Source organism: Myotis daubentonii, chromosome 6, assembly GCF_963259705.1.
Source record: "Myotis daubentonii chromosome 6, mMyoDau2.1, whole genome shotgun sequence".
NCBI classification, from domain to species: domain Eukaryota; kingdom Metazoa; phylum Chordata; class Mammalia; order Chiroptera; family Vespertilionidae; genus Myotis; species Myotis daubentonii.
Genome location: NC_081845.1, coordinates 21,229,904 through 21,285,312, shown reverse-complemented (window position 1 = coordinate 21,285,312; position 55,409 = coordinate 21,229,904). Strand labels below are relative to the sequence as shown.

Genomic DNA, 55,409 nt, shown 5'->3' with positions numbered 1-55,409 from the left:
GACCAGAATGGAACCCATACCTTCAGTCCACAGGCCAACAGGATTTTCATTTTATCGATGATTTTATAAGACAACTTCTTATCGGTTGAGAACATAGCATCCATCATACTATCTATCCATGGCTTTGTTTACAATTTCAATATTTACTTATTCAATATGTCCATTTATTCTACCATTTTCAGAGGCTATTAAAATAACCATAAAGTTTTAAAATAGTAAATTGTACTTTATCAAAATTAAAAATTTCTGCTAATCAAAGATATCATTAAAGAAATGAAAAAGAAAGCCATGACAGGGAGAAAGCATTCCCCATACATATATCTAATACAAGACGTATACAGTACAGACTGTTGTGGATGAAAAAAAGGGGTTCATGAAAAGAAAGCTCACAGGGTGATCTGATTATACATTCTTAACTGGGCATGTCACGGTGGAGAGTAATGCCCCTGACATAGCATTTCTTTAGTTAGAGGCTTACCTTTGCCTCAAGCAAGCCCTGACCATTGTTTCTGTGCGTCTAGATCAACCGTGGCAAACTACGGCCCGCGGGCCGGATCCGGCCCATTTGAAATGAATAAAACTAAAAAAAAAAAAGACCGTACCCTTTTATGTAATGATGTTTACTTTGAATTTATATTAGTTCACACAAACACTCCATCCATGCTTTTGTTCCGGCCCTCCGGTCCAGTTTAAGAACCCATTGTGGCCCTCGAGTCAAAAAGTTTGCCCACCCCTGGTCTAGATCGACACACCATGGAAATATCTCTTTCAGACGTTATTCTAATACTAGAGGCCCGGTGCACAAAAATTTGTGCACTCAGGGGAAAGGGGGGGTCCCTCAGCCTGGCCTGTGCCCTCTCGCAGTCTGGGACCCCTCGGGAGATAACTACCTGCTGGCTTAAGGCCTGCTTCCTGATGGCAGAGGGCAGGCCCAATCCCTAGGTGCAGCCCCTGGTCAGGCTCAGAGCAGGGCCGATTGGGGAGTTGGGGCGCCGCCCCGTCATGCACAGAGCAGGGCGGATCGGGAGGTTGCGATGCCACCCTCGGTCACACTCAGGGTAGGGCCAATTCGGGGGTTGGGGCACCGCCTCCGTCACACTCAAGGCAGGGTCGATGGGGAGGTTGCGGCACCACCCCCTGTCACGCACAGAGCAGGGCCAATCAGGAGGTTGGGGCGCTGCCCCCGTCACGCACAGAGCAGGGCCAATCAGGGGGGTTGGGGCTCCGTACCCTGTCACGCACAGAGCAGGGCCCATCAGGGGGTTGAGGAGCTCCCCCTTGTCACACACAGAGCAAGGCGATCAGGGGGTTTGGGCGCTGCCCCCTGTCACACTGATCCCAGTGCCGGGAGGCATATTACCCTTTTATTATATAGGATAGAGGCCTGGTGCACAGGTGGGGGCCGGCTGGTTTGCCCTGAAGGGTGTCTTGGATCAGGGTGGGGGTCTCCACTGTGGTTCCTGGCCAGCCTGGGTGAGGGGCTGAGGGCTGTTTTCAGGTTGGCGGGTGACTGAAGCTCCCAACCGCTCCTTTTTTCTTTTTTTCTTTTTTAATTCTGGGCCAGCTTTAGCTCTGAGGCTTGGCTCCAGCTCTGAGGCCTCGGCTGCTGAAAGCAGGTATCTGGTTTGTTTGGATTCTATAATCGAAACACTGTTTCAACTCCAGCTCTGAGATCCCGGCTGGCTGAAAGCAGGTTTCTGGAGTTTGTTTAAATTCTATATTTGTAGCAATGTTTCAAACTGCAAGCTCAGAGGCTGGCAGCGGCAGGCGGGAACGTTGGTTTCCTCCGTCACTGAAGCAAGCAAGCCTCATGTTCGCTTCAAGCTGCCTGGCTGCTGGCTGCCATCTTGGCTGGCAGTTAATTTGCATATCACCCTGATTAGCCACTGGGAAGGGTAGCGGAGGTACGGCTAATTACCATGTTTCTCTTTTATGAGATAGGATGTGACCGGCAATGCAGACCTGTCCTTCTGAAGGGTGACCACTCTCAAGAGAGCACATAATCTTAACTATTCTGTAACCAGTTTCCCAGCCGTGCTTTCTCCCACCTTCTGGTAATCTCTCATACCTTCCCTACTTAATTTCTTTCTTTTTTAAATTTCTTTTCATTGTTAAAAGTTTTACAGATGTGCCCCTTTTCCCCCTACTGTCCCCCTCCACCCTGACTCCTCCTTAAGTTCAAATGCACAAAAGAAACTGCAAACTATTACTCTCTGAAGCATTTTTAAAAAATATATTTTTAGCCCTAACTGGTTTGCCTCAGTGGGTAGAGCATCAGCCTGCGGACTGAAAGGTCCCAGGTTTGATTCCGGTCAAAGGCATGTACCTCGATTGCGGGCACACCCCCAGTAGGAGGTGTGCAGGGGGCAGCTGATCGATGTTTTGCTCTCATCGATGTTTCTAGCTCTCTATCCCTCTCCCTTCCTCTCTGTAAAAAAATCAATAAAGTATATTAAAATATATATTGATTTCAGAGAGAAAGGGAGAAGGAGAGGGATTGATACATCAATGAAGAGAGAGTATAATTGATTGGCTGCTTTCTGCATGCCCTCTACTGGGGATCAAGCCCACAACTTTGGCATGTGTCCTTGACCAGAATTGACCCAGGTCCCTTCAATCTGATGCTCTCTATCCACTGAGCCAAACCAGTTAGGGCTTTCTGAAGCATTTATTTCTGTTTACATCTTGCTTCCAGGTATATCCTCTGTTTCACTCAAATAAGTTTTTATAAAAACTCCACAAAAAATAATAAAAATGATTGAAACAAAGAAAAATCTAGATTTGGACATAGTTGTGTTGACAATATATAAGTACTAGAGGCCTGGTGCATGAGATTCTTGCACTTGGGGGTGGGGGGTCCCTCAGCCCGGCCTGCACCCTCTTGCAGTCTGGGCGCCTTCAGGGAAGCGGGCCTAAGCCATCAGGTGGACATCCTTAGTGCTGCTGCAGAAGTGGAAGAGGCTCCTGCCACAGCCGCTGCACTTGCCAGCCATGAGCCCAGCTTCTGGCTGAGTGGTGCTCCCCCCGTGAGAGCGCACTGACCACCAGCGGTCGTTCCGCCATTTGGTCAATTTGCATATTAGCTTTTTATTATATAGGATTCCTACAAATAAATAAGAGTATAAGAAACCACCTTACTAACCTGATGAACAGTGAGTAAAAGACTTGAACAGACTTTTCACAAAAGGTATCTGAATAGCTTATAAGGTATACATCTAAAAATATCAACATCATTAGTCACTAGGGAAATGTATATCCAGTAGAAAGACTCAAGTGGAAAGATTGACACCAGTTGTTGACAATGATGTGGAACAATTGGAACTCTCACATATTAGTAGCATTAGAATGTAAAAATGGTAACACTACTTTGAAGAACTGTTTGACAATTTCTTATAAAGTTAAACATATACTTATCATTTGACCCAAAAATTCTGCTCCTAGGTGTTTACCCAACAGAAAAGAGAACATGTCCACAGAAGACTTGGCTGAGAATGTCCATAACAACTTCACACAAAATAGTTACAAATTGAAAATAAAATAAATATCCACTGTAAACAGAAGTCTGAGGCTATATTTAGAAAGCAAATTAGCCTGGCCAGTATGGCTCAGTAGTTGAGTGTTGACCTATGAACCAGGAGGTCATGGTTCAATTCCTAGTCAGGGCACATGCCTGGGTTGCCGGCTCCATCCCAGGTGGGGGAGTGCAAGAGGCAGCTGATCAATGATTCTCTCATCATCAATGTTTCTATCTCTCTCTTTCTCCCTCTTCCTTCCTCTCTGAAATCAATTTTAAAAAATTAAAGAGAGTTTATTCAGATAATGATTTGCCCTTAGTGCAAACCAAGAATACATTCCAAAATGGAGGGGATATGACAGTTTACAAAGGCAAAAGTTAAAAGGAGTTGTTGGTCAGAGATGGGTTTCTAGGGTTAACAAGACTAACCCTAGTTAATAAACTAACATCGTTTGTTTTCTGATTAGTGGGGGGAACTGAAATTTCAATGGTTGGCTGATTCAGGGATCAATCAAGTGGGGTTGTGAGGTGAAAATAATGGGTAATATGATTGAGCATTTATCAGGTCCTAGTTTGCCCTGGCCTAGAGAATAGAAAGGCTGTCCAAAGTGGGTACCCCTGGGAGGTCAGTCTCCCCAGGGCTCTGCCCAGGTGGCCTAGGGGAACATAGGGCTCTGCCCCTGATGTACTGCCCTTTCCACAGCGTTGGAGAGAAAGCCGGCCTTGAGTCTGCGCCTGCTTATTCCTACTTTTCAGAGTCCTGTGGACAATGGCTGAGGAGACATACCATGCAGGAAATATCTAGTATAAAAAATTAAAGATAAATGTTTATAAAGTAAAGATAAATAAATAATATTTTAAAGGCTGTCTTTGTCTTTTTAAAAATATTTATTGTTTTATGTTGTTTCTTTAAATAACTCTTTATTGTTGAAAGTATTACCTATGTCCCCCCGTTGACCCCTCTAGTCCACCCCTGCCCCCCTCCCCCTATGCCTTTACCACCCTATTGTCTTTGTCTATGCGTTATGCATGTATGCATACAAGTTCCTTGGTTGATCACCTTCCACCCACCCTCCCAAAAGGCTGTCTTTGATCACACAATTATAGTGCAGGGATCATTATTTAACAAGGATGGAAGGATTACAGCTTATCCAACAGTACAGTCAGCATAAGGTGCGCTTGCTCCTTCTGCAGGCAGTGTTGGAGCCCATCCAGCAAAGGTAGGCTCTATGAGCAATTCCCGCTCCGGCCAGGAGGGGGCGGCCTCAGCCCACAACACCTTGGCGTGACTTAGGTTCGAGGCTCCACTGGGGGGCGCTTGGGTCTAGCTCGCGAGCCGCCCTTCCCCTCCGGCGGAACCATCTGCTGGCGCCCTGGTTTCTGGGCGTTTGGTGATCAGAGAACACCAGGCACTTCCCGGCGCTTCCGTTCCGGTCCCGGTGGTTGGCTGAGCCCCACAGAGGATTCCTCCGAGCGCGGGAGTGGAAAGCAAGCCCGTCTCCCCGCGGATCCCCGCGGCGTCTCCGCTCCTCTGCGGGTCGGTGCCCGGAGCTCGGGCCGCATCCCGGGCCGCGAGCCGGGCGCCCGCGGGAGGCGGGGCGATGGTGCAGATGGAGACGCAGCTGCAGAGCATTTTTGAGGAGGTGGTGGTGAGTGGCAGGGCCAGGGGCCCGGGGCGACGGGTCCCGGAAGCGGCCCCCCCCGCCCTCCCTCCCCCGCTCCCTGGCGGCGAGGCGGTGCTTGCGTGCGGGGCCCGCGACCCTCAAACTGCGGAGGGGCTCCGGGTCCTGGAACCCCAGCGCCGCGGTGACGGGCGGGTTCGCTCGGCCGCGGCCCGGGAGGAGGACTCGCCCGCGTTACCCCGAGTCCTTGGCTCGAGGAGGCCCCTCTGCATTCTTTTACATTTAATTCACAGCGTTTTCTTTTGTTTGTTTGTTTGTTCTACAGAAAACGGAAATTATAGAAGAGGCTTTCCCGGGGTGAGTACCTGCATGGCAGATTCTTGCGTTTTTTACGTGATCGTATCCGTAAGGTTTTGCGTGGTTTTCGCCTGGCAGGCTTGTCAGACCCACTGTGGTAGTGGGATCACTTAGGTCGAATCGCCTTTTTCAGACGGGAGGTCAGCAGTGTGGCTTTTGTTCCTAGGATGTTTATGGACACCCCTGAAGATGAGAAGACGAAACTGCTCAGCTGCCTGGGGGCCTTCAGACAGTTCTGGGGCGGGCTTCCTCCGGTGAGAACTGCCGATTTTTGACCCCTTCTTCTTCTTCTTCTTTTTTTTTTTACATTTACTTTGACGTTGGTGTTGGGGTTTTTCCGGGAAGGGAGCGATAACATTGGCATCAGCTTGTATCTGTCCGCTCTGGCTCCCACTTGTTCTTCCAGTGGAGAAGCTGTCTCTTGGGAAGCCACGGTGATGACAGCGCAGCGTGAGATGTTAGGAACCGGCCCCGTGTTAGGCTATTTAACACCATTTCCACCCCGTTCTGATTTATTTGGTGCCTTTGAAAACAGCCCTTTTAGGGATTGTAAAGGTTAAAAATTTCATTCATTTTCTCAACAAAACAATTGGCACAGCGTAATGAAGCTACCACTGATGTATAGTAAAGATACAGCAATGCCAGTCAGGATGCATGCTTTTATAATAAGGATATAAAGATATAAGAAAAGCGAGGAAAAGAATAGTAACACTTAGTAACAAAGAACAGTCACCAGGAAATGTATCCCTGAAAAAGGCAAAATATGTGGTCCTTTAGGAGTGTGTGCCCATAGTGCCTTTTCTTCTCATGGGTCATTATAGGGAGGGAAATGTGTGCACTTGAGGCACAGGTGGTAAGACTTGCTACTCAGACATGAATCACATAGTGGCAATACATTCATTTCTTTTTTTTTTCTTTTTTTTTTAAATTAAATCTTTATTGTTCAGATTATTACATTAGTTACTCTTTTTTCCCACCATAACTCCCCTCCACCCAGTTCCCACCCCACCCTCCGCCCTCACTCCCCACCCACTGTCCTCATCCATAGGTGCATGATTATTGTCCAATCTCTTCCTGCATCTCCCACACCCCTTTCCCCCCCAAGAATAGTCAGTCCATTCCCTTTCTATGTCCCTGATTCTATTACAGTCACCAGTTCATACTGTTCATCAGATTATTTATTCACTTGATTTTTAGATTCACTTGTTGATAGATGTGTATTTGTTGTTCATAATTTGTATCTTTACCTTTTTCTTCTTCTTCCTCTTCTTAAAGGATACCTTTCAGCATTTCATATAATACTGGTTTGGTGGTGATGAACTCCTTTAGCTTTTCCTTATCTGTGAAGCTCTTTATCTGACCTTCAGTTCTGAATGATAGCTTTGCTGGATAAAGTAATCTTGGTTGTAGGTTCTTGGTATTCATCACTTTGAATATTTCTTGCCACTCCCTTCTGGCCTGCAAAGTTTCTGTTGAGAAATCAGCTGACAGTCATATGGGTATTCCCTTGTAGGTAACTGGGTTTCTTTCTCTTGCTGCTTTTAAGATTCTCTCTTTGTCTTTTGCTCTTGGCATTTTAATTATGATGTGTCTTGGTGTGGTCCTCTTTGGATTCCTTTTGTTTGGGGTTCTCTGTGCTTCCTGGACTTGGAAGTCTATTTCTTTCACCAGGTGGGGGAAGTTTTCTGTCATTATTTCTTCAAATAGGTTTTCAATATCTTGCTCTCTCTCATCTTCTGGCACCCCTATAATTCTGATGTTGGTACGCTTGAAGCTGTCCCAGAGGCTCCTTACACTATCTTCGTATTTTTGGATTCTTTTTTCATTTTGGTTTTCCGGTTGGGTGTTTTTTGTTTCTTTGTATTTCAAATCTTTGACTTGATTCTTGCGATCCTCTGGTCTGTTGTTGGGAGTCTGTATAATGTTCTTTATTTCAGTCAGTGTATGCTTAATTTCTAGTTGGTCCTTTATCACAACATCGAGGGTCTCATTAGATTTCTTGAGGATCTCACTACATTTATCAGCGGTCTCACCAGTCTTCTTGAAGATCTCACTACATTTATCGGCGGTCTCACCAGTCTTCTAGAAGATCTCACTACATTTATCGGCGGTCTCACCAGTCTTTTCGAGGGCCTTATTAAATTTTTCGGTGGCTTCTAGACAGTTCTTTAAAGACCTTAAAGGTGTGGTTTTGAACTCTATATCCAGCAGTTTGCTTTCCTCCAATTCTGTCGTTTGTGTCCTGTTTCTTTGTCTCGGCATTTTTTATGCTTCGTTGTGTCAATAGAGTGCCTTTCTGTGCTAAGTGTCCCAATTACCTGAGGTAGACACTCTTGGTGTACCCCCTTGTGGGCTTTGTGCACAGTCTTGTTGTAGTTAAGCCTTGATTGTTGTAGTTATCACTGTGAGGAATTGACCTCCAGGCCAATTGGCTGTGAGAATCAGCTGTGTCTGCAGTGGGAGAACTTCTGTGCTGGAGACACCCCTCTGGGGGTAGACTTGCTTCGATGGGGCTTTAGTGCTCACTGAGTCTGCCCCCTGAGTGTGTCTTTTATGGTTCCATGGAGCTGCAAACTGGATGGTCCCACTCTGACCTCTGGGCTTCCTGGCTCCTGGATCTCTAGGGAGGTGCTAATCTAGCCTTTGCCTGAGGCTATCGAGCAAAACTCTCCCTGCAGGGCTTGGGTGGGGTGGGTCCCACGGGATCAACAGGGCGGGGTTAGCAATTATGGCTGCTCTCAGTCTTGCCCTCAGAGGCTCTGCTTCTCAGTGTCCCAGTAATTCGCTGCAAGCCCCACGGAGAGAAAGCTGCCCTCGGGTTCTGACCGATGCCAGACAGTCCCGCTTCTCCCGTATGAGTCTGGGTTCCTAGAGACTCACCCGGAGCTGGAGCTCAGAGCCTGAGACTCCCTCCCAATTGAAAACAACAACCGAGCCCTCAGCCTCCAGCCCGCTCTGCATGCACTCCGCACCTTAGTACTTTACTTCAACACTGCGCCTCCTCTGAGTCTTGGTATGTTTTTCTCTTTCCTCCTAGTTGTAGAACTTCCACTCAGCCAGCCTTCCTGTGGTTCTGGATGATGTCCGTTCCATCTTTTAGTTGTATTTTTGAAGTGGTTGTTCGAGGCAGCAAACTCTGGTGTTTACCTATGCCGCCATCTTGGTTTCTCAATACATTCATTTCTTAAAAGTGTTCTCTCTGCAACCAGTGTGCTCAGTTTGTTTCCTTCTAGAAGTATTTTGTGCATGTAGAATCATTTTTACAGACTGGTCATATACTATGTACACAGTTCATTTCCACCTTGCTTTTTTCCCCCTTAAAAATTCTGCTTAAGAAAGTAATTCTACAGCAATCCACTAAAAGTTAAGTTTTCTGCCCTCCTTTCTTACAGCATAATATTCTATGTTATGGCTGTACCTTCCTTTATTTAACCAGTCTCCTACTAACTGACATTGAAGTTGCTTCTTATCTTTCCTACCTTAAACAATGCAGAATGAATAATATTATATACAGACACAGAACAAATTCTTGGACGTATATTTAGAGGGTATATTTACTTGTATGAGGTTAAGGTATGGCCCTTGTCTTCAAGAAGATTATATTCTACGGGGGAGCCAGGAAGAAAATAGATATTTCTAAATCAGCATATGTTCAACAATAGAAGTATGTATGAGGGACAGTGGTAGTGCAGAGGAACAGGGCATAGGTGATTCTTGAGGATATCCTAGAAGACAGGCTTTGGTATCGCACTGCATTTCTGTATCATATTGAAAGCTATATGAATCCAGAAATTTGCTATGTCATTGGATTCATCTTTTGGCTCTTAGGGATTAGATTTACACTAAATTTCATGAGGCTGATGCATTTACCCATAATGATTTCCCCCCTTGCCCACCCCCCCACCCCCAATGATAGGAATATTTCTATTTGCCATTAAATAGGTTACTGCTCATAATCTCTATTAGAGTTTTCTGTTAACCACAAATATGTTAATGATATCTTATTTCTTTTAGAGGTCCCATGAAATAAAAATGGTGGGAATTTTAATTTATATAACTGTAAGGTTTTATGCTTAATATAACTGAAATGCTAAGTCCGATTTTTTTTTAAATTGTCTTTATCAATGAATGTTTATAGGAGAGTATCTCATTCATAGTCTTGATATGCAGTACTCTCAGGTGTGTAGTATTAGTTGTTTGTTAGTTACAAGATATAACTTTAGACTTAAAATATAATCATTTTCTAATTTTCCAGGAATCTCATGTACAGTGCATCCAATGGATCGTTAAATTCATTCATGGCCAGCATAGTCCTAAAAGAATTTCTTTTCTTTATGACTGCTTGGCAATGGCAGTTGAGACTGGTCTTCTTCCACCCAGGTATGTTTATTGGTGGGTGTAAGCAATCCAAAGAATTATTATTTTTTTTATTAATGTTTGGAAATTGATCGAGATTGTTGTTGTAAAAGGATAAAGAAATGAAGTAGGAAGTTAGGTTCAATAAGCAATCCTTACCCTGGCCAGGTGGCTCGGTTAGAGTATTGTCCCGCTATGCCAGGGTTGTGGGTTCAATCCCCCATCAGGGCACATAAAAGAATCAACCAGTGAATACATAAATAAGTAGAACAACAAATTGATATTTCTCCCACTCTCTCTCTCCTTCCCTCTCTCTAAAATCAACAAATAAAAATTAAAAAGAACAAAAACAATCCTTCATAATACCTGAGGTTTTAGTTTCTAGGATACAGTATTCTTTTTAAAAAATTTTGATTGCTTTTTTCTTTTTTCTTTTCTTTTTAGAGAGTGAGAGAGAAAAACATCAATGTGTTGTCCCACTTATTTATGCATTCATTGGTGGATTCTTGTATGTATCCTGACCTGGGATCAAATTCGAAACCTTGGCATAGCGGGATGGCGCTCTAGCCAATGAGCTACCCAGCCAGGGCTAGGGTACAGCATTCTTAGAATTGTGAAGTTAGAGGCTCAGAAACAGACTGGCTTTGCCTTTCAGCTCAGGGGTTAAAATCACTCACTTGAATGAGCTTGTTCTAGTTAACATTTGCTGCACTTAAACACCATCCTCTAAAACAGTAATAATCATTTTATTACTAACACTCATGGTGGTTGATTGGGCTTACGAGGCAGTTTTTTCTCAGGGTCTCATTCTTACAGTCAGATGGTAGCTGGGACTGCAGTCATGACAAAGGCTTCTGCATTCGTATGTCTAGTGATTGATGCCGGGCTATCATCTGGGACCTCAGTTGGGTCTGTTGGCTGGAGCCCGCACATGCCCTCTCTGTGTGACCTGGACTTTCTCAAAGCATGGTGGACTGTAAGGGCAAGCATTCAAAAGAGGGCCAGGCCAGAGCGGTATCATCTTTGGAAGTCATACAGAATCCTTTTGCCATGGTCTGAGGCCTGTCCAGATTTAAGGGAAGAGGAGGTAGACTCTCCCCCAACCTCTTCCGGGCAGAATATCAATCTCACATTTCAGAGGAACATAAGGATGGATCCAAAATCTTGTTGCAGCCATCTTGGAAAAATACAGTCTGCCGCAAGCTGATAGATGGTAAACATTTAACCGTCTGTGTTTAGATTTCTTTCTAGTAAAAATATAGAGTACTATTTAGTTCTGCTTTGTGTTTATTCTTTCATACAAGTAAAATCTATAAAATACTATACATACTTTTAAAAAGTGTGCTTGAATAATAACACGCTTTTATGAAAAATACTTATTGTGACAAATATAGTAGCCAAAGTATACAGACCTTGGCTACTAGAGAACTTGTAAAATTCTGTCTTATGATTGGAATGTTTTTGGTTTCTTTCCTAGGATGGTTTGTGAATCCCTGATAAACACTGACACTCTTGAATGGGAAAGAACACAACTTTGGGCCCTAACTTTTAAACTGGTTCGGAAAATAATTGGTGGAGTGGATTATAAGGTATCTTTTTTTTTTTTTTTTTACTAATTATAAAAAGTAACCGCTGTCAGGCAAGATTAATTTTTCAGTTGTAACTATCTTAATTTCAGGTGGGAGAAATTAAGTGGAAGCACTTACAAAACCTATTTTGTGTTGCTCATTTCCTAAAAGGATTTAAAATGTTTCCCTCAGCTCCCTGCACTCCCCAACATAAAAATGCAGGTGGCTACTATGTTTTTATGATGAGTCAGGAAGTTGCCAAGCAGACTTTGGGTTTCTTCATGCCACAGATCTTATGAATTTGGGGCCCTTTTCAAATGAAAGCACAGAGGAGCAGTGTGTGGAACTGAGAAGGGATGTAGACATCAACTGATGGAGGGAGCAAGCCCTGCTTCACCTTTACCTTGACCTTCCTTGCACAGGTGTCCTTTCTTAATTAGTATCTTTAGCGCTCTGCTCTTACCCAAAAACAACAGTGTATACTTTCTAATTGTGTCTCATATTGCAGTATTTCAATAGCTGCAAAAGCCATTCTGCTTCATTCAAGCCACTTTCGTTATTTTTCTCTCCCCCCTCCCCCCCCCCTTTTTTTTTTAAATTCTTTACCATGCTAGTGAGGAGGAACACAACATTTTTTTTTAATTGTTAATTCTCACCCAAGGATATTTTTCCCATTGATTTTTTTTTCTTTTTGTTTTTGTTGTTTTGTTTTTAGAGTGGAAGAAAGGGAGGGAAGGAGAAGGAAGGGGAGGAAAAGGAAGGGAGAGAGACATCGATTGGTTGCCTCCTGCACATGCCCCGAATGGGACGGGGATAAAACCCGCAAACCAGGTATGTGCCCTTAACGGGGGAATTGAACCCAAGATCCTCTGGTTCGCTGGCCAATGCTCTAACCATTTATCCACATTGGCCAAGGCTGTTATTTTCCTTTTTGAAAGAATTACCAGCACCTGACCCTGTGCTTTATTTCTGTATTTTTTGTAATCTAAAATGAGTTAGTTGATAATTATTTATTTGAATTATGGTTTAATACAAAATTTATTCTAAGAAGTTTTTTCTGGTTATTTTTCTACTTATTTCAGTTTCCTTAGGTTAATATGCAGTTTTTACTTTTTATTTACACTGCGCTTTATAATGGTTTCTGATTTCTCTCATTTATATATTTTCTCTATCTTTTTTACAAGATTTGTCACATAGTTTATATTCAATAAATGTATATTGAATGAAATTTCTTCTCTGTGTATCAGATTCTGCTCTGAAATAATGCAACTTGTAATAGTATAAGGGGATGAATGATTAACATAATAACCTTGTAGGGTAAATTTGAAGGAGTATGTGATGGATGAGAATGGAGAATAAAGTTAGAAATGCCAAAGGGAGTGAGCAGAAAGGGTCATCTGCCAGAAAGTTTAATATTTTTGTTCATATTTTCAGATTATTTTCAAGTTCTATTCAAATATATTTTTGTCTGTAAACCCAAATCAAGCTTTTTTTTTACCACAAACTTCTGTTCTGAAGCTCAAACAAGTTTAGCAGAGTGTGGAAAGTTTAATTTTTATTTATTAGTAACTTTCTTTGTTGATTGATATGATAAGGCATTCTTTAGAATTCTATTTTGGAGCATGACTTATCTCTTGGGTTAATGTTAGGGACTTGAATATTAGCTCTCATTTAGAAGAATTGAGATGTGGTTTTGAAGGGAACTTTTTTATGAGTGTGTAATCTTGAAACCTTTAGATGTTTGGCACAGGGGGACATTACTCAATTTTAACCTATGGATTTTTTTCTTATATCAGGGTGTTCGAGATCTCTTAAAAGTGATTTTGGAGAAAATCTTGACAATTCCCAATACAGTGAGCTCAGCTGTTGTACAGCAGCTTCTGACAGCAAGAGAGGTAATTTAAACCTTGATCATAGCCTCAAAAAATAGTTACATGCAGTTCTGTGCTTTTAAAACTCATGGTAACTTGTGGAATGTTCCATTTGTTTACTTCTACAAAAATCACTTTTTTTTGAGAGTACATTTATTAAAGCTGGGGACAGTGAAACAAGGGAGGGCTTAGGATAGAAGGAGCAACAGGATAGAGCCTTGCTTGGGCTGCTTCGGCTCATTGGAAAGTCAGAGAAAAGGGGCCTTGGAGACAGGTTCAGGGGGTGGGGGGATATTAGCTGCTGCCCATTGCTCCCCTGGTTGGAAGTCTCCTGGGGAACCTTAAATCACTTAGTTTAAGGATGCTATTTTACTTTTTATATTTTGATTAATTCATGATTTTTAATTATAAAAAACAGTAATATAGATGTTAAAGTACTTCCAACCATTATAAGATGTCAGACTGTGGACCACGTAAAAGTTCATTGTGCTTTTTGCAAGAATTGTTACATTGGTCTCTTGCTCTCCTATTGGAGTCTAATAATATTTAAAGCATTTTCAATGTTATTTACTAACCATCAGCAGTCGTTCCATTGTTTATTAATATTTATTTTTAGAGATTCTTCACATATAAGTGAATTCCTTTGTGCTATAGTTTAAAGTCAATAAATTACTGAAGTAACATGCCTACTTTTTAATATATTGTTACTAGAGGCCCGGTGCACAAAAATTTGTGCACTGGAGGGGGGGGGCGTCCCTCAGCCCAGCTTGCCCCCTATCACATACTGGGAGCCCTAGGGGATGTCCTACTACCTGCTCCCTGCTCCCCTTGGGGAGTGGGCCTAAGCCACAGTCTGGCCTCCCTTTGTGGGAGTCAACCAGGCTGATCAGGGGAAGGCCGCAGCCCCATCACCGCACTGTTGCAGCCACTGCCAGTCATGGCAGCCACCAAGATGTTTTCATCAACACGGACTCCAGTCCCTTTACCATGAAAAAATCCATCCTTCCATCTTCCTTCCTTCCTTCCTTCCTTCCTTCTTCCTTCCTTCTCCTCACCTGAGGATATGTTTCCATTGTTTTTTAGAGAATGTGGAAGGGAAAGGGAAAGACAGAGAGAAACATCAAAGTGAGAGGAACACTTTGATTGGTTGCCTCCTGCATGAGCCCTAACCTGGGCCTGGGCCAGGGAGGAACCTGCAACCTAGGTGCATGCCCTTGGTCAGAATTGAACCCAGAATCTGTGTTGGGCAGGCCGAGGTATTACCCACTGAGCCAAACCGGCTAGGGCAGGATATGACATTTCTTAACCCTCCAGCAGCAGACCTTCCTTTTTTTCTCCAGGAGTGTAGTAAAAAAACCCTAGATCACCTATTTGGACTCTCATTACCCAAGTTACTAAGAATATTACCAGTGACCACAGGGAGCTTAGCCAATCAGCAGTCAGAAAAGGTGTTTCCTTTGTAGTTCACTCTGGAGAGTTATTAGCCCTGGGCCGGGTCACCCCCAGCTCCCCACCGCTGCCACCATCAACGATCGCTGGCTGGCTCCTCCTTGGCCCAAGCTTAAAGCCTCAGGCTGAGGTGTTAGGCCTGGGCCGCCATCAATGATCGCTGGCTCAATGATTGCTGGCTGGCTACTCCCCGGCCCAAACCTAAAAGCCTCAGGCCGAGGTTTTAGGCCTGGGTCAGGGCACCCCCAGCTCCCCACAGCTGCTGCCACCGCCATCAAGGATTGCTGGCTGGCTCCGCCCTGATTTCCTGCCGCTGCAGCCATCAATGATCCCTGGCTGGCTCCTCCCCGGCCCAAGCCTAAAGCCTCTGGTTGAGGTGTTAGGCCTGGGCCTCGGCTGGCGCCCCCCGCCCCCCCAGCTCCCTGCCGCTGATCGCTGGCTGGCTCCCCCCTGGCCCCGGCCTAAAGCCTCAGGCCGAGGCTTTAGACCTGGACCGGGGCACCCCCAGCTCCCCGCCACCAATCACTGACTGGCTCCGACCCGGTTCCCTGCCAAAGTCACAATGAGGATCACTTGCTGGCTCCGTCACGGTCCAAGCCTAAAGCCTCTGGCTGAGGTGTTAGGCCTGGGCCGGGGACCCTCCCCCCATGCTCCCCACCTTTGCTGCCATCAACGATCGCTGGCTGGCTCCTCCCCCGCCCAAGCCTAAAGCCTCAGGCTGAGGGTTTAGGCCTGGGCTGAGGCACCCCCAGCTCCGTGCAGCCGCCTCGGCCATCAAGGATCGCTGGCTGGCTCCGCCCTGGCCCTGGCTTAAAGCCTCAGGCTGAGGCTTTAGGCCTGGACCTGGGCACCACCTGCTCCCCGCCGCCAATCGCTGGCTGGCTCCGCCCCGTTCCCCGCCAAAGCCACCATAAACTATTGCTGGCTGGCTCCGCCCCAGTCCAAGCCTAAAGCCTCTGGCTGAGGTGTTAGGCCTGGGCCAGACCCTCCCTATGCTCCCCGCCATCAACAATCGCTGGCTGGCTCCTCCCTGACCCAGGCCTAATGCCTCAGGCTGAGGGTTTAGGCACCCCCAGCTCCCTGCAGCCGCCTCCATCAACAATCGCTGGCTGGCTCCTCCCCGGCCCAAGCCTAAAGCCTCTGGCCAAGGCTTTAGGCCTGGACTGGGGCACCCCAGGCAACCCGCCGCCACCGATTGCTGGCTGGCTCCGTCCTGGTTCCCCGCTGCAACTGCCATCAAGGATCCCTGGCTGGCTGGACCGGCCCAAGCCTAAAGCCTCTGGCAGAGGCTTTAGGCTTGGGCCCGAGCACCCCCAGCTTCCTGCCGCTGCTGCCATCAAGCATAGCTGGCTGGCTCCGCCTGGTTCCCCTCCGCTGCCGCCATCAATGATTGCTGGATGGCTCAGCCCAGGCACCAGCCTAAAGCCTCAGTCTGAGGCTTGGGGCTGACATATGCAAATTAGCCGCCATCTTGGCTGTTGACTAATTTGCATATCTCACTGATTAGCCAATGAAAAGGCTAGCGGTCGTTCGCCAATTACCATGTTTCTGTTTTATTAGATAGTATTGTTGCATTAAAGGGCTCATCTGTAGGACTAGTCAAGAATAACAATATTGCCCTTTTATTTTTCTCAGGTTATAGCATATATCTTGGAAAGAAATGCCTGTTTGTTACCAGCCTATTTTGCAGTCACAGAGATCAGAAAACTGTATCCTGAGGGAAAACTTCCACACTGGGTAAATTTGATATTTCCCCAAATTTTTAATAGCATTTTTTGTAAAAAATAGTTATGTTAACCTTACTTTTTTGTGCTTATTTTTAAAATGCTTAATTTTATCTTTAGGTGCTATGTCTTTTTTATATATATATATATATCTTAAAATATATTTTTATTGATTCAGTGAGGAAGGGAGAGGGAGAGAGACAGAAACATCAATGATGAGAGAGAATCATTGATTGGCTGCCTCCTGCATGCCCCCTACTGGAGTTAGAGCCAGAAACCCAGGCACGTGCCCTGACCAGAATTGTACCATGACCTCCAGGTTCATAGGTCGAATTTCAGTGGGTTCATAGCCCATTGTGCCACACTGGCTGGGTATCATTATTTTCTGTTTCATTCCTCTGCTGTCCTGTTGCCACAGTTTATATATCACGTGATAAAATATACATAGCTTTATCAAATAGCTAAGGACATTGTGGTATCACTTGGCCTAATTCAGAGGCAGAGGAACTGGTAAGTAATTGTTTAGAAGGAAGCAAAAGAACACCAACCTTTGAGTAATTCCAATGTGCCAGGCTTTATACTAAACCTTTACATGTTACCTCATTTTATGTAAATGATCATTATATTCAGAGCAGTCTTGATTTTATACTTGCTTGTTTTTTTGTTTGGTTTTTAGTTACTTGGAAACCTAGTATCAGACTTTGTGGATACCTTCAGGCCCACAGCAAGGATAAACTCCATTTGTGGTAGGATTGTAATTTAAAATATGCTAAACAGTGTGTGGTTTTGAATGATCTGACTATGGAACAAAGTTGACAGTGTCTTACACATGTCTTGGTGGCTTGTCATTTTGTAACTCTAGGACAGCGGTTCTCAACCTATGGGTCGCGACCCCTTGGGGGGGGGGGGGCGTCGAACGACCCTTTCACAGGGGTCACCTAAATACATCCTGCATATCAGATATTTACATTACGATTCATAACAGTAGCAAAATTACAGTTATGAAGTAGCAACGAAAATAATTTTATGGTTGGGTGCCGGGAGCCGGTCCATCCTTGCTGTTTCAAAGGACCTGGCATATATGGCATACTGTTCTTAATATGTTTGCTCACCTTCTTGGCACTATGTGTTTTAACCAAGGTCACCTCTCCGAGAAAGGTTGTTTCCCCAGGTAGGGATTTTCCCCTGAAGTTAGGGAGGGAATAAAACCTCTTAACTAAGTGCCAGGCGGGTAATTAATCATTTTAACTACAAACAATCATGCTTAAGCTACATAATCTTTACTCCCTGGAATGGAGATAAGAAACGCCCTAACCTTTGTAATAGAGATTGATAGGATTGAATCAACTGGTATAAATACAGATGTAACAAGACAGCAAGACACAGAACTTAGAAGACAGAACCAAGAGAGACAGAACCTACACAGAACGTTCTCTAGAGACAGAAGAACTTCGCTGGAGAGAACATGGCAAAAGATCCTGTACTGAACCTGACTATAGAACATGGCAAGAGAACCTGACTAGAACCTGGTGACTGAACCTGGCTGGAGAACATGGACACAGAACCTGGCTGGAGATCCTAAGCAGAACCTCTCTGGAGATCCAGACCAGAACTTGGCTGGAGATCCTGGCTGGAGATCCTGGCTAGGCTGCTGATCAACTGAACACTGTCTCCGTGTCCTTCCTTCTTCGCCGACTCCGTCTACACCTTTGGGAACCCCTGGACCTGCTGGGGTCGGACCCTGGCAGTTGGGGGTCACCACAACATGAGGAACTGTATTAAAGGGTCACGGCATTAGGAAGGTTGAGAACCACTGCTATAGAGCTTACTAGCCTTTGACTTGTTTTCAGGTACTTTGTGCTGAATGGAGGGAAGAGCAAATGTCTGGACTGGGTCTAAGCTTCAAACAGAACCATCCTAGATGTGTATCCTGGTGCTTAGAGGGAATTTTGAATAGAGCTAGTAAAGCATTGTGGAGTCTCTGCCCAACTGAATATCATTACAGACCTGTCCCTCCGTGTCCACAATACACAAAACTATCAGGCTCTTTTAGCCCATTTCAATTCACATCTTTGCTCTCTATTTCACTTATTTTATTTTCTATTTTTTCATGTTTTGTTAGATTCTCAGATTTTCTTTTAAAAATAAGCATGTGATTTGGCAGTGTTTGCAGTGTGCATATATATTCCTGAATTATTTCTAGACATCATGTTGGCCTCGGTCTGTCTGGGAATATAGACCATTATTTAGTCAATAGCACTTCCTATGAGCCGGGCCTATTCTGCAGACTGAAATTCAAAAATAAACGAAATAAACACCATACAGATGATTCTCAGGCTTCTAGCTTTTGTAACTGAGTGGATATTTATATCATTTAATGAATTATTGAAATAATGCGGGTTTGAGAAGGATGATGCTGAGTTCAATTTAATACTTGTTGAGCTTGTCGTACCCATGAGCCATCCAAGTGGCAGGATTCGTCAAGCAGTTAGATATATGTGCTGGTAGTCATATGCTGCAACTAAGGCCTCTAGGAACATCATGCTTGAAGTCAATCATGTTGACGCTATACTAGAAAGTTCTGCAAACTTTTTCTGTAAATGGTGATACGGTGAATACTTTGGGTTCTGTGGGCTATTCAATCTGTTGCAGCTACTCAGTTCTGCCATGGCAGTGCAAAAGCATCAGTGAACCATTTATTTAGTTTATTTTTGTATTTCAGTCTGCAGAACAGCACCAGGCTCATAGGAAGTGCGATTGACTAAACTTCACAAAAATAGGTAGCAAGCTGGAATTGACCTATGGATTATAGTTTGCTGACCTCTGTCCTAGATACTTGGACAAATGCAACATATTTGAGTTTGGAAGGCCTGTACAAATTGGTATCAGACTTTGTGGACACCTTCAGGCCCACAGTATGTTCACAATCTTATGTATTGGTCTCCAGCCACCTGGACTAAAAGTAATCAAAGACAATTTCCAAATTTTCATCCAATTCAAACATTTTTTAAACCCACATCTGGTTCGGCACAGATGTTCATTAAATATTTGTAGAGTGAATGAAGGACCAGTATTGTGTTAACACTTACTTAAAAACCTTTTTTGTAATACATACAGGCCGCTGCAGCCTTCTGCCAGTTGTAAATAACTCAGGTGCCATGTGTAATTCATGGAAATTGGATCCTGCAACTCTTCGTTTTCCTTTGAAAGGCCTGCTGCCATATGATAAGGTATGTTGCTGAATATAATGGAACTTTTGGCCTAACAGCCTTCACCCTGTAATATATGTGTGATGCTAAATTGTCATCTCTTCATAGACTAGAGAAGTAAATATTTATTTAAAATTTTTATTTATTGATTTTTGTTTTAGAGAGAGACAGACATACATTGATTTGTTGTTCCACTTATTTATGCATTCATTGATTGAGTCTTCTATGTGCCCTGATTGAGGACCGAACCCACAACCTTGGTGTATCGGAACAATGCTCCAACCAATTGAGCTACCCAGCCAGGGCTGAAGAAGTAAATATTTAATGAAAGATAGTGTGTGGTTTAATGTGTGATTCCAGTATACTCTGGTTTGTGATATTTCAGATGTTTAGGCTCCAGTGGTCCACCTCTGGCAAAGTACTTGGAATTAGAAAACTGACTTTAAATTGATGCTTTGTTTTCATTCATTCTTCACAAAGGGAGGACCAAAAATGAATTTGCAATGTCTTTAAAATTTGGAGAGAGAGCCTCATATTTGTTAGATTTTTAAAAAGGGGGGACGGGACACAAGTGGAATAGAAAACAAAGGGGAAAAATCCACAAATATTAGTGAAATGAAATGAGGTAAAAACATAATTCTAAAATGAGATTTGATAGATCATTATATTATTTTGGGTGTTGGATTGATAACAGAGCAGGGTATGGAGAGGGCTGGATATTGTTCATGTACATGTTTTATGTCAAAACTGATATGTAGACTAATTAGCAAATTTGTTCAAAAGTGAGGAGGGTTAAATAGTGAATGTAAGGTGACAATCTGAGCTCAGCATATTCGTCAGAAAATTTTGGAACGTGAAAATACGGTAAACTAAATGGAATCTACTTTCACTTTCATCATGATAGCAATAATAACAAAAACATGAATTTATTGTGTGCTTACCATGTGCCACGCAGTGTTCTAAAAACTTTACTTTGTGAAATTCTTATTTTTAACTATCATCTTAATATCTCCATTCTACAGGTGATGAAACTGAGACATGAAATGAGTAGTAACTTGACTAAGGCCCATGTTTAGGAAGTGGTAGAACCAGAATTTGAACTCAGGCAATATGATGCCAGAACCTACACTCTTAAACCCTGTGCTATCAAGTCATTTGTCCTCTGCAAATTTGGAAACAGTGTTTGTTTTCACTTGTGTGAGGTGATTGGAAACTGCCTCCACTTCTCTTTGATTTGATTCCTGAGCAGGAAATCCTTTCCTTACAGTGAAGCGTAAGACTTTCATGTGGCCAGCTGAAGTCATTTTTTTAGTTTAGACTCTGTCTGACTTCGGGCAAGTCCCTCTGCCTTATCAAATAAGGGATGGAATAGATTAATTTCAGCGAGCACTAAAATCCTATGATTTTTTTTTATTTTTTTTTTACTAGATACTGCCTACAGTGTGCAGGTAACAAGTGCCTTTAGAGGATTTTTTGATCCCAATTTCAAATTATTTGAATTTACTTTAATCTTGAAGCAATAATTATTTTTTATTTTCTTTAAAGGATCTGTTTGAACCACAGACTGCTTTGTTGAGATATGTATTGGAGCAGCCTTATTCCAGGGATATGGTCTGCAATATGCTAGGTTTAAATAAGCAGGTACTGTACTGTGATGGAAACCTAGTAAATTCTGTGTAAAATCTGCACTATTCTTTTCTCTTTTCTTTGCTATAGCTAACTGAGCAAAACAGTTAAAACTATTTGGTGATTTTTAAAAATATATGATTTATTAAACAATGTATTGTTCCTATCATATATATATATTGCTTTCAGAATGTTTAAATTAAAAAGGAGATATTTTGAAAGTTGATTTATTTTGCATTGCTTTTTTTTCTATAAGGCCAGTTTCAAGTATACCTTTTGCCAGAGAAACCTACACATGACTTAACCCTAATTTTTTATTTTTGTTGTTGTTTGGGTGTCCTTTTTTATAACCCATAGTATCTTCAGCATGGCCTCATTGCTGACTTTTTTGGGGGTGGGTATATGTTTTTGGTGGTTTAACATGTGGGAGGGTTTGTGCTGACTCTGGGTTCCTTGAGGCTGGCCTCATAGTCACTGTTTTGTCTTTTCTTTTTTTCTTCCTTTATTTTTGTTCTGTCCTGTCTTGTCCTGCCCATCCTCCAATGCTCTAGACCTTGAACATTGCTCAGGTATGTTCACAACCTTACTGTTGTATTGTGACTAACGATACGCTGGCCGCTTTGTAGCCACTGATTCCGTTTAGAGAATTCATGTATGGTCGGGGCTTGAAATTGGCAGGACCATGCTAAGACCAAGGCCACTAAAACAAATTCTTCTTGGGATATGAGAGTTGTTTTTGGTGGATTGTTTTTGGTTTTGGTTTTTGGTGTTTTTTTCCTTATTTTTTTTCTTTTTAACAAAGAGACAACACCTGGCACACAATAAAGCCTGTCACTTTTTTGATGGGTTGTTTTTCTCCCCACTCCATTTTACTGTTTTTCATACTTTAGGGCTAAAGCGAGCCTGGTGGAATTTTTAGAGATGGAAAGATTTGTGGTGGCCTTTATCTTTCCAGACTTTTAAAACAGAAATAAATAACAACATCAATAAAAATACTTACGTTGCTTTGTCTTAAAAAAGAAAAATTAAAAACAAAGAAGAGAAAAAGCACTTTAATAGAGATACGTTACTTTTAAAAGTTGGAGTGGTAAACCTTATACAGAGAAGGATTTTTTTTGGAAACATGGGGATTGACTAAGAAATGTCACACTCTTAGGTGACCCCACACCTGCCTGACGAACACCCTTCTTGTCAGTCTCTGCCCGATGTGTCCTCCTAGAGTGAGCACCTCTCAGCTGACGCTCACCTAAGGCGGGAGAAGGACACTGTGGCCAAACTTTATAAATCAAACTCTTATGCAGTCCCAAGTCTGTTCCCGGACTTTTCACCTTGGAGACTTTAAGCAAAATAGTGGTTCCAATTATTTTTGTTAAAAATTTTTGAGCCCAACATATTAAAATAGACCAGCTTTTTTCTTTTAAAAAGACGTTCTTGTCTAGGCTATATAAAATAGCGTTACTGTTTGCAATACTATAGTGAAGGTTGTGCCAGTGCTTCCATTTATAAAGCCCTATTTTTAAGGACATATAGCTTGGCCATAAAACTTGCTCAGTGTTGAAACTTTGCATGCCAAACCTCACCCTGATTAGCAGTATCTCTTATTATTTTAAGTTTTTTCTTCTGAAAAATTTACCAAGTTTCCTTGTTTGAACAAGCCTTTGTACATGTGAAAAGTGAAACTGCTTCACAGTATATGACAGTTGCCTCATATAATCAATTTGTCAATTTAACACCTTAAATACACAGTCATTAATTCTGATCAACTTTCACTTGAGTTAGAGGTAAGTATTTAGTTAACTTTGAAAGAATGCTTTATGCTGCTTCTTAAAACTAATTTTTGCAATGAACTTTAAATCCAACAACTCAATTTTTTTACCGTTGGTGGATAAATATAGCAGTGGTACCCTCCCCCAGATAGCCTTAGCTATCATTTGCTGCTTTCTTTTGGGGGGCAGTTCTTCTCAAACCAAAAATTGACAAAACAACTCAAAGAAGAGTATCTCTGATCCAATCATTTTAATAACAAGTTTCAACCTAAAAAAAGTTTATGACTAAGACATAAATCCGTAAAAAATAAAGTTTATAATGGAAATGCTGACAGAACATTATTATTATTGGTCCCACTGAAGTGTAAACATTGTCAAAACTTTACGATTCATCAGTAGTTGTTTTGTAGAAAACTGTAGTGAGTGAACTTGTAGATGGAAGATATGTGCTGAATTGACTTGATATGTTATTTTCACCATCTGGAAAATAAAGAAAATGAGAACACACAGTATAAGAAGCATATGATTAAAAATAAGCAAGTTATCTTACCACGTCTTTTATCATTACAAAACTATATCCTGCACTGTACTTTCTTGTCCTTTCTCTAGCAATGCAGTAATTAATGAAAGCTTGAAACTTTTAAAGAGCTGTCTATATTGCATTTTCCAGTAGGAATTGGGCTATATTTTATCTTAAAATTGGTCACATTTAGAAGGTCATAAATAGCCCAGTTCTGTGACCAGCAAAGTGAAATGTTCACAGTGGAAGAATACTGTTTTACGTGTTTACACGAGTTTGTGTTCTTTCTACTGAATAAGAGCAAGTTCTTGTGTGGTGGTGTATGAACTCTGGCTACCCTGTGACAGTGAAGTACTAGACTAATCACTGTTTATCTTTGAAAGGCACCATTAAAGTGGTATTAACTGGCACAGTGCTCCAGTTCTTATTGGCAGAGAATAAATGACATACAAAAGGGTATTTTTTTCCCCAGCTGATCCTGAATAGGTATTGCTTTAAAATTGTTTTCTATCTCTAGCCAGCATTGCTCACTGGTTAGAGCATCGGTCTGCGCATGGAATGGTCGTGGGTTCAATTCCAGTCAAGGGCAGGTATCTGGGTTGCAGGTTCAAACCCCGGCCCCGGTAGGGGCGCATGCAGGAGGAGGCAATCAATTGTTGTCTCTCTACATCCATGTCTCTCTCTCTCTCTCTCTCTCTCTCTCTCTCTCTCTCTCTCTCTCTCTCGTCCCCCCTCCTTTTCACTCTCTGAAAATCCATGGAAAAAAGATTATGGGGTGAGGATTACATAAAATTTGTTTTCTAGCACTGAAATAATTATTTAAAGTTAATTAAGTCCACCTAAGTACATGTTAAAATTTCACCACAAAAGCTGTACCAGAACTGTTATATAAACATGTTAGAGGCTACTTAGCTAGAATATGTTTAGGACTGAAAAAAGCCTTATCATTTGCTGTTTGAAGTCATGATGGGAAAGAATGAGGAGCATGGGTAAGGGTTACTGTTAATGTTTCTCAATGCTTAAGCTTTTTAATAAGAGCGGAAAATTTAAAATGTTCCAATATAATTTGAGCTATTATGCAGAATGTGCATTGTTAAAATATTGAATTTAGATTCATGTTGTTAAAAGAGGTTAAAATATGCATATAGAAATAATGTAAACTAATTCAACTTATATGCTTATATAATGAAGACTTAAATTTATAAAAGTTTCAGAATAGTTATGAGTAACCATACACATAGTGTCCATTGGCTTACAGAATTACTATAGCCTAGTGACTGATAATTAACTTTTATTTACAGATTATTTAACTGCTTTGCAAATTTTCATTTGTTCTACTTTGTAAAATAATCTATGTGATGGAGAGTCTTAATTTTAGAGTACTTACCTTAGTAATTGAAAACAAAAGCCAAACTTCTATTCTAAAGTAGTACCACAGATTATTGGGGGGGGGGGGGGGCATTATTAAAATTGGCAAGTAAACAAACATGTTTAAGTTATCCCTAAACTTGGTTTGAGAAATATCCTTGGCTTTAACCAAAAATACCTGGGAAATATAGAGTTAATCCTGAGAGATGTTCTGCCACCCTCATCACTGGGGCAGTTAGGCACCATAGAGATTCCTGAGTGATTTAATTTTTTACAGAAAATTTGGATCTCATCTTGAGTCATGGTATATATGGACGTATCATCAGCTTTAACTAAATTTCCTTCTTTGTCAAAATCTTAATATTTTTGGTTTTTCTCCTTAAATCATTAACTGTATGACCATCACTACACCCCTAAAATATATAGGTAAAAATCCAGTTTTTTTAAAAAAACCAAATAGCTCATATTAAAAAGGTTAATTCCTGAATGACTCAGATGCTAAAACCAATTTTATTTAGTTTTCTCTTTTTTCCTAAAGCAGATTGATGAAAGACCATCATGGATGGAGGAATAGGTGACAAATTGGTTAGTTTCCAAACTAAAAGCAAATTCCCACCACTAATGGAAAAATTCCTACTGGAAATAATGGCTTTACTTCTTTTCACAAATTTTTCCGACTCTTGTATACTTTGAATGACCTCACTCTAAATTTGTGTTGTCTGACACATTTCTTAGGTTGTTGGTGGTTGGCAGAACTAGTGAATTTCAAGCCCTGTACACAGTAGTTTTGCATGCTGATTTAAGAAATAGTTTGTAGTGTTGTCCGTTGCACTTTGCTCTGCTTCATAATGATAATTACATTTGGAGGAAAAGTACTGTAGTCTCAACTGGTGGTGTTACTATTGCTCTTTGTAAAACTGTAATGTGGTTGAACTGTGAACATGGCATTGTGTTTTTGGAAAAAAATATGAAACAACCATTGATGCTTACTGTTTTGGATAGACGTTTGTTTTACTTGCATGCTTTAAGAAAGTGCAGCTATCTTGAAGCTTTACAAGTTTGGAGCTGGCAAAGAGCATGCAAAAGAGGGGATGCTATTCATTATGTTTTGTTTTTTTCCAAATTCGTCCCCATTTTGCATTCCCCCCCCCCTAAATTTAAAGAAATCATATCCCTTTTTCATGGCAAAAGACGAACAATTACATCTAAAGTTTAGAAGGAAAGCATGTATATTAGTAATTGTATTCACTAGAAAGGCATCTAATTGCCTGGCTATTAAGCCATATTATATATTTTACAAAGGAAATATGAAAATGCATAAAGTATGGCTTAACATATATCTTTTGGTAAAAGTATACATTTTTAAATCACTTTAAAATGCGTAAATCATTTTGCCTCTAGAAAGGGAAGTTGCATTTTCATTTTTAGTGTTTAAACTCAGTTCTTTTTCTTGTTTTAGAATTTAAAATAGTCTAATTTACAATTAAAGCTGCATTATGTTTGACTTCTAAAAGAGCAGAGATGAACTTTGAGACCAATTTTTTGCTGAGGAAGTTTCCATTTCAGTATCAGAGTCAGTGACACACATTGAAAAACAAATATTGAGTAGTCTGGCAGCTATTTATGTATACCTCTATGTATAAAGTTAGAGTAAACTTGTGGTGGTTACTTTAAAGTAAATTCACACATTTCTTGGCTTTCTTATCACAATATCTGATTCCTGGAAATCCAGGGTTTTCATATTTTGAGTTAGATTGTGAAGTTAATACTGCTATCCCCATTTCATATGCCTTTTAAATTAACTTCTTTCAAAGGATAAATAACAAAATTTTATACTCTGCTGTGCCGTTTGTCAAATTGAAATAATGCCTATAGTGAAAGTCAAAAGTTAATGGGAAGTCTGTCTTGTATGAGACCTGAAAAAAAATTTTTTTATGAAACTCATCCTCTGTGATTATATAACATCATGCAGCTTTAATAGACTAAATCTAACCTTAACTGTCTTAAGTTCAACTTCATTTCATGCTTCTCAGCCTCTTGTTACAAATGATGGCCATTAACTGGAAACTTGGGAAACTAACCAGGAGGCTTTTGGAATACTGTATTTAATCTCTGCCCTACAGCAAAAGCAGCGCTGCCCTGTGCTGGAGGACCAGTTGGTGGATCTGGTGGTCTACGCCATGGAGCGATCTGAGACGGAGGAGAAGTTTGATGATGGGGGAACGAGCCAACTCCTGTGGCAGCATCTCTCGAGTCAGCTCATTTTCTTTGTGCTTTTCCAGTTTGCAAGTTTTCCACATATGGTCCTTTCTCTTCATCAGAAGGTTAGTACTAAATCTTTTGTTAGAGAGCTTCGCCTGTTGATGAGTATGTTTTAGACTGGCATGGACATTGTCTTGTGATTTCAGCCCTGGAAGAAGTTCTGAGTCCTACCTCATGTTCTGCGCAGTGCTTATGTGATGTCTTAACTTCATTTTCTTATCATTATAGACACTGGGTTTTGTAATTCGTTCTGTATATTTGCAGTGCAAAGATCAGGGAGTACAAGAGGAAAAGATACTATAGGACCCTCAGTGAGCTCCTTACTAGTGGAAAGATAGAGATATAAACAATTTGATTATAATTTAATAGTTTTCATAGTGAAATAATGTTTCCCTGAAGGGAATGAAGAGCCCCAATTAAAGACATAGGAGTGGTTTATCAAAGAGATCTTGAAGCTAGTTAGCACTAAAGGACAAATAGAAATTTGCCAAGAACAAAAACTGGGAAAGTGTTTCCATAGTAACAAGTTCATCATTTGGAAAGGTATAGAAGTTTTATTTGATAACCAGTCCTTGAGGATTTTAAATTACATTTGATTTTAGCCAAAAAAGCCGAGAAGCTTGAGAATTTTAAATTAAAATTTTTTGTGTATGATAAAGCATTCCTCATGTTTTGATGAGATATTTTTGGTAATTATCCCATATTAAACTTGTTTCTCATGCACATGTGATCAACTTAATTATGTCCTAAAACATTTAATTTTTGATATGTATAGTTTTAGTGGGGGTCAGGGAGGAAAGATGTATGTTATACTAAAATAATTTAAAAGGCTTTCCACGGTGTGTCTTGAGTTGAGACTAAGTAATTAGCAAATGCCAAAGTTAGATGCTAACATTCTGAAAGCAGGGTTTCTTCTTTTTGTTTTTTTCTTTAAATGTTGCATCCAACTCTTTAGTTGTGTAGATATGTATTTAACCATCTTTTACAGTTAGCAGGGCGAGGACTGATCAAAGGCAGAGATCATCTGATGTGGGTTCTCCTGCAGTTCATTTCTGGAAGTATTCAGAAAAACGCACTAGCTGATTTTCTCCCTGTCATGAAACTCTTTGACCTTCTGTACCCAGAAAAAGAAGTAAGTTTTACTAAATGGTTAACAATGTGGTGATTGAATTATGTCTAAATTATGCTTAAGGATTTTAGTGTGATTTTGTGAAAAGAGCACTGGATTTGAAAACTGGAAATCTGAGTTCTTACCCCAGTTCTGTAACTAACCACAATCATGGGATAGATATTAGGTCTCTCTCATCATCAGTCTACTCATGTCTAATGAAGAAATTGAACTAAATTATTTTTGAAGTTTATCTTAAATCACAATGGGACATTTAGTATAGCAAATTTTTTTCCTACATTTTAAGTAGGTTTACAATTTTAAAAAGCATTATACTGTTTTTATCTATACATATCATTGAATGGCCACATGATAGTAGTGTCTGTGAATATCTTTTGTTTGTTTGCTAATTGAGTGTGTCCCCCTCTGTGTATTATTACATAAAGTATTTGAGTAAAATATGGCATATACTTATGATTGCCATTTTGTAAACATTTTATTCTAGGCATTTTCATCATTTTTTCTTTTTTAATTATATAAGCTTCAAGTGTACAACATTTATAATTCAGCATCTGTATACACTACAAAGCAATCACCCCCAAAAGTCTAGTTTCCATCCATCACCATACAGATGACTCCCTTCATATCTCTCACCCACCTTTCTGTAATAACCACCATTCTGTTCTCTGTATATATGAGTTTGTTTTTGTTTTTTTTATGTTGTTTGTTGGGGTTATTTTTTATTTTATTTTTTAAGATTCCACATGAGTGAATCAAATGCTATTTGTCTTTCTCCTTATGACTCATTTAGTATTATACTCTCAAGTTTCATTCATGTTGTCACAAATGGCAAGATTTTGTTCTTTTTCATGGCTGAACTAGAGGCCCAGTGCACGAAATTCGTGCACTCGGGGATGGGGGTGGGTGTCCCTCAGCCTGGCCTGCGCCCTCTCGCAGTCTGGGAGCCCTTGGAGGATGTCCGACTGCCAGCTTAGGTCCGCTTCCCAAAGGACATCCTTAGTGCTGCTGTGGAGGCAGGAGAGGCTCCTGCCACCATTGCTGTGCCCAGCTCAGGGCTTTTAGCTGAGCAGCCCCCCTCCCCCCCCCCCCCCCCCGCGTGGGAGCACACCGACCACCAGGGGGCAGTTCCTGCATTGAGTGTCTGGCCCCGGTGGTCAGTGTGCATCATAGCGACTGGTCGTTTGGTCGATTTGCATATGTCTTATTATATAGGATAATATTCCATTGTGTGCGTGTGTGTGTGTGTGTGTGTGTGTGTGTGTGTGTGTCTTTATTCATTCATACATTTATGGACACTTAGGTTTTTTCCCTATCTTGACTATTGTAAATAACACTACAATGAACATAGGGGTTCACATGCCTTTTCAATTAGTGTTTTCAGATGAATACCCTGAAGTGGGAATGGCTGGATCATATAGTTCTATTTCTGAATAAATTAGTGGCTGCACCAATTTACAGTTTCACCAACAGTGTACAAGGGTTTCCTTTTTTCCACATTCTCTCCAACACTTGTTACTTCTTTTTGTTGTTGTTTATAGTAGCCATTCTAACATGTATGAGGTGATATTTCATTGTGGTTTTGATTTGCATTTCCTTAGATATCCATGGGAATTTCCCCCCAAAAATTTTCATTTATTGACTAGTGGCCCGTTGCATGAAGATTCGCATAATAGGCCTTCTTTCCCCTGACTGCCGGCACCGGTTTTCCTCCGGCACCTGGGACCCAGGCCTTTGGTCCGGCTGCAGCAGCGAGGCTTGGCTTCTCTGCTCCGGCTGCTCCCAACCCCTCCTTTTTTTTTTTTCCCCCCAGCTCCTTGAGCGGAGCCCAGGACGGGCTGGAAACCTGGGTTGCCCCCAGTGACCCAAGCCCCCAGCCATTCCTTGAGGAGTACAGGGCCGGCGGGAAGCTTGGCTTCCTCTGTTGCAGGGAGCAACCCAAGCCTCCTGCTCGCTCCAGATCCATGGCCGCCACCATCTTCAGTCGTCTTGAGCCTTTGCGCCTGCATGTGCAAATTAACACATTCTTTGCGGGTAGTTTTTATCGCACGCTAACAGGTGGCGCGGGCCATTTTTGATAATTTTTTGCGCAAATGGCAACGTTCAGTAAAATTACGATAACTTTAGTTTGCGTATTTATACGTTACCCGCATTCTACCGCTAGTCTATAAAAAACATATTAATACGTGTCCTGCGCTCTACTACCAGTCAACGTAAAACGTATAAGTAAAACGTATAAATACGTTTCCTGCGTACAATGTGTTAACCGCCATCTTTGTCAGGTTAATTTGCATAGTTGCTCTGATTGGCTGGTGAATGTAGCGGAGTGGCTGAGTGACGGAGTGATGGTTAATTTGCATGTTTCTCTTTTGTTAGTGTAGATTTTTGAGACGGAGATAGAAAGAGACATCGATTTGTTGGTCCACTTATTTATGCATTCATTGGTTGATTCTTGTATGTGTCCTAACCGGGGATCGACCCCACAACTTTGGCGTATCGGGATGACACTCTAACCAACTGAGCTTCCCTGCCAGGGTATTTTATGGAAAATTTTAAATGCACAAAAAAGTAGATTTAATAGAAAGTAAACTCCTAAGAAATATGTTTCTTTTTTCCTTGTTAATGCTGGACATTTTAAAAACAAATTTTTAAGTTTTATGTTCTCAAAAAGTATATATGTAACTTTTAGAAATTTTGTGTTTTCAGTATATTTATCACATTCAGTAAGATTTCATAGTGTTTAATTTTTAAAGAATAGACATTTTTAAATGATTGTGAATCCTCTGTAGCAGGAAAAGCTTGGCTAAGCACCTGTGAATTTATTATTTTCTTGGTAAGTCAGAACAATTTTGTAATAATAGTTTCAATGTTTCATTGCTGTTTTATCTTCTGATTTATATTACTGAATAATCAAAGAACAATTGGAAGTAAATTAATATAGCATGTGTTTGTTATTTTTATTTATTTATTTTTAAATATATTTTATTGATTTCAGAGAGGAAGGGAGAGGGAGAGATAGAAACATCAATGATGAATTGTTGGTTGGCTGCCTCCTGAATGCCCCCTACTGGGGATTGAGCCTGCAGCCTGGGTATGTGCCCCTGTCCGGAATCAAACCCAGGACCTTCAGTCCACAGCCTGATTCTCTATCCACTGAGCCAAACCAGCTAGGGCTATAGCATATTTTTAAAAGAGCTATATCAGAAGTAGATTAGTAAAATAGTTTTAATTAGTTAATTTTTCTCTTTCTGAAAATATTTTTTAGTGTATCCCAGTTCCTGATATTAACAAACCTCAGTCAACTCATGCCTTTGCAATGACTTGCATTTGGATTCATCTTAATAGAAAAGCCCAAAATGACAACTCCAAACTACAGATTCCAATACCTCATTCCCTAAACCTTCACCATGAGTAAGTATTTGTAGCTGAACAGTTAATTGTTTTTATTTTATAAGTGGTGGATTATAGACTAATATTATTCTTAGTATTTGTGTAAAGATGGAAATCCCCCCACATTCATTGGCAGTTATGGCGAACATTTAATGTGTATGTCATACCAAGAGAAAGTGACCAATATCTGCATAGAGAACAACTAGAAAATTAATCCTATTTACATTATATATATATATATATATATATATATATATATATATATGTATATATATATGACATAAATACTTTACTTTTATATGTCTTATATGTACATATATGTTTATATGTTTTACTTGAATTAAAGTTCTTAATTTCCAAAAATAATGTGAACATGTTTCAAAATTTCTTAATACTTAGGATTTCATCATGATCTGACTGAGATGTCTTTCCCTGGGCTGCCAGGGCTGATTGAGCTCATCTGTCTGGTGTGCTCCCTTACATCATTTTCTAAGCTGTGATTAATCAGAGGTGTCCTTTTTAGATAAGATTGGGCTTCAGTCAGAGGTATTGGGAATAGCTGAACTTCCCACCCAGAACTTCTAAAAAAGATTTCATAAGGGACTGTAGGATAGTCAGACTTCACATTTCATTTCGCTTTCATTTTATGAGACACCCCTTAACCATCTTTACATAGTGACATCTATAATGAAGGCATTTCATTGTGCTTAAGCAGATAGATAATAAATAGAACCCTAGTTCATGAATTTGTGAGTTATTCCTTTCTGAATCTTAGTGCTGTATGTGTAATACATATTTACAAATACTCATTAATTGTTAACTTATAATTACTTAAATTCTTTCTGAAGTGCTACTTATATTTTGATATGTGTTTCTACTTTACGTTTTGGACAGAAACTATAAAACCTGTAGGAATAAGTATAGTATTAGTAAATAATTGCATGAAATTAAACTTTTCTAAAAGTGCAAGTTAACTTCCTGGAAATTATTTGCATTTTTTCCCTCTTTAATGGGACTTGAAATTTTAGGTTCCTACAGCAGAGTCTTAGAAATAAAAGTTTACAGATGAATGACTATAAGATTGCCCTGCTGTGTAATGCCTACTCTACAAATTCAGAATGTTTTACATTACCCATGGGAGCTCTAGTAGAAACTATTTATGGAAATGGAATTATGAGGATACCTCTTCCTGGAACGAGCTGTTTGGCTTCGGCATCTATTACTCCCTTACCAATGAACCTCCTGGATTCACTGACAGTTCATGCCAAAATGAGGTATGGCCTGTTTACTTGCTCCTGTGTCATGTAATTGATACCAGTATAATGTAGACTTGATTTAACGATTATGTGTGTGTTTTATGGTCAAGTACATTTTTAAAAAATAATTAGGGTTTTTTATTATAAAATTATAATTTTTTATTGTAGGATTTCTAGAATATAAAATAAACCCAAAGAAAATAATTACCATAATCCCTCCATGAAAAATAAGCATTATAAAGTTTTTGTGTATATTTTGAGTCATTTTTTTCTATGTCTAAATATACAAATTTATGGATTTTTTTAACAAAATGGGCTCTTACTACAATACAATTTTATAACCATTTTTTTCCTCCATATACTCTATCAAACACCTTTTTAAGTTTAATGTTCTTCAAAAATATCTGTTTTAATGGCTACAACAAAGTCTTTTGTGTGACTATAAATGATTAAAAAAATATTTTTGTTGTTATTTATTGATTGATTTGACAGAGATCAGTTTATTGTTGCATTCATTGGTTGATTCCTGTATTTGCCCTGACTGGGATCTAACCCACAATCTTGGCATATCAGGACAATTGTCTAACCAACGTGAGCTACCCAGCCACGGTTGGCTCTAAATGATTATTTAGCCAGTTCCACATCATTGGACATTGAGGTTATTTTTTAACAATATATTTTTTAATTGATTTCAGAGAGGAAGGGAGAGGGAGACACAGAAGCATCAGTGATGAGAGAAAATACTTGATCGGCTGCCTCCTGCACTCCCCTCAATCCAGGCATGTGCCCTAACAGGGAATCAAACCATGACCTGGTTCATAGCTCGGTGCTCAGCTCTTAAGTATTGGCTCAAACTTCAAATACTATGTAGGTCAATGAGAAATCATCTGTGGGCCTCTAAGTGGGATTTCAGTTCTAGAAAAGACATGCTCTTTTTCAGATAGCAAACACTGTGATAGAATTACACTCAGCGGTCGCCAACCTTTCGGAACTCCGGATGGTGACCACTGGTTTAGAGCATGTATGACAGAGTTGAGGGAAGCACTGTTAGAACCTAACGTTTGGGGCTTAGCTGTGATTTATTAAGTAATTCTGTAACAAAAGTTAAATTTCTCAAATGGTTTTAATTGCATATTTAAAAAAGAAAACACACTGTAACCATTCAAGCATGTTCTTGTTGAGTTTACCCAAAGCCTGCTTTTCCATGAGGAGAGGGATCCTGATGCAATTGGAAGCACCATGGAAACCAGAATAGGTTTTAGGTTGGACAGTGCATCACTACCAGTGTCCTAGCAACTTAAATGATTAAAGTGGGACTGATTCAATTCATATATTTAAGTTCAGATTTATACCAAGTTCCCTACAGGTAACTCCCGTATTTATGTCAAAAACAGGGATTTTTATTTGCTTTCCTTTTGTTTCTCCTCAGCCTTATCCACAGCATTGCTACCAGAGTGATAAAACTTGCTCATGCAAAGTCCAGTGTGGCCTTGGCTCCAGCCCTAGTGGAAACTTACAGTCGGTTATTGGTCTATATGGAAATAGAGTCTTTGGGCATCAAAGGATTTATCAGTAAGCCAGGACCTTCTGATGTTTATAACTATTGATCTATTCATTAATTCAACAAGTACTCTTCTAGGTGCTGGGGATACAGCAGTGTCACTGCCATCATAGAGACTACTGCTAATGAGAGAGACATACAAAAAAACTAATAAATGAAATTGAAGTATATCAAATGATGTCTTTTTAAAAAATATATTTTTTTATTGATTTCAGAGAAGAAGGGAGAGGAGAGAGAGAGATAGAAACATCAGTGGTGAGAGAGAATCATTGATAGCCTGCCTCCTGCAACCCCCTACTGGGGTTCGAGCCTGCAATCCGGGTATGTGCCCTGACAGGGAATTGAACCGTGACCTCCTGGCTAATAGGTCAATGGTCAGTGCTCATAGGCCAGGCTCAAGTGATAAGTCTTATAGAGAAAAATAAAATAAACAAGAGGGATAGGGTCAGGGTGGTGAGTTGGATTTTTATGTAAAGTTATGCTAAGAAAAGGGTATTGGACTAGTGAGCAGGACGTGATCATTGTTTTCATGCAAGAATCATGGTCCTGTTTGCTTCTTTCTGGTTTGCTCCTGGGACAGCAGTGAATACTGAATCTGACTGGCAGTATGGAAGGCGTTTTCCTGCATTGCAGAGGACAGCTTATAATATCTGTTTGCTATTATGTTGTTCTGAATAATAAATACTGTCTAGAATGGAAGTGTTTTTCTGATTCATGGTAATTCTAACTTTCACCAATACAATATAATTTTAATTTTAATCATAGTTACTCTTTTTACCTGATAAAAAGAGTAACTATGAGATCTGAATAAAACTTTCTTATGAGGGAGGAGGGGATAAGAGCATGTGTGATGCAATTTATGTGTTAAAAAGTGAGTCCTCTTGCTTCAAAACGTTGGGAACCTTAATTTCATAAAAATAATCAACACTAATAAAAGAGAAAAATGGTAATTGGCGTACGAGCTACCCTTTTCATTGGCTAATCAGGGCTATATGCAAATTAACTGCCAACTAAGATTGGCAGTTAACTGCCAACAAGATGGCGGTTAATTTGCATATGTAGGCACAATGCAGGGAGGCGAAAGGGAAAGCAGGAAGAAGCCCCCTGCCACTGACAGTGATCGGAAACCCAGGGGGGAGCTAAGAGCTGGGGGGCAGGGCAAAGGCGGCCCTGGGGCCGCCTTTGCCCTGCCCCCCAGCCATGATCGGAGAATCAGGTGCCTTTTCCGCCCTGGCCAGTGATAGCAGGAAGTAGGGGTGGAGCCAGCGATGGGAGCTGGGCACGGTCGAAGCTGGCAGTCCCGGGAGCTAGGGGTCCCTTGCCTGGGCCTAAAGCGAAGCCCACGATCGCGGGGCGCTGCCACTGCGGGTCCCCGCTGCCCGGGCCGGACGCCTAGGCCAGAGGCGTCAGGCCTGGGCAAGGGGCCGATCCTGCGATTGGAGGGTGATGGGGGTCAACGCCTGAGGGCTCCCAGTATGTGAGAGGGGGCAGGCTGGGCTGAGGGACACTCCCCCCCCACACACACCCAGTGCACGAATTTCGTGCACCGGGCCCCTAGTTTTGAAAATAACTGAAAAGTGAGAACGGTTAGAATAATTTTCTTTTCAGACATACCTTGTGTTTTATTTTTCCAGATGAACTTGATTATCAGTTGTCAAATTGCAGGGGGAAAAAAGCAAATTTGGTATTATTAACTATGATCTGGATTTTTTCCTTAAAATTAAAGTAGAAGTTACAGAGAACATTTGGAAAATATGTGCACTTATATATGCCTCTGTGCGTGTGTATTCACAATCAAATCTTTACATAGATTTTACTAAGTGTGACTTTCATGTCTTTTAATGCACAGCTTTTACTAATTGGTGTCTTAAATGATCTTGTTCCTTAAGGTCAGCTTTTGCCAACCGTTTTCAAGTCTCATGCCTGGGGCATCTTACACACACTTCTTGAGATGTTCAGCTACCGGATGCACCACATTCAGCCTCATTACAGAGTTCAGCTCTTGAGTCATCTTCATACTTTGGCTGCAGTTGCACAAACAAATCAGAACCAGCTTCATCTCTGGTGAGCTCACTGGAGATTGTTTTTCTTGAAGATTTATAAGAAACTTTGTTGGAGTTGGGAACTTAAATCTTTGCCTTACAATATTTTTATGTAATGACATTGGTTAACAAAATTATACAGGTTTCAGAGGTGCAATTCTATAATACATTATCTGTATATTTTGTGTGTTTACCGCCCCAAGTCAAGTCTCCTTCCATCACCATTTATCCCCCTTTTACCCTCTTTTACCTATCCCCCTTTTCCCTCTGGTAATCACCATACTGTCATCTGTGTCTATGAGGTTTTTTGTTTGTTTATTTTTTGTTTGTATCTGCTTAACCCCTTCATCGTTTTTACCCAGCCCTGCAACCACCTTCCCCTCTGACAGCTGTCAGTCTGTTCTCTACCTATGAGTCTATTTCTGTTTTATTTGTTAATTTATTTTGTTCTTTAGATTCCACATATGAGTGAAATCATATGGCACTTGTCTTTCTTTGACTGGCTTATTTCACTTAGCATAATGCTCTCCAGGTCCATCCATGCTGTCACAAATGGTTAGATTTCCTTCTTTTTTACTGCTGAGTAGTATTCCATCGTGTAAATGTACCACAGCTTTTTTTAGCCACTCATCTACCATTGGACACGTGGGCTGCTTCCAAATCTTGGCTATTGTAAATAATGCTGCAATGAACATAGGTGTGAATATATTCTTTCAAATTAGTGTTTTGGGTTTCTTCAGACATATTCCCATAAGTGGAGTCACTGGATCATAAGGCAGTTCCATTTTTGATTTTTTGAGGTAACTCAATACTCCTTTCTACAGTGGCTGCACCAGTTTGCCTCCCCACCAGCAGTGCACAGGGTTCCCTTTTCTCCATGTCCTTGTCAATACTTGTTTGTTGATTTATTGATGAGAATCATCCTGACAGATGTGAAGTGATATGTTATTGTTGTTTTACTTTGCATTTCTCTGATGATTAGTGATGTTGAGCATCTTTTCATATGTCTATTGCCCATCTGTATGTCCTCTTTGTTTTGTTTTTGTTAATCCTTACCCAAGGATATTTTTCCATTGATTTTTAGAGAGAATGGAAAGGAGTGGGAGAGAAGAGAGAGAGAAACATTAATGTGAGAGAGACACATCCATTGGCTGCCTCCCACACATGACCTGACCAGGACCGGGGTTGAGCCTGCAACCAAGGTATGCACCCTTGACTGGAATCAAACCCGGGACCCTTCAGTCCCTAGGCCAATGCTCTTATCCACTGAGCTAGACCAGCTAGGACATACATGTTCTCTTTGGAGAAGTGTCTATTCAGGTTCTTAGCCCATTTTTAAATTGGATTGTTTGTCTGTTTTTGTGTTGAGTTTTATAAGCTCTTTATAAATTTTATATATTAACCCCTTATCAGATGTATCACTGGCAAATATGTTCTCCCAGAGTCCAGCTTTTTAAACAGAAATTTATTAAGATAATTGAGCCCTTGCCTTGGGATCTTTGGACTGAGCATAAGTACTTCAAAGGCCTTTGGCATTATGTTCTAACTTAGCCCTTTAGGATACTATATTTAAAAATACTTTGAATTATGATTAAAGTGTCAATCATGTCATTTTGATTTTGCTCTAAATGAAAATATATTGCAAGTAAAAATAATGTAATTTTTGAAATACTGTTTATCTAAGTGAAATGTTTTAGTCCTATAGGCTATAGGTTACTGTTTTCAAATGTGTAAGCATGTCAGGTGGTTTTCACTATAAAATTTGCCACTTCAGGTTTTAAAAAAAATTAAGCAAAGCTCATCTCACACAAAAGAGATTTATGTATTTATTTATTGAAATTAAAGAAGAGCCCTAGCCAGTTTGGCTCAGTGGATAGAGCATTAGCATTAGCCTGCGGACCAAAGGGTCCCGGGTTTGATTCCAGTGAAGGGCACGTACCTTGGTTGCAAGCTCCTTCCCGGCCCGGGCCCTGGTTGGCACTCGTGCAGGAGGCAACCAATCGATGTGTTTCTCTCACATCAATGTTTCTCTCTGTCTTTCCCTCTCTCTTCCACTCTCCCTAAGGGGAAAAAAAAAAAATCAATGGAAAAATACCCTCGGGTAAGGATTGAAAAAAAAGAAGGAAAAAAAATTAAGGGAAATTCATAGTTTGCATGTTTTCCCATTTTAATTAACCTAGATTAATTTAATTCCATAATTCTGAAAGTTATATGCAAGTTAACTTTTTCATGTTTTTTTGTTGTTGTTCTCCCACCTTTCAGTGTTGAGAGCACTGCACTTAGGCTTATAACAGCCTTAGGTAGCTCCGAGTTACAGCCACAGTTCACACGCTTCCTTAACGATCCCAAAACAGTGCTGTCTGCAGAATCTGAAGAACTGAACCGAGCCTTGATATTGACCTTAGCTAGAGCAACTCACGTGACAGGTACAGTGAATCCGCCACCGCTAATAAAACAGTGAAATTAGAGTGTGCCATGTCTCTACTGATTATTAAGGGGATGACATGCTAAAAAGATACTTTTTATTTGTTCAAGAAAAAATAGTTGTTTTGATAGCTTCACCATTTCAGTCATTGATATAGATTCTTCTGTGTATTGTCACTTTAATCAGGATGAGCATCAGTTTTCAGCCACTTTTCAGTAGTGGTTCCTAAGCTTTTCTCAGGACCACTTTACCCTCTTTTTTAAAAAATATATTTTTAGCCCTAGCTGGTTTGGCTCAGCGGATAGAGCGTTGGCCTGCGGACTTAAGGGTCCCAGGTTCAATTCCGGTCAAGGGCATGTACCTGGGTTGCGGGCACATCCCCAGTAGGGGGCATGCAAGAGGCAGCTGAATCGATGTATCTCTCTCATCGATGTTTCTAACTCACTATCCCTCTCCCTCTCCCTTCCTCTCTGTAAAAAAATCAATAAAATATATTAAATATATATATATATATATATATATATATATTTTTTATTGATTTCAGAGAGGGAGAGACAGATAGAAATATCAATGATGAGAGAGAATCATTGATGGGCTGCCTCCTGCACGCCCTCTATTGGGGATTGAGCCTGAAACCTGGGCATGTGCCCTGACCAGGAATTGAAACATGACCTCCTGGTTCATTGGTTGCTGCTCACCAGTGAGCAACCCCAGCCAGGCACAATATCTGCTTTCTTAATTCTGTTCTCTTTGCTCAAAGAGTGCTAATACCTCATTGTCAGAGTGAATTAAGTGAGCAATCATGGTAGACTTGTACAGCAATCATATCATTGATGTTCTGTAACTTAAAAAGATTCCCTTTGTCTTTGGTCTTCTTTTCATTTGTGTTCATATCATTCATATTTATGTCCTAAGCTGAATATTACTAGTTTAGCAGTAAATGCATTGCAGTGAAATTCTCTCAGTGTACATAGTTATTTGTGACTTTCTCTATGATCTCATGAATTGTGGATATGATCATTTAAATCAGATTATATCTGTTTTTGTTTAGATTTTTTTACAGGCTCTGACTCAATTCAGGGAACTTGGTGTAAAGACATCCTTCAGACCATTATGAGTTTTACTCCTCATAATTGGGCTTCACATACTCTTAGCTGTTTTCCAGGCCCACTACAGGTAATTTGGTCTTGAATTATATATGAAATCATTCGTCCCCTTTATAATGTTATTCTAGAGAGTTACTTTTGGTGCCAGCCAAAGAAACGTTAGATTTTCTTATTATTTTTTTAAATCTTTGCTATTCCAAAATCTTGGGTGGTTGTTCCTTGTCCTATTCTAGGACTGTATGTTTCTTAAATTTTAATTACTACAGTTTTATCTTATTAGTTAATAGTTGTGAGAATTAATACATTAACTGAAAAATTGTTTTCTCATAGTATTAAAATGCAGAGAAATATAATTTAATGGAGCTTCACAGAATACACATGCTACACTTGAGTGCATTTTAAAAAATCACAGAGAGAGAAAAACTATAAACTTGGCTTTTATAATACAGAGAAAGAAAACCTCATCTTCTGCTTTTCAGAGAAAAATTTAGGCACAATGAACATATAACTTCTAATAGGGGTAGACCAGTAGCTCTCAAACTTTTCAGAATCTCCTGGAGGATTGTTTAGATACAGATTGCTGCTAATACTGCCATATTCAGATAACCACTGGATTTTCCTTATAGCGATAGGGAAATATGTAACCAAAGGGCACATAAATTTCTGTTTCTTTTTTTCCAAGGTGAATAGAAGTATCAACAGATTATTAAGAGACTTGGAATTCAGGCTTGCTTTAGGAAATCTAAGAAAGGAGTCTCAGTGATAATCTAGTCAAGTATGCATATTTTCCCAATGTAGAAATTCAGGCCTTGGTTACTGAGTTGCTTGAAGCACCAACAGTGTGATACTGTCAGAGTCAAGTCTAGAACTGGTTTCTTAACTCTATAGCCAGTGCTCTTTTTACTACAACCATTGAAGTAAACTTCTGGTCTATCTTTTAGGCATTCTTCAAACAAAATAATGTACCTCAGGAAAGCCGTTTTAATCTGAAAAAAAACGTGGAGGAGGAGTATAGGAAGTGGAAATCAATGAGCAATGAAAATAACATCATTGCCCACTTTTCTAATCAAGGCTCTCCTCTCTTCCTTTGTCTTCTCTGGAAAATGCTCTTGGAAACAGATCATATTAATCAGATTGGTTACAGGTAAGCCCCAAACCTAGATCTGCATTCCATTTGGCAACCCATTATACCATACAGCAATATAATTTATTTTTTACTCTCTGCTTTCCAGAGTATTAGAAAGAATTGGAGCCAGGGCCTTGGTAGCCCATGTGAGAACATTTGCAGATTTCCTGGTATATGAGTTCTCTACATCAGCTGGGGGTCAGCAACTCAATAAATGCATTGAAATTCTTAATGACATGGTATGGAAATACAACATTGTTACATTGGACAGATTAATTCTCTGCCTGGTAAGAATATGCTTAACTTAATGTTTCTAAGCTGTCTATTCTCTTTTGGGTCAATGTATGTGATTGATAGATCTTCTAAGGATTTAATAAATTTATACTATAATTAAGCATTGCTATCACTTCCCTAAGGAACTAGAGATTTCCCAATTTCTTTACTCATTCGTTCAATAAGTATGTATTGAATATATACTATGTTCTATGCGCAGATACTCATGTCTGTCTAGAGTAAATAAGACAGACATGACCCTGGCCTTATGATGCTCTAAAAATATGAGCAGTTAGACCTGAGCTGATTCTCAAAGTTTCCCACTAGGGTCAGGAATTTTTAGGTTACTGCATTCCTTTGTAGGTGCTAATAATTAGTACAGTTTGGTAGCCACAGTCAGAACTGAATTTTCTCATAGTCACCCAATATTCCCCAAATGTTTTTTTCTATTGACTCGATTCTATTTCAGGTAAAAACTTAAAAAGATACTGAATTGGGATGGGCAATGCTACATTTGTAAAAATACTATAGTGGTGATATTGGGGGTGGCTTATAGGTTAGCATTAATCTGTTACCTGTGGAGCATAGATATAAAGATGGTTATAGTCTACCAGGTCTTTCCGATATACCTAGATTGCAGGTTTGATCCCCGGTCAGGGCACATAAAAGAATCAACCAATGAATGCATAAATAAGTGGAAAACACATCAATGCTTCTCTCTCTTTCTCTCTCTCTCTCTCTCTCTCTCTCTCTCTCTCTCTCTCTCTCTCTCTCATAAACAAATTTTTTTAAAAGAAGCTACTTTTAAAAAAGATTGTTACGGCCCTAACCGGTTTGGCTCAGAGGATAGAGCATCGGCCTATGGACTGAAAGGTCCCAGGTTCGATTCCGGTCAAGGGCATGTACCTTAGTTGCGGACACATTCCCAGTGGGAGGTGTGCAGGAGGCAGCTGATTGATGTTTCTAACTCTCTATCCCTCTCTGTAAAAAATCAATAAAATATATTTAAAAAAAAAAAAAAAGATTGTTACGATCTACTAGGGGAAATAATGCAAATCTATAAATCAATAAAAGAAAAGGATAAAATAGATATATGGTAAGACTTTATTTAGATCAAGTGGCAGAGCCATGCTCTTGCATAGGTTAGACATTTTCATAGAATTTTCTCTTGTTCTCCAAAGGCCATGCGTAGTCATGAAGGAAATGAAGCCCAGGTTTGTTATTTCATAATTCAGTTGCTGTTACTCAAACCAAATGATTTTCGAAACCGAGTAAGTGACTTTGTGAAGGAAAATTCCCCAGAGCACTGGCTACAGAACGACTGGCACACCAAGCACATGAATTATCACAAGGTACTAATTCAAATTAGTGCTTCAGTTAATCCTTTCTAAGCCTGTTGATTTGGCTGTTGTCTCTGTGGTTCTACTATTTCTCTCTGGTCTCTAAATTTCTTCAAGGTTCTAAAGTATCTCTAAAGTTATGAATAAATTAAAATTGCAGTTTTTGTAGACACGGGTTCATATAGTACAAAATGAAAAGAGTTATTACAAATCCTTTTATACATAATCACTTTGGGTGTATTTTTGGGATAAAAGATTTTTACCAAGTAAATGACTCTTGTTTTCATTGCATTGTAGGAGCAAACATGGTTTCATGTTCTTTTTTAAATGGCAAGTTTATTTAACTCGTTTTTAAGAGAAAAAAGATGCCCTAAACATTTACCATTTTCTCATTTCCACAGAAATATCCAGAGAAACTGTATTTTGAGGGCCTGGCGGAGCAGGTTGATCCTCCTGTGCAGATCCAGTCACCCTATCTGCCCATCTATTTTGGAAATGTGTGTCTCCGATTCCTTCCAGTATTTGATATAGTAATCCACAGATTTTTAGAGTTGCTTCCAGTCTCCAAATCACTGGAGACTCTCCTAGATCACCTAGGAGGGTTATATAAATTTCATGGTGAGCTTTTTTAAATTTTAATTCCATCTAATAGTAAACAAAAGTGGGCTAGGCCTGACCATATGGGCAACAGTTGTTCTAAAGATTTTGTTTTATTAAAGTGTTTTGAGGGTAAGTGCCATGCATTGATACCAGGAAGTCTCAAATAGATGACATCAAAATATGAATAGGTAATCATAGCAAATGTATTAAATAGAAAAAAAGGTGATATGTAAGAGATGCCTTATTTTACACAGAGTGTGATTAATTGCCAGAGAGAATAGAGGGAAAAAAGTAATTGTTCACAACAGACCGACGTTACTGGGAACAAATTGGATTTTGGCAGCTTCTTGGATGGATAGAATTTCAACTGTGGTGTATGTGATTTGTATAAACAGAAAGGGTAGGGGGTTGGCTAGGCAGAAAGAATCTTCTGGAAAAATCATGAAGGTATTAAAAACAAAACGTTTTGAAAACAATAGCCTTATTGGGCTAACTTGAAAATTCATGTATTGTACCTGACAGATATCTTAAATGCCTGACTGAGAAGTTTGATTTTATAACGCAGGTAATTAAGAATCAACTAGAAGTTATTGAGTAAGATAATGACATGGAAACATAAGTGGAAAACATTTATTTTAGATAAATTCAGTTTTAGTTGGCAGCATGTCTTGGAAGAAGGAAGCCATTTCAACGCCTTATGTCAGAAAGCTCAGGTGTATGATGAGTATGTAAACAAGTATGATGGCATTGGAAATAATAAAGAAGGGACACATAGTCAAGGAAGAAGGAATAGGACTTGGGTGGCTGGTTGTGGGGAGAATATCAGAAGAAATTAAGACAACTCTGAAGTGTTAAACCTGGTCCTGGAGCACAGCAGAGTCAGTGACAGAAGCAGGGGAGTCCCAGGGCAGCCACTATGGGGACAATGTGTCTTTTTCTGGGGCGGTTCTTTCTAGACCTTCATCTAAGATGTTTTCCTCCAGTTCAGAAGCTAGAGTTGTCTTTTAGCACTACAGAATAGGTATGAAGTTAAAGTCCTTAAAAACACTTTCCATTTGGATTAGGTGATATGTGCACATGGTGCAGAAGGGTATGCCGTAAAATGTCCCATCCCTGTCCTCTAGTAAGGAATGACTTGGCACATATGTTTCATTTTTTCAGGATACATTTCCAGAAGTGAAATCACTACCTCAGACTGTAATGAATATCTTTAAATACAGATATGTATATTATTGGAAGCTTGCTGCCTTGTCCTAAAATTAAAATATTCACTGTCTAATTACCCAGCCTGTGAAATAAGTTCATAATCTTCTGAGCTATTTTTGGTAATCTGAAAACAGGATTTGTTTTTCACAGTTGTCGGTAACCAGATCGCATTGTGGTGATCTGTTTTCTTCTTGGCAGATCGTCCCGTGACTTACTTGTATAATACTCTACACTATTATGAAATGCACCTGAGAGAGCGTGCATTTCTCAAACGAAAACTTGTCCACGCGATCATTGGCTCTCTCAAGGATAATCGACCGCAGGGCTGGTGTCTAAGTGACACTTACCTGAAGTGTGCTATGAATGCCCGAGAAGACAATCCTTGGGTCCCAGATGACTCCTACTATTGCAGATTGATTGGCCGACTAGTGGATAATATCCTTTTTATTGTGATTTTCCAAATTCTGTAGAAATAAGTGCATGTATTATTTGTGAGAACATGAGCTGTATTGTCTTTTCAAGGTAATATTTTTATATATTCTAAGACTTCACATTTCCTAAAGATTGTTTCTACTTTTACTTCTGGAAAGTTTTTGAAATCTTAAATTAGCAGCATCGTGACAGAGCGGCAGAAATTCACTCCACTAAAATTTATATTTAAAAACAGGCCTTAAAAGATTTGTTTCAAAGAAAATAATCCTATTTCTAAATACTAGTAAATGTACTATTGTAGTACATGCATTTGCTTGCTATTGAGGAACATAGAAGTTTGTTGCTTTAAATAATTGAATTTTTAAAAAATGTTAATAGAAAATAATAAAATTTATTTTCTCTCTTTTTTAGTAAAAAAAGCCACTATACTGGTATTTTTATTTCTTCATTTTGATTTCATGTCTTAAGTTATCAGCACATTATACTTAGTATGTCTATATACCATGTCACTATTTAGAGCAGTTTTATATAAATGGTCATGATTTATTTCCCTACACAAAGAAACTTATTTTGTGAAGTAAAATAATTACTTAATATAAAGTAACTCTTTTTTTGTTTATTATTTCAGAGAGGAAGGGAGTGGGAGAGAAAGTTAGAAACATCAATGATAAGAGAGAATCATTGACTGGCCGCCTCCTGCACACCCCCTACTGGGGTCCAAGCCCACAACCTGGGCATGTGTGCCCATGACCGGAATTGAACCCGCGACCTTCTATCCACTGAGCCAAACCGGCTAGGGCTAGTAACTTTCTTATTAATTGTCCTATGACTATTAGAATGAATAGGTTGATAGTTACAACAGTACTTTGGTTGCATCTATAGCTATCACATCACAGTTATAAGAGCCCACCTATATAAGACCAACCATTTTATATCTTACAGTTGATCACATGGTTGCAATCAATATATTTGTCATGTCAAGTTTATTTGTATTTGGTTTGTATTATTTGCCTTCTAATCTCTCAGATAAATCACTTGAAGGTTCATAACCAGATAAATTGATAATCGAATGACATGTTTACATGTGAAACATTTTGAAAACTAAAGCACTATACAAATGTGAGCCATTAATCTCAAAATGATCCAGTAGTTATTGCTTTAATCATTTGCACCGATGGCTGGCAAGTCTCCTGGTCCATTTCCAAACTGTGACTGGAGATTCAATGAGTTTCCCAATCCAGCTGCCCATGCACTGCATGTTACTTGTGTGGAGCTCATGGCCTTAGCTGTTTCAGGCAAAGAAGTTGGAAATGCTCTTCTAAATGTTGTGCTGAAAAGGTATGTATACTGTTGTATGCAATAAGATTTATTGTCTATTTGTAAAGAAATCGATATTTTATTTGGAGCTGTCAGACAAACCTGTTGTCCCAAGGCTGATACACATTGGATAGTAACTGTCTTTTGGTTCCAGATCTTGTCCTTAAGATATATGCATAGTAGATTTATCCCTAGACAGTGTCAGGAGACCTGGGTTTATTCCTACTTATATTCTTTATTAGTTGTTTGGCATTTAATTTAGGAATGATGGTAACTTCTCAATACAGACCGTCTTTGAAGAGTCCTTTCTTAAAGACCAACATAAAGAAGGGGATAATGATTAGAGAAGAAGTATAAATAAATGGAAATAGTCCTTCAGCCCATTTGTTAAAGGAAACAACCCAAAACAAAAATTCTTATTTTGCTTTTGTTTCTGCATAGTAAATTTTTACTCAGTAAAAATCTATTGTAGTTTTATTGGGATAGGTCAGTTGTCAGCCCCTGAATTGTATATGTTCTCAAAAGAAGACTCATTATCAACCACATAAAATGTTTTTATAATTCCACATTTTTATTATTTGTTCCCACTCATAGTCAGCCTTTAGTGCCACGAGAGAACATTACAGCATGGATGAATGCAATTGGATTGATCATCACTGCTCTACCAGTGAGTTAAGCTGTGATTTGTACGTAGTAATGGAATGCAGTTGTTCCTGTGAGTTGAAAGAATAGGATGCCTTTATATAAGGACATTGTGCAGCTAATGAAGTGTTTCATGTTTTTAAAGTTTTCATATTACTGCTTCAAAAATCTACAGTGACTATTTGTTTGCTTTCTGCATCAAATCTAATGAAATATACCTGACTTTTGGGTCCCTACATTCATTGGTCCCATTTACCCATCCAACCTTAGTTTTTACATTAAAATGTAAATATTTTGAACACTTAGTTTGTTACATATCTATGAGAGCCTCTTCTCATGTGACCTCCACGTATGTCTAGTCAGCACCACATGGTTGTCTGTTGTGCTATCTTTGAATGTCAGTAATATTGTCTAACCCTGTGCTCTCCAGACTGCTTTGATTAGGCACCTGTATAAGTCACTTTTTCCTTACCCACCTCCGAAATATATGTATTTGTTTCTGAGTTACACATGTGTATCAGTAGTGTCTGTGTGGTAAATATTGTTAGAGTAGATTTACTGTGTAGTCAGTATCAGGTACTAAGTGAACAGGCAGCTGCGTGTATGGAACCCTCTAACTCACAAGCATAATATTGACTTATTATGAAGCCACCCACTTTTGATTGTAAAATCTCCATTACACAAAAACACAAGCTGGATAAGTAGAAAACATTAAAGAATGAGAAAGTGCTATTATTTTAGGGGTGGGAGTGTGAAAATGAATATGGGGTGGCGTACTAGATACGTGATATTTTTCATCAGGCTTTCCTCTGGTTTTAAAGGAGCCATATTGGATTGTCCTTCATGATCAAATTGTGAGTGTCATCAGTAGTCCCAGCTTGACATCTGAAACCGAGTGGGTTGGCTATCCCTTCCGCCTCTTTGACTTCACTGCTTGTCACCAGTCGTACTCCGAGATGAGCTGTAGCTACACGTTAGCTCTAGCACATGCTGTGTGGCACCATTCTAGCATTGGGCAACTTTCTCTCATTCCCAAGTAGGTATTATGATTTTTAAAAGAAATTTTACTTTTGTAATTTCGTTTTTGTTTTGTTCTTTAACCTCATGTACATGTAAGGTATATATCTCATTCAGTAGAACAACTTGGAAAGTAAGAGTGAAGTAGAATTTCTAGATAATCAGAAAACCTCTTTTATTTCAGAATTGTTTGAAAAAAATGTAATTTGTATGTGCAAGTAATAATTTGGTATCTAGTTTTCCATTACATTTAGGGAGGCTTTTCCTAGAATGTATTCCAAAAGTTGCCTTTTGAACTGAATAACTGATATCAGCCTATTTTCTGATTATTTACCTTAACTATAAAATTGGTATTATCTAGATTCAACTTTCTTGAGAATGGCATTTATATTAGACTGGTTATGCACCTCTGTCATTCAGTAATTTTATTTTTAAGAATGACTTTAATCTAAATTTATTCAGTAATCAAAAATAAGAGCCAGTGAGAGATATGAGAATAATTAAAAATAATTAAATTTGAAGAAATTAAAAAAAAATTATCACGACTTTTGCAAATATTGGAGTAGACTGTATTAACAAAATTCAAACAATTCACTGATTTCAAATCACAATAAATTATCTTCAAATTTTAGGTTTCTCACTGAAGTACTTCTTCCTATAGTGAAGACTGAATTCCAATTGCTTTATGTGTACCATCTTGTGGGACCATTTTTACAAAGATTTCAGCAAGAGAGAACTCGGTGTATGATAGAGGTAAAATATAATCTGGGTTTTCTGTGATAAAATTAAGTTCTAAAATATCTATTTGGGGGTTTTTCCCAATGTTTTCCAAACTTCGTATCATAATCCATTAGACTGAAGTCAGCTTAGTAGGAACAGAGAGTAGTTTTGGAGGACTTAGCGTACCCATGACTTTAGAATAACTATGATGAGTTTGGTGTGGGATGTGTTGAATTGGATGTGCAGGGAGAAATACCCATCTTCAAGGTTGAGAAGAAAGTTAAGGACGGAGAAATGCATTTGAGAACCTGCACTACAGTAAAGAAGAATTAATTAAAATCATGGGAATGGATGAAAATCACCTATAACGAGTACAGAGAAAAGAAAATGAGCCAGGAATAGAACCTTAAAGTATAAGCCACCAAATAGAACTAAAGGTACAATCTAAAGTATCCCTGAGGTTGTGATTATCCCAGAAATTGAGGTATGGTTTCCTGAAAGGGGATCGTCTGTCTCTTAATTTTAAGAAAAATTAACAAACTGTAAAGAGAAATTTCATTTATACCCTGTTGGGGCATTTTATAGCACTATCGAGTCCACTGTAATGCAGGTCATGTCATATTTCCATGCACACAGTTTGTGTGGTCAGTGACAGTTCTATAAACCTGTTATCCCTCTGTGCTACTCTTGGAATGGAGTCCAGCATATCATGCTGAATTATTGAACCATTTTTGACATAATTTTATGTTATTTTTAACTAGATTGGTGTGGCATTTTATGACATGTTGCTGAATGTAGACCAATGCAGCGCCCACTTAAATTACATGGATCCCATCTGTGACTTCCTATACCATGTGAAGTATATGTTTACTGGTGACAGCGTAAAAGAGCAAGTAAGTTAACTTAATTACTTTTAATGATGTTTAGTTTAGAAACCTTAACATATGGTGATATACTTATTTGTTTGGGTGAGTGGTTTTGTTTATTTTCTTTTAAGGAGAAAAGGTTGATATCAGTCTCTTTTAGGCTACATGAGCATATTATTCGGGATATAATATTAAAGTAAAAGTAAATACATGTTATAATTTCTTATATTTTCCCCTTGATATTTGCAACGAGACATCTGAAAAAGACCTAGGGGAGTTAATTAACAGTAATTTCATTAGGAAGAAACAGTACAGTATCCCTACTGAAAAGACCAGACAGGTATTGTGTTACGTGAAGGAGGTCCTACTTTTTCTGGACAGTGATTAGGATATGCTATGGGAACATTAGAAACTTGCAGCATAACCAGAAGACTAAAGCCAGGAGAGTCCAGAGAGTGATTTCTTGAAGGGTATTTGAAGGAACTGGGCAAGCTTGATTTGAACTTTAAAAGTCTTAGTTGTTTATGTCCTTACTATTTGGAGGGTTGCCATTTGCATTCAGTATTAGATCTGTTCTGTGTGACTTCAAAGGACATATAAACGCTGTTGAAGTTAAAAGGAGGTGCATTCTGACTCAATATAGGAAGAGCCACTTCCTAGTAGAGCTGTCTGAACATGGAAAGGACCTCCTTGAGCTGTAACTGAGTTTCCTATCTGTAGGGAAGTCTTGTCTGTTTCAGAAGGAGAAATTAAATAATCTCCCCTCCATACTTCAATGTTACTTCCTTCTATAATGGCCAACAGAGGTAAACTGATATAAAAACATATGAATCCTAGTCTGTTGGATTCTTCCCTTGCAGCTGGAGAGGGTGTTGACTCTTGTATGCCTCAGCAGAATCATCAAGGAAAGTTGAGTGGGAACCGATACAGGCATGCTTTATTTTATTTATTTATTTTTTAAGTATATTTTTATTGATTTCAGAAAGGAAGGGGGAGAGAGAGAGATAGAAACAATGATGAGAGAGAATCATTGATTGGCTGCCTCCCATATACTCCACACTGGGGGTCAGGCCTGCAACCCAGGTATGTGCCCTGATTGGGAATCGAACCATGACCTCCTGGTTCATAGGTTGATGCTCAACCACTGAGTCACACCAGCCGGGCTCAGGCATGCTTTATTTAGCATATCCTTAATATTTGGGCCTAAGGCACTTTGACACAAGGTAATTACAGAAAGGAAAAATTAATAATGGGCTGATCTTTCCTGGCAAGGTCAAGGAGCATTTGAGTAAAGAAAGCTGTGAAACTGCTTGATGTATTTATTTCCTTGAGGGGTTTTAAGTGAGAGTATATCTGATATATAGTTTGAATTTCAAGTATAAATCAGAATTTTTAAAAATTAGATTTGTAGATATATGTTACAAACATGTTATTCAAAGAACTTCAGAATGTAATTGTGCTTCATGCTTCTGTGAAGATGGCATTTTAAAAGGATGACCACCTATTGCATGTGTAATATTTTCATTGTAAATTATACTAGCTTTTGGCAGTAGGATTTCTGGCTAGCCAGGTAAGTATATGTGTTTTTGTAAACATATGGTTATGTACATAGATATATGCATATACACATAAATATACATATATAAAATGTGTGTGAGGAAGAACACACAATTTTTCTCATGTGAGAGAATAATTTTATCTACTTTTGTTAAAACACAAAGCATATACTTCCTCATCCATCCCACTCCCTAGTATATTGTCTCAGGATATATATTAATCACTTCTTTAAAAGGTGGGAAATTAAAGTTTTCTGGTTAAAATATTTTTTCATGTGTTTCCATTTTTTAGGTAGAGAAGATTATCTGTAATTTAAAACCAGCTTTGAAACTTCGTCTTCGATTCATCACACACATTAGCAAGATGGAACCAACTACAGTACCTCCACAGGCCATAAATAGTGGGTCTCCAGCCCCTCAGTCTAACCAGGTGCCAGTGTCTTTACCAGTCACTCAGTGAAGTCAGCATGCACCGTGGTGCAATGGAAATACATCTGTCTTTGAAAGTGGACTCAAACCTATTAAATCTGAACATAATCATTGCTACATAGTAATTTAGTAGAGCAGTGACGTTCAGATTGTTTTATTTTGATTCAAATGGTGAATCTATTGACACTTTATAACTCCCATCTCCTTGTCTATACTTATGTCTCTAAGAGATCAAGTAGACTATATGTTGTCCATATGCATAATGACTTATTAGAGTTGCCTAGGAACACTTACGTCTCTAAGAGGTCAAATAAACTACATATTGTTCATATCCATAACAATTTATTAGAGCTGCCTAGGAACATTGAGGTGTCTGTGATCAAAAGACTTTTATTAGATACTCTCAATCTTTCCTAGTCTAGCCATTGGTTTGGTTTTATATTTTATAATTAATGACTTATTCATTGTTTTAAAGGTACTACATATGTAGTAGTTATTACAGATCCTTTTATATATATAAATTTCTTTTGGTGTGTCTTTGGGATAAGAGATTTTTGTCAAAGAACTGAAAATTTCATTGCATTGCAGAAGTAAACAGTTTCATATTCTTTTTAAATGGCTTAGAATTTTTATCATAGATTTTCAAGTAAATAAGCTAATGTTTCTAATCAAGGTAGTTTGGCAAGTTTTTGCCTTTGCTATGGACTTGAACTTTATGAAATGAATTGGAAGTTATGTAAGTAGATAACATAGCTAGAAATGCACAAACTTAGTAAATTCATGTTTAAATGGTGATTCTCCAATCTCTGTTTTTTAAAATAATTACTTTTCCAGGTTGACACTTACCTAGCAAATGATGTTATTCTTTGAATTTTTATAATCTTAAAATTTTTAATTATTTATTTTTTAAATGCAGTGTACATTTTGGTTCTTTAGGGTTTATTAAATTTTGAGAGACTTAATGTTAATTTTGGAGGGAAATGGCATTAAGATTGTAAAAGACTACAAAAAAATTAGTAAAATCTGTTAAATGAATACATTGTGTGATTGATTACTCAATTTGAATGAGCATCTGTTGTGTGCCAGGCAGTGTGTTGGCTGGGTTATAAGAGAGAGAGACCTGGGCTACTTCCATGAGTTGTACAGTACAGCTGGTAACTGACATTGACCTAGGTATTAAGGGTACTAATTTTAAAAAAAAATTAGTACTGATTAAAATAAAAATGAACTACCCAGGCCAGGTAGCTCAGTTGGTTAGAGCACTTTCCCAATAACCTAAGGTTGTGAGTTTAATATCCAGACAGGGCACATACAAGAATCAACCAGTAAATATATAAATATGTTGAATAACAAATCTCTCTCTCTCTCTCAAAAATCAATAAAAAAAAAAAAATAGTGAAGTTTAACCAACTATACTTCAATTTTTTATTTCCAAATACATCGTCCTAGACCTTACCTTCTTCATGGTTCATATTATTATAATCACTACATTTTTTAAAGTTGATTTTAGAGAGAAAGAAGGGAGAGAGAAACATCGATTTTTTGTTCCACTTAATTATGCAGTTATTGGGTTGATTTTTGTGTGTATCCTGATTAGGAATCAAACTCGCAACATTGGCATATTGAGCTACCTGGCCAGGGCTTATAATCACTAAATCTTTATTTGCCATGCAATTCATCTTAATATTTATATAATAGTATAAGCAATTTTTCTTAGTAATATTGTTAAAATTCTCCAGAAATTTTATGCTAGAAATGAATTCAAGTGTTTCTCTTAACAGAGTCTCAATATAGTCTCACTACCTCAAGGAATATATTGCTTTGAGTTCCTAAAATGGGAATAATTATGAACTGGTATTATACAAATAGAATAAAGGAAGTGAAAATATCACTTTTTCAAGGATATGTACATTCCAGTTCATTTATTAACAATTCATTTTTTCTTCTTTAGCTTATAAAAAAAGGGGGAATATGATTTTCCCCAAATGGGTTTTTTAAAGAATTATTATTAATCAGAGACATTAGTAGAAGGCAGATGCTTTATTTGGATTTATTCTGAAGGGGGAAAATGCCTTTATATTCATTACATCCTAAAGGTTTATTTTTAATAGTACCTTTAAAGCCACTCAGTCCAATAGGACATTCTGCAGTGGTGGAAAGACTATCTGTGCTATTCAGTACAGTAGTTAGTAGCCACAAGTGCCTACTGAGCACTTGAAATGTGGAACTGAATTTTAAAGTTTATTAAGCTTTAATTTAAGTAACTACATGTGATTACATGTGACAGTATACTCTAAAGCATGATTCAGCATAATTGCTCTTATCTAAAAGCAATTCAGTAAAATATTTATCTTACAAAGTGCATATGTCAACGGTTAGTTAAAAATTCTAAGTTGCATATGAAAAATCAGATGTTAGAGGAGGCTCTGACATATGGCTGAGTTGTTTGTTTGTTTTTTTAAAACATATTTTAATTTCAGAGAGGAAGGGAGAGAGAGAGATAGAAACACCAATGATGAGAATCATTGATTGGCTGCCTCATGCATGCCCCCTGTTGGGAGTCAAGCAGACAACCTGGGCATGTGCCCTGACCAGGAATTGAACTGTGACCTGGTTCATAGGTTGATGCTCAGTCACAGAGCCACGCTAGCTGGGTGACATATGGCTATTTTAACAACAATACAGATCCTTTCATGGGCCCTTCCTCACTGCACAGCCCACGTGAGTTCTGTGTAAATTGTGGAGAAGGGGAAGAGTTTGTTTCCTTGGTTTTGGTTATAGTTTACTCTCATTTATTTTTTCCACCTCCTCACTGTATTCCAGAGCGAAGATGAGCGTTTTAGGATGTTTAAAGATTTCAGCAAATGAGACACACTGTAATTGTCATGAGTGAGGGCAGCATGTTAGGAAGTCACAGATCATTTTGGATGAAATCTCTGTCTAACTTAGCAGATCTTAGAAATAATAGCCATTTGATTTCTTTCTTCCACCTCTTAAAAGACTACCATGCTTAAAATACAAACCAATGTTATGCTTGAAGTTTAGAAAAAGTAAAAGGTCATCTGTCATTAATGGACTTGGAGATTGCCCAAGCCTTATGATTACCCATTTTACAGATGAAGGAAACCAGAGCCAGAGAGTTTAGCTTCACCACTGTCTCACCAGTGTTTGGGGGATGATGATTTCACTGTGGCTTTTAAAATCTTTAGAGTAGTTTTAAGCCGGATGGGTGTGTGTGTGTGTGTGTGTGTGTGTGTGTGTGTGTATTTTGCATATATTTAGAAATATGTAGGCATGATAGTACCTTATATAAAGAGAATTATAAAAATCACATCTTTTTAAAAATATACATTTTTATTGATTTCAGAGATGAAGGGAAAAGGAGAGAGAGAGAGAGAGACATCAATGATGAGAGAATCATTGATTTGCTGCCTCCTGCACACCCCTCACTGGGGATCGAGCCTGCAACCTGGGCATGTGTCCTGACTGGGAATCGAACTATGACCTGGTTCATAGGTCAATAATGCTCAACCACTAAGCCTCACTGGCCTGGCTAAAAATCACATCTTTTGAACAATGTGGAAATACGGTCCATTTTCAAATGTGGTACCTTTACCTCCTGATAACAGGAGTCCCACTATGTAGGTGTGTGTTTTTTGCCATTTAATGTTTTTTAATTGCAGTTGACATACAACATTATATTAGTTTTAGGTTTAGCTTTAGGTGTACACCCAGTTAGGCATTATATAATTTACTAAGTGACTAGA

The 55,409-nt window shown here is 39.2% G+C and overlaps 1 protein-coding gene and 1 non-coding gene across 11 annotated transcripts; both read left to right on the top strand.

Moving 5' to 3' along the window:
- The first annotated feature begins 4,117 nt into the window (after positions 1-4,117).
- On the top strand, positions 4,118-4,317 carry LOC132237781 (small nucleolar RNA SNORA73 family). Its single transcript, XR_009453614.1, has one exon. It is a non-coding gene; the product is annotated as a small nucleolar RNA SNORA73 family (small nucleolar RNA).
- Positions 4,318-4,914: 597 nt separating this feature from the next.
- MED23 (mediator complex subunit 23) lies at positions 4,915-52,677 on the top strand. Of its 10 annotated transcripts, XM_059700340.1 has the most exons (30): positions 4,916-5,163; positions 5,462-5,493; positions 5,660-5,747; positions 9,749-9,873; positions 11,327-11,438; positions 13,214-13,312; positions 16,373-16,474; positions 17,138-17,207; positions 19,579-19,691; positions 21,216-21,311; positions 21,848-21,865; positions 27,074-27,274; positions 28,201-28,344; positions 31,604-31,749; positions 32,757-33,002; positions 34,414-34,556; positions 36,435-36,609; positions 38,850-39,013; positions 40,064-40,188; positions 41,060-41,262; positions 41,351-41,531; positions 42,699-42,869; positions 43,259-43,475; positions 44,862-45,098; positions 46,268-46,433; positions 47,007-47,079; positions 47,876-48,090; positions 48,704-48,824; positions 49,553-49,684; positions 51,506-52,677. In XM_059700340.1, the coding sequence occupies exons 1-30, from the start codon at positions 5,116-5,118 to the stop codon at positions 51,671-51,673; spliced, it is 4,131 nt and encodes a 1,376-aa protein (XP_059556323.1). In that variant the 5' UTR covers positions 4,916-5,115; the 3' UTR covers positions 51,674-52,677. The 10 variants fall into 10 exon arrangements, with proteins under 10 accessions (XP_059556329.1, XP_059556330.1, XP_059556323.1 ...); XM_059700346.1 differs by lacking the exon at positions 42,699-42,869 and having other exon boundaries at positions 4,915-5,163; XM_059700344.1 differs by lacking the exon at positions 13,214-13,312.
- Positions 52,678-55,409: the final 2,732 nt, after the last annotated feature.

Bases quoted from the DNA above. Each gene is read 5' to 3' on its own strand.
- MED23 (XM_059700340.1), top strand. From the start codon at position 5,116: ATGGTGCAGATGGAGACGCAGCTGCAGAGCATTTTTGAGGAGGTGGTG. The intron at 31,750-32,756 runs GTAAGTATTTGT...TTGAAATTTTAG, and splicing joins TCCCTAAACCTTCACCATGA to GTTCCTACAGCAGAGTCTTA. The intron at 39,014-40,063 runs GTACAGTGAATC...GTTTTTGTTTAG, and splicing joins TAGAGCAACTCACGTGACAG to ATTTTTTTACAGGCTCTGAC.